We start from the raw sequence: 72,089 nt of genomic DNA on the forward strand, positions 1-72,089 counted from the left end.
TGAAGACAGAGTCAAACTTCATTTAAGATTCTGGTGATTAGTGAAAAGGCTGTGAAATCATTTGCTCAAATCCACTCAAGCTGAGGGAAGGTTTTGGGGCTGCAGTCAATCTTCTTCTACTTGTTGTGCTGCTCCACAGTAGTACATAGCTGAATCTTTTTGTTTTAGGTTTTGTATTTTTAAGTAAAATGTATTATCGATGGTATATATAGAAGTCCTCCTTTTCATTGAGTCTGATATATGTTCATATCTAGTTTGACCATAAAATAGGCTTATATATTCCAGAATATTTGCCTGTGCCTGCCGATACCAGTACATCTGGGTAGTTTGAATTCGGGCTCCTGATAGTTTACAAGAGAAATGTACAAACTGTCCAATTTTTTTAATCTCTCTTCCACTTTGCTCCACACTAACTTGGGTCCAAACACCTGGAAAAAACCCCAGAAATGTTGAATCAGACTCTCTCCTCTCCACAAGCACATTGAGGTCAATTTCAAGTTGAACTGCCAAAGCAATTTTCCCTAAGTACAGGTCTTATTATGTGACTTTCTAACCAATCCTTTCAGAGCCTGTCTTTTACATGTAGAATAGATAATTAATTCTTTTGTTTAGTTTTTAAACCCCTTACAAAACTGAACCTCTCCCACCCTTTCCAGCCTCAATGGGTATTACTAGCCCCCCCCCCCCAGCAGTTTATGATCCAACCAAGCTGTCCTCTTATTTGTCATACATGGCATTTCTTTTTTTTTCATTACCTGTCTTATTTTCTGAGGATGCTTTCTCCCTTTTTCTCCATCTTCTAGAATCTCCCTCTTTAAGATACAATTCAAGTACCATATTCTGGGTGAAAACTTCCTTGACATTCCTAACTACTACTGTTCTCCTTCTCAAGCTACCTTACCTTTAACCAATTTGTATAAATTTGTATTTATGATACTTAAATATGAACATCTTGTCTTTTCCATTAGAGCATAAACTCTCTGTGAGTAGAGATAGCTTTATTCTCTCTCTTATGTTCATTTATCTAGCATGGTACCTGATCCATAATAAAACCCTTTCTCAAAACTTGATTGTTTATCAATTAATTGATTGCATGGAATAAAATGTTTTATGAAAATTTAGGGGAGATTTATTTCTTTTTTTACCGGTAATTCTGGATTGTCAAATAAATGCTATCTTTGCTGACAGCATCTGCCATCTGGTAACCCTTCTGTTCCACCCACCACCCCAGAAGCAAGACACTTTGGAATCTCCCAGGTCTGAGCCAGATCCTTCAGAGAGCCTTACCTTTGTAAAGACTCAGGATGACAATGAGAGCCAGGTGGAATCCCATATTAATGCCTTAGGGACAGATGGCAGGGAAGTCTACCTGCCCGAGACACATAAGTGATCATGTGATGTCCCAGACTTACGAGGATAGGAGTAGGAAGGTGAAGTGTCTTGTGACTCAAATAGGAAATGGATAGGACTGGTTTGTGTCATATCATCACCGCAATGTTAAGAAGGAAATGGTTCAGAATCCAGAGCTCAGTATTGCTAGTAGCTGGAGGAAGACCCCTTGATGGAAACCACAAAATGGAGGGTGGAAAGATAGACTAGAAAATTTATTTAAAGACAGTAGCAAAACTTCAAGGATTTCTTTTTATTTTCTTTGTTTTTTTTTTTTTTTGTGTGTGTTTTGTTAGACAATGGGGTTAAGTGTCTTGCCCAAGGTCAAGCAGCTAGGTAATTATTAAGTGTCTGAGGTCAGTTTTGAACTTAGGTCCTCCTGTTAGGATTGTGCTCTATCCACTGAGCCACCTAGCTGCCCCCCACTCTTGTATTTCATTAAGAAAAAGAGAATGCTACTAGGAAAGGAGAGTTCTACAGAAAGTCTCCATGTCTTTAAGAAGAGAGGTTTGAGAAGAAACCCAGTGAGTGATTGGATGCAAAACAATAGTAACATTGGTATCACCTTCTTACATTGTATTTAACTAATCCAGACCACCCAGCTCTTTTGAATTTTTCTCTATGAATCCCTTATAGCAGTTTAGAGCAGAGGATTGTTTTAGAGGAATATTCCCTGGAGAATCACTAGGAAACAGACTCTTATTTTCATATGAATACGGTTAAGGATAAAGGAAGGGTTGCCAATTTGAATGAGCAGTCAGTGGGGAGTCAACATGGAAGTAGAGTTTGGGCATAGGGATATAAACCAGTAATCTGATGGAATGAAAAGTTCATTTATTGTTTAACAAATGGTTGTACCAACCAAAAAATTGGATTTAAAACTTTCAGTTCATTTTGATTCAGTTCCATTCAATTCAACTTAAACATGCATTTATGAAGTATCTATTATATAGAAGACACTTTTCTAGGTTCTTGGCAAATACAGAAACAGTGCTACTTTCTAAAAACTTTTAGTGTACCAGAGGAAGTTGTATATACAATTGTAATTATATGTTTTTTTGATTATAAATTAAAATGATTTTTTCTAATTGTAAAATAAAATAAGTACAAAGTAATTTTGGTAGGAAGAACATTGGCAACTTGGTGGTGGGGTGGCAGCAGGAGTGGTATTTGAATCAAGCCTGGAATGGAGCTTAGGATTCTAAGAAATGGAAATGAATCAGGAGAGAATTCTAAACCTTAATGATAACATTAACATTTTAATATAATTATAATAGCTCACAGTTATGAATTGTTTTATTTCATAAAAGCTCAATGGGATAAATAATGCAAATACCACTACCTCTATTTTACAGATAGGGAAACTGAGGCTCTCTGATTTGCTCAGTGTTGCATAGAAACCACATCCTGGTCTTTGGACTCTAAGTACTATACTTTCTTTCCACCACATTACACTGTTTCTCTGAATTCAATAAACTAAATTGCAAGTTATTATGGGTCTGGGCTGACCTGGTCAGAGCCTCTTTGGTTTGGGAAAGATCATTTAGAGAAATCCAGGAGTTAGTTTTAATCTGATCACTGATTCTTCACAGTAGTACTTTGTGTTGTCCTCTATTTTTGGATCATAATGAATCATTGTAATTCAGTATCCCCTTTGGGGAAGCTATAGGAGATCCATTGATATCAGTCTATTTGATAATCAATGATTTTGAACTCCCAAGCTAGTGGTTTTAGAGATTCATTTTTAGTCTGTCCCCATATCCTCACTCCTGGACTTCTGTCTGGATGCCTGGAAATTAAAAATATAAGAAAATGGAAAGCTATTGTAACCCAACGTTTCACTGTCAAACTCAAAAAAACAGATCCCTGCAGTTGCATATTGATTTAGAAAATCACAAATTAATATTTTCTAACTTGTATTTGTATTTATTTTGTTCAATATTATCAAATAATATCTTAATATGTCTTATACTCAGATCACACTCATGGAGTTTTGCCTGCTGTATGGGGCCCACTAGGGTGAGTTTGATATTTCTGCTCTAAAATATAAAATGCAGCTAGGTGGCATAGTGGATAGATGGTCTGGCCTGAATTCTTCATTGGACTTCAAACTCTTACTTGCTGTGTGACCCTGAGAAATTCACTTAATCCTATTTTTCTCAGTTCTACATCTATAAAATTACAGAAGGAAATGAGAAACCACTCCACTGCCTTTGCCAAGAAAACTCCCAAATGGGGTCATAAAATGTTATATACAACTGAGAAAAACCACAGCAGCAGCAACAATAAAGGCCCATGAGGGCAGAAGTTTTTTAATTTCTATCTTTATCTTCCAAGCACCCAGTTTACAATAGGTTCTTAATAAGAGTTCCTTTATCAATCCATTCAAAATAATGACCCTGGAAAAAGAGTCAGGACAAAGATAGACCTTACCTAAAGAGCATGTTGGAGACCTGAAGTCTTGCTTGAGTCTGGGAATGGGAATATCTGGGAATTAGAGTTTCTTTTTCTCTAATAACTTACAAATTTATCTGAAAATGAGAACAATAATACATATAAGAACACAGTTCATAGGTTGCTTTTGTGAGGCTCAAAGGTAAAGCACTATATGAATATCACTTATTATTATTGTTGTTATTGTGTTCTTGTTGTTGCTGTTATTGACCTTTGGATTCAGTATTGGCTCAAGTGGTAAAATCAGACAAATCAGGTGGTAGTCCAGAATCCCAAAATGGTATCCCTTAAAAACATGCTTTGATTATAGATCTACATCTGTATATTTAGAACATATGCATGAAAATACATATATAGTGTAAATGTGCCATTGTTTTAGTTATATCTATAGCTTAAAAATTCAAAAATGTTTATTTTGTATCATTGGTCTTGGAAATGAATATTGACTCAGTTCCCTTCAGAGTAAAACTAATTTATATTAACAACAACTCAGACATGATTACCACCCAAGTGACCATGGACAAATTTCTTAATCTCTCTGGACTTCAGTTTTCTCATGTGTAAAATGAAAAAGTTGGATCAGACAGCCTCTGAGGTCCTTTCCAACTTCAGATCTCTGATCCTGGAATACATCTATATCTTTGAATATATACTCACTTAAGTTGGTGATGATACATCTGGAGATGAATATCAATAAGCATAGGAAGGCTGCAGTCCACCTTTACATTTGAATTTAGGAGTACCTTTCTGGGAATGGTTAGGTGGACTCAACCCAAAGGCAGCATTTAAGGTCATTTGCAGTTAGGGACTTTTCTCTTCCCATGTAAAGATTTTAGCCTATGAACTGTAACATCTATATACTTTTTTCTATTGTTCCAGGGAGGTGGGAAGGATCTGGAGGGTAGTTAAATGAAACTTATGATAATGCTATAACACCCCACTCATACTCTTTCTATCTTATTTTTTTAAGTAGGAGGGGATTAAATGGGAAACTGTTTAATTTTGTTTGCATATCTGACTTCCATCGATTTTTGCTGTCCATAGAAAACTCACAGGATCTTTCCCATTATCTCTAAGCATGAAATGGTCCTCAAGTAAACTTTTTAAGTGAGAGGAGAGTGGAAACAATACAAAGATTTATGAAGAAGACCATATAATGCGATTAATGAGAACTCACAGACATACATAATAGGGTCACTTATCCAAGTGTTATGCACACAAGTGATGTATTGTAAACTTGTAGATGTCACAACTGATTGACTGAAAACTTGATGCATGAAGAGAGAGGCCCCTAAAATATAATTGTGAGAATGTAGGATACACTACAAAATGGTTAAGAACCCCTAATCTACAAGTAAATAATAGCTTGTATCCCTAGAACACTTAGTTTACTGAGCATTTTTTAACACCAATTTTGTGAGGTTGTCAGGAAAGCATTATTATCACCATTCTGACAGATCATGAAATTAAGGACATGAAGTGAGATATTAAAGACCATATAGCTAGTAAATATTAGAATATGATCCCATGGGCTTCCTGACTACATATGTTATCTTAACCAGCTAAAAAGTCATTGAAAATAGAAATTTAAAATTTAAAAATAAATACAAATTTATACAAATTAGGTAAATGCAAAGTAGCTTGGGAAGGAGGACTCTAGTAATTGGGAATGTCAAGAATGTTTTCATCAGAATATGGTACTTGAGCTGCATTTAATAAGGGAGACCCTGGGAGGTAGAGGCAAGAAAGGAAAGTATCCCAGGTAAATAAGAAAGGTAGTGAAATGGAATGGGAAAAAAAAGAATATTGTTGCTGAGAAACAGAAAGGTAAGTTTGATTGGATTGTGTAGTGTCCTGGCATTAGTAATGTCCATTGAGACTTGAAAGACTGGACATTAGATAATATACTCAGAATTAGGTGATAGGTTGTTTTGGAGACAAGAGTAGCCAAGTAGTCTTGGTTCCTAACCAATTACACAGTGCTTTCAACATATTCCAGGAACTGTGGAAGACATCGGGATCATGAATGCAAAATTAAGACATCCCCAAGAAACTTATATTCTACTACAATGATTCCACTGGAGTCAGAGTCAAACTTCATTTAACATTCTGATGATCAATGAAAGGCTGTTGAGTCATTTGCCCAAATCCACTCAAACTGAGGAAAAATTTTGGGTCAGCAGTCAGCCTTCTTCTTGCTGTGGTGCCCCACAGTAGTATACCCCTGAATCTTCTTGCTTCAGGTTTTGTATTTTTAAGTAGAGTGTGTTATTGGAGGCATGTGGAGAGATGGAGGTCCTGGTTTTCATTGTGTGTGAGATATCCTCATCTTCTCCATCACCAAACACAGAGCTTATATACTGCAATGTCTCTCCCTGTGTCTGGTGGTACTAGTACACTATGAAGTCTTCAATTTGGAATCCTGATCCTTTACAGGAGAGATGTACAAACTGCCTAATTTCTTTTATTTCTCTTTCACTTTGCTCCAACTTAATTTGTGCCCAAACACCTGAGAAAACAGGAAAGTTGAATCAGATGCTCTCCTCTCTCCAAGTAAAATTCCCAACATGATATTCTTATTATGTGACTTCCTATTCAGTCTATCCAGGAACTTGCTTTTGCATGAAAAGTATATGATAAATTCCCTGGTTTAGCTTTTACAGCCCTAAACAATTGGACCTCTCCTACTCTTTCCATCATTAATGACACTTTGTAATCAAAGCAAACTAACTTCTCAGTTTCTCAAAAAAACAAAACAAAACAAAACAAAACACTGCTCCCCCCCCATTCCTTTTCACCTTTTCTCTTATTTTCCGGGGATGGTTTCCTCTTTTCCCCTCTACCTCCTTGAGTCTCCTTGTATAAGAGGCAGGTCTAGTACTATTTTGTGGATGGAAACTTCTTACATTCCCAACTGCTATCGTCCTCCTTCCCAAGCTACCTTGTTTTTAGCCAATTTGTATAAATTTGTATTTATGCTGCTTATGAATGGAACTCTTGTCTCTCCCATTAGAGTATAACTTCTCTATGAATAGGGATTGTTTCATTCTTCCTCCTGTATGCTCAGTATCTAGCATAGTCCCTGGCATATATTCCCAAATACTTGATTGGTTGATCAAATAGTTGATTGCATGTACAAAATCCTGTAAACAAAATTTTAGGAAAGATTTGCTTCCATATTACTGATAATTCTGGAGTGTCAAATGGATGGTAGCTTTGCTGTCAACATCTATTATCTGGTAGCCTTTCCCTTCTACCAACCACCCAGAAGCAGGACACTTTGGAATCTCCCAGGTCTGAGTCAGGTCCTTCAGAGAGCCTTACCTTTGAAAAGATTCAGGATGACAACAAGAGTCAGGTGAAATCCCATACTAATTTAGCCTTGGGGACAGATGGCAGGGAGTTGGACCCACTGAAGACAAATAAGTAGTGGTGTGATGTTCCAGGCTTATGGGAATATGAATAGGAAGGTGTAGTTATATGTGACTCAAACAGGAAGTGGGAAGGACTGGTTTGCATCATATCATCACCTCAATGTTAAGAATGGCTCAGAGTCCAGAATCTAACAAGCTTGTAGTTGGAGGAAGTTAGGCTGATGGAACCACAAATGGAAAGTGGAAAGGTAGACTAGAAAGTCTTCTATATAAAGAGAATAGCATGAGTTTCTTTTAGGAAGAAATAATGTCTCTCAAAAAAGAAGAGGCCAAGGGGAAAGTTTCCAGATGTTTAAAAAGACAGACCTGAGAAAAAACCAAATGAGTGATTGGATGCAAAATAACAATTACATTGACAATACTTTCTGCTTACATTGTGTTTAACTCCTCCAGAACTCTCAAGCCTTTGGAAATTTCAGCTGTGAATCCATTATAGAAGTTTAGAGCAGAAGATAATTTTGGAGGAACACTGTCCCTGAAGAATCACCAAGAAACTGATGATAATTTGCATATAAACTTCGCAAAATGTAAAGAAAACATTTCTGAATGGGAAGGCAGTGGGGAGTGGACATGGAAGTAGAATTTGGATATATGGAAGTAAGCCAGAGAACCTGAGGGGATGCAAAGGAAATTTATTGTTTTATTTTTGGTTTTTGCAAGGCAATGGGGTTAAATGACTTGCCCAAGGTCACGCAGCTAGGTAATTATTTAGGTGTCTGAGGCTAGATTTGAACTCAGGTTCTCCTGACTCCAGGGCAGGTTCTCTAGTCACTGTACCACCTAGTTGCCCTCCAAAGAAAATGTATTACCTAACAAATGGACTTTAAAATGACTTTAAAACTTTTAGTTTATTTGGGTTTAGTTTAATTCATTTCAATTCAACTCAATTTGATGATATTTATGACATGTCCATTATATAAAAGCTACTGTTGTAGGTGCTAGGGAGAGATGCAAATATAGAAATGGTCTTTGTCTTCCAGGGGCTTTCAGTTTACTGAGGGAAACTATAAATAAATGGTATTTATAAATGTTTTGTTTGTCAATTGTAAATTGGTTTTGCAATTTCAAAATAAATTAAAGTCAACACAAAGTAATTTTGGGAGAAAGAATACTGACAACTGGATGGGTGGTTGGGGATCAGGAAAGATATTTGAATCAAGTCTTGATGGGAGCTTAGGATCATAAGAGGTGGAGATAAGCTGTGAAAGAATTCCAAGCTTGAGGAATTGTATGTTCTATTGATAACATCAGCATTTTGATAAAAATATTAATAGCTCTAAGTTATAGAATGCTTTGTATTTACAACAACCCAGTGGAGTAGTCAATGTAAATATTGCTACCCCTATTTTACAGATAAGAAAACTGAGCTCAACACAGATAGTGTTGAAATAGGACTCAGATCCTGGTCTTTGTATCATGTATCTTCTTCTCTTTGCATCTTGTATCTTTGTCTCCAGATCATACTGGAGATGAAGAACCGAGGTAAATAGGATCCTTTTCTAGGGTCACACAGTTAGTTAGAATCTAAAGGCAGATTTGACTTCAGGCCTGGCAATCTCTCCACCGTGCCACTTAGATGCATTTTATCTTTTAGAGCAGAAGTATCAAACTCATCCCTAGTGGGCTCCATGCAGCAGGCAAAACTTCCTAAGGGTGGTCTAAACCACATTATACTACCTCTTTAAATTCAGTAAATTTAGTTGCAAGATATTATGAATCTGGACTAAGCTAGTACAGCCTCTTTGGTTTGGGAAAAATCCCTTAGAGGAATCTAGGAGATGGTTTTTGTCTGATTTCTGATTTATCATGCTGATACTTTATGTTGTCCTTTGTTATCAGGTTGTAAATGTAGCAAGTTATGTTTTTTTTTCCTGGACTCCATTTACTTTTGCCTCAAAATGGGTCTCCTTTAGGGATTTTACAGGAACCCCGATGATACCTCTTTATTCACTAATCCATGATGTGGAAACCCCAAGTTTTACAGACTCTCCCTCATGTTTTAATCTGCCCCCATATTTCTACTACTGGACTTCTGTCGGATAACTGGAAATTAAAAACTTAAGAAAAGAATCAGAATGATGAAAACCTTCTATAATCTCTCATTTCATTGGAATGCTCTAAAGTAGTAGTGTCAAACTCAAATAGAAACACATCCCTCAGTTTTGTATTGATTTAGAAATCTACAGGTTAAGATGTATTTTTATTTGTTTTGCTCAACATTTTCCAATTATATCTTAATCTGGCTTAGGTCACTCCTCAGGGAGTTTTGCTTGCTGTGCAGAGCCCACTAGGGGTGAGTTTGATACTTCTGCTCCCAACTGCCAGGTCTGAAGTCAGGAAGACTTGTTCATCAATTCAAATCTACCTTTAGACTAATTAATTGTGTGACCCTAGGAAAGTCACATATCCTATATGCCTCAGTTCTTCATCTCCAAAATGATCCATTCAAAATAATAACCTTGTAATTGAGTCAGAATATAGATGGGGTCTACCCCAAAGAGCATGTTGGTGACCCGTGATACTTGAGACTGGGAATGTGAATATCTGAGAAGTATGGCTTACTTTCTCCTCTCCTACAACTTCGAGGCAAAGGTCTTGAAAGAAACTCAACTGGAAGTAGAGTTGCTCTATTTGCATATCCATTTTTAATTACAGAGAGGAAAAAAAATCTTTACCTTTGAACTACAGATACTCAGGATGAAGCTGAGAAAGGAGGAGAGAGAGAGAAGAGTCCTAGAGAGGAGTTAGGGAGAAGTCAAGATATAGGACAAAGTGTTGAATCCCAGATTCTCCTTGACATTTGGCTTTTCTTTTATGGGACAGCTGCACCCTCTAGCTACCCTCAGACAAAGGGAGGTCTCCTCTATGAATCAAGTTCTCAATGGAGTCAACCAGGTAGGTATCCACTCTTTTAAAAGATGCTTGGATGAATTTCTTTATTCAGAAGATGCTGTCTCTTTCTTTCTGGGCTTGACTTCTTTGGATATTTAATTTCCTTTCAGTATGCAGAGGTTATTGGAGTCCATGAATTTGTTTTTGTAAATATTTTGATGCATATTTCAATATAATTGGATTTCTTTGTAATCTTAAGTATTTTGTTTTATGCATTTAAAAACATTTTGATAAGCACTCCATACACTTACCAGTTTATCAGAGGGTTTCATGATACTAAAAAGTGTTAAAAGGATGCTTCATTTTGTGATCTGCTCCTATCAGAGGGTGAGAGAGGTCATCTCTAAAGTCAGAAACTTTTCTCTTTTTTATCTTACCTCTCCAGCTCATACTCTGACTATAGGGGAATCCTCCACCTTACCTTTGTCCAATAGCTTCATTTCTTTCCAAGAACTGAATCTAGTAAGATGAATTTGTCCTTCACACCTTATGTCTGGAAATGCAGCACCTAGAACTTTCTTAGCAGAAGGCAGTCTTACTTCTTCAATATTTCTAGGACTACTAATTCATCCAGAATGTGTTTTGCAAACTTAAAAGCGCTATGAGACTAAGAGTTATTATTATTACTTATCTAGATGGGATCTTCTTTCAGTGATGCAGATTGCAGTTTTTTGGCACTTTTGTAGATAGATGGTCTTCATGTGTTCCTATGACTGAAAAGTGGCTTGTCCTCTGATGGTAAGACTTTCTAAAAAATAGCTAAGTGTTCCTCCAGTGAAGGGATAAACTCTGTCCCTGGGTTGATACCTAAAGACTTCCTAATTTGGTAGGACCTGAAAAAACTTGTACTCACCTGGAATAGCCTGGAAGAATCTGTGTCACCCCCTTGCTGTTATGAAGGATCAGTAATAGTAAGTAAGGTAGTCATTAGGACTGAGGACTCAGGTGACTCTTTTTCTAGAGAACTCCTGCATTATTATGTTTTGGTATTACCTAAGAAAGACTATAAAGATGGAAGAAGCCTCTATGGGCATTTAGTTAAGTCTGTTTCTTTTACAGATGAGTAAATTGAGGGACAGAGGGAGTTAAGTGATTTACCCAAGATCACAGAAGTAATGAAAGTAGTACTAGAATTTGAACCCAAGTCTTCTGATTTCATAACTGTGTATTGCATGATCTCTAATAAGAACAAACAACTTGCAGGAGGATTTACTTAGGTTCACCAGTTTTTTTTTTTTCCTCACCTGTGTTTTGAATTAGACTATTAATCCTGTGCTGGCAAGATTGAAAAGTGAGCTCATGGATTCTTATGAAAACACAATTTATATTATGGGAATTTGGGGGTTTGAAATGAGAAATTTTCATTTTCTTAAATATATCTATGGGGTCTTCTCTCTCAGATCTTTAGAGGCAGATATCCTGGTGGTACATGACCTTACTTTGCAGGTTTTCTTATAAAACAGAGGGGAGATCATTCTAGTCCTGAATTATCAAGGAATCTAGATTGGAGTATGGAAGCCCTTGGGACCAAGGCTGGCTGTGGAGAGGGGAGTCTCATTGAACAAAGCTTGTTTCAGGTAGATCTAAGCCAAGCCAGATGGAGAAATGTGGGGATTGGGTGTAAAAATCTCTCTTCGTTAGCACTGGTGAAAAGGTGCAGTAGAGATCATGATGGTTGAATGCCATAGAGGAAGAAATACCGAACTTAAGAGTTAGGAGGCTTGAGGTTAAATTCTGGTTATGATACTTATTAGTCAGGTGCCCATGAATAATCCTGTAATCTTTCTGAATTTCAATGCTATTGTCTATTAAATGGGGATTTTGCCTCACATATTTACTATGGAAAAGTGCTTGCAAACCTTAAGTGCCTTATAAATTGTTGTGGAGCAAAAAATATTATGAAGGAGTTCTGTCTTTATACTTTTTTACTGTATTCTGAAAAAAGGAAATGATGCAGAGGGCTGAGTAGTAACAACATTCTTGATATTTTGAAGTATATTTAGTAGAAAGGTGCTGAGAAAATCTCTTTGTTTTCAGAAATGTCATGCTAGATAACAACATGGTGTAGTCAAAAGAGACAAAAGTGAGACTGATGTCAGAGAACCTGGATTCAAATACCACTGTTCTTACTTTCTAACAATGCAACCATGAATGAGGCATTTAACCTCTACCAACTTCAATTTTCTTATCTGTAAAATGAGGATAATAATAATAATAACAATAATACCCAATTCATAGATTGTTGATGTGAGACTCAAATGGAAAGCACTATATAGATGTCTGTTTGTTGTTGTTATTATTATTATTATTATTATTATCCTATGGACCCAGGCTCAAAGGCAATGGAGAGGTAGCCCAGAATTACATGTACTAAAGGGAGTCCCCAAACAGCATCTCTTAATGAAATGCTATGTCAATATCTCTATCTCTATCTCTATCTCTATCTCTATCTCTATCTCTATCTCTATCTCTATCTCTATCTCTATCTCTATCTCTATCTCTATCTCTATCATCTCTCTCTCTCTCTCTCTCTATCTCTGTCTCTGTCTCTGTCTATCTATATAGTATAAATGTTGTAAATAGTGCAATTGTCATAATTATATTTATATCTTAGAGATGCAAATGTTTATTTTGTACCTTAGAATTACAGTATACTTAGAATTGATCCTGGGTAGAGCTGGTTCAGTTCTCTTCAGGGTAAAAATTAAACAATACTAGTCATACCTCAAAGACCATTACCACCAGTGTGACTAGGGGAAAATTCCTTAACCTCTCTGGACCTCAATATTTTCATGCATAAAATGAAAAGACTTGAATCAGGTGACCTCTGAGGTACCTTCCAGCTTCAGATCTATGATCCTAGGATATATACATATATATATATATATATATGTATATATATACATATATATATTTGAGTTTATACTCACCTAATATATGTATTATATATATATATATATATATAAATATATATATATATATAAATGTGAGAATATATATAAGCATAGAAAGGTTACAACTACTTTCCCATTTGAGTATAGGCACACCTTCACACCTTTTTGGGATTGGTTAAGTGAGCTCAGCCCAAATGTAATATATAGGGTGATCTGCACTTAGGGGCTTCTCCTCATGTGCAGGTTTCAACTTATGAATTGTAAAATCTACATGTTTACATACATCACTTGTATGCATCTATATTGTCATACATATAAGTGACATATGAATGTCTATGAGTTCTCTTTAATAGTATCTTATGGTTTCCTGCCATGGCCCTTTAGTGACAATACTATAACATCCTCACTCATACCCTTTCCATCTCATTTTTATCAAGTAGAAGAGATTAAACAGAAAACAATTTAGTTTTGTTTGTATATCTGACCTCTATAGATTTTAGAAGTCTCTGAATAGAAAGCCCACAGTACCTGTCCTATTAAGTATGACAATATATAAACTCTACAAATCAGATAAAAATCAACTTTTTGGTCTTATAGTAATAAAGAAACATATTTTTTCATGTCACTTTGTTTTGCTTACATTTTAAAACATTTGATTACTTGCACCTGGAGAATTAATTGCCATATTTTCTTTATGAGAGATTGGGAAGTAAAGTTATTGAACTACATTTGGAATCCTCTAATCAATTTTTCTTTTAGCTGGGCAACTCAGAGCTACAGGAAAACTCTGATATAATGGGTAGGACTAATCTATTCTAAAAAACCTGAGAGGATAGCCTATATTCACTATATCTTATAGTGAAATGAGCAATGGACCAGATCAGAGGAGGTGCAATTGATGCCTAGTTCTCCCTCTTACTAGAATTGGGTTGAATGACAAATCCTTTCTTTTTCAATTGTTTTAAGTGGAATGATTCTTGTTCCATACAATTCACAGGATTGTTTGTGAGAAAACTGCTTTATAAGACTTAATTGCTTTTGAAACATGCCACAATTATATTTACTTTTTAGACTGACTCTGCTCCATTTTGAAGAAAGGAGTGCTTCAGTTCTGATTGGATAATGAAAATCTGCCAGACAAGATACTCTATGGATCCATTTCCAAAGGCAGGGAGTTATAAGTACAAGTTCTACATGAGGGAGGACAGCCTAAGAGTAGAGAAGGTCCACGTGAGAAGAAGCATCCAGGATGAGACAGGAACAAAGATGACAAAGATGTTTTTTATTCATTCCACAAAATTTTCTTGAGTACCTGCCATCTGTTAGGAACCAATATGGACCCTGTGGGGAGGCAGGGGATACAAAGAATGGTGGTGTTAGAAAGGGGTAGCTAGATGGTGGTAGTGGATAGAATGCTAGACGTGGAGTTAGTAAGACAGTTTTCTTGCATTCAAATCTGGCCTCAGACACTTTCTAGATATGTGACCTTGGCAAGTCCCTTAACCCTGTTTGCCCCAGTTCCTTACCTGTATAGTGACCTGGAGAAGGAAATGGCAAAACCCTTCTAGGATCTGTTGAGAAACCCCAAATAGGATCATGAAGAATCAGATACAATGAAATAATTGAATGAACAGAGACTCTGTTCCCCAGGATTAAACTCTAAAGGCTCCATAACACCTGTATTATAAAATCCAATCTCTTGTGTTGACATTTAAAGCCCTTATATCTGACTTCAGTCTTTTCATGCCTTTTTTTTTTGTGACTATATATTGTGACTACAGAATGATATAGTAATGCCTACTCTGGTGTGGTATTCTTTCTAGTGTGGAACTGCCTTTTTTTTGAAACCAATGTCAGTCAAGTAGAAGATGAAATAACTTCAAGGGCAGGTAACAGGCTAGTTCATAGACTAAGCTAAGCTTATTACCAGATGACTATTACCAGAAGCCTTCAGGTGATAACTTCTTTTGGCCAAAAAAACTCATGATGACTAGTTGTAGATATGAGTTGTAATCTGTACTGGTAGGAGAAATGTCCACACTGTCAGAGATTCTTGAAGTATGTGCCTATAAATATATAAGATCTATGAGGGCAGAGGCAATATCTTCCCTAAATTTTTCATCTGCCCCCCCCCTATTGTCTAGCACATATTTTTTTAAATTGCATTGTAAATTAATAGAGTTGGAGGAGATTATTTAAGACTTCACAGCTCAACCTATGAGACTTGTAGACTTTATAATCCAATGGAATGGAATAATAAACTCTGTGTTCAATTCTTCTTCTTGAGCCTAAGACATCAAGAATATGTGTAGTGGAGGGGGCAAAGAACTTGTATTCTCACCACTAGTAACATTTATTTGTTGATTGAAGAAGAGACTAGCCTATTATTCTTAGCTTCATTTAGGTTGTGTGACTGCCAGGAGGACATATTACTTCATTGCTTCCCATATGAATATAGCCATGTTCTTCCTTCAGATTGTGATCAGGTAGAAACTTTCCTTCTAGTATCAGTTTGTTGCTCCCACCTCCTTCTTACTCTGTCTGGGTCATATCTATTTTTAAAGGGAAGTAGACCTAGGATTAAATACTTTAAGTAATTGGATACTGTGCTGTGGGCAAGTCTTGTTATCTCCCTTGGAATATTGATGGTAAGAGATGTGCTAAATTTTGTATAATCTTCAGTCTGACTTTCTTGATTATTAATCAGACTCATTCAGTCACACACTAATTGGATCTTCAAATTGGAGGGGACTTCAGAGATCATTGAGTCAAATATGTCCCCAAGAAGAAACTTCATCCATACTCCATTTGATGAGAAATTTACTATTATCTGCATGAATCCCATTGTCTTCTTAGATAGGTTTTATTATTAGGAGATATTTTTTTTTGTCTGGATCTAGATCCTATACTAAATAAGTTGTGATTTGAGAGTTGGTCAGTACTATGGCAATGGATGTGGTGAAGTTCAGTTTTTGGTTGAATTCATTAATGAGCTGGTGAAACTTACTGTTAGTTTGGCTACATTTGACTACCATTATGGCAAGATGAGGAGGGATATTACAGCAGAAATTTAAGAAGGAAGAAATATTAGCAGTGGTGGTACATAAAATTAGAATGACTCACTTTTGTTTTTTTGCTCTGGATTATTCATTGAGTAAGAGCCTGGTGAATTTCTAGGTGCTGATGTCTGGTAGGGGCTTTAGTATTCTGGATACTCACCTCATTTTTGTGATTAGAAAACCTTTCAGGGACAAATTAATTGGCATTTCTAGTTCAGAGACTATCCTCTCCACCATAGGGTGTATTTGGGAGTTCAGTCATAATATCTGGGGACTTTTCCTCCTTCATTATGTAAGTTGCTTTTATCTTGATTCAATCTATTCACCCCCAAATTCAGCTGTCTACTGGCATTTTCCAAATGAGTGTTGAATATCTCTTACTAACTTAGAGTAATATTTTCTATTTCCATCAGCACTGATGTCAGAAACCTATTTTGGTGTCTGTTCCAGGACTTGATGGTGTCATGCATCCTGAATTCCTTGAAGCTGAATCCAGAAATAATGAGAGAGATAATTAAAGACCCTTCAGCTTCATTAATACCCCAAATTTCTCTACTTGAATCTAAAGAGAAAACTCCAAAAATTACAAATGAGGTAAATAGATAATTATTTCATCTTGGTCTCATGCTCCATCTTGCTAAAGGAAGAAAACTGCACATATATTTGAAGATTTTGCTTCTTTTCTAATGCTTCTTGGGTGGAATCCTCCTGGGGACTAAAAAAGCAAACTGACTCTCTTAATTTACAGACTCCTTTGGTAGTTTAGAAAAGCAGCCATGTTTTTAGGAAGATAATGCAATCTAAAGGAAAGAATGCTGGATTTGGAACCAGCAGATCTGAGTTGCAGTGTCTGATCTTGAACAAATCAATTAGTTTCTGTGAACCTCAGTTTCTTCATTTTCAAAATGTGGAGAATGACATTCTCACTTCTTACTTCATGGATATCAAAAGGCATAATACTGTATACATGTGAATGATGATTAAATATTAGTGCTTGGGAATGAAGACTCATGGTTCTATAGCTTTAGTCAGGAAAATGGGTAGAGGAGACTAGGGGTGAAAGCTTCAGGTTCCAGAAGATTGCAATGTGTTAGGTTCTTGTGGGCTAGCTTAACCTTTACCTAGGTGAATGTTGAAGAGGTGAAAGACAAGTATGGAAAGTTCTCTTAAGTTCTCCATTTATTTACTAGAATACAGGTGCTTAAATATCCTCCCCAGTCCCTGATTCATTCCTACTTCTGTGGCATTCTCCAATCACCCAGTAAAATAATGCTCTGGTACTAGAGGACACCAGATGATAAAAGTTTACAGTACTCCCACACACAGTCCCTTACAGCAATGGAAGTCTTTTTCATAGTATTGTAGTAAAGGCTGCTTCCAGGGGTCATCCCTTTCCTTCATACTTCTAAAATAACAGAATACATATATTAGCATTGCAAGTAAATAATCACCTAATGTATATTGCTATTTGAGATTTATGATAATCTTGTGTGAGAAGTAACTTCCTTTCACTGTTGGAACTGCCCAAGATCCTACTGTTAATTAGTGCCAGAGCTAAGATCAAGCCTATTTCTTCTGGCTTCATTCATTTGTACCCCCTTGAACTACCTTTTATATGATATGTAAGGATGATAAGCCAGGATGATAAAATTTACTTCAGAATCTTGGGCATGTAGGGATAATATGAGATTGTTCATTCATTTGACCTTTAGCATATTTTTATTCTTATTCTTTTTATCCTTTTAAGAATCTTGTTTCCCCAACTAAACTGTAAGCCTTTCAGATCAGAGCACATTTCCAAAGAATACACTATGGCATAAAAGAAAAATACTGAATTTGGAGTCCGAATATTGGGATAAAAAAATCAAAGCTCTGCTCTTTTTTCACTGAATGAGCTTTTTTTAGCTTTTGAATTTTTAAATATTTTTTTCCCAATTACATATGATAGTTTGCAATATTTGTGTTCTTCTGACCTCCCTAAGTGAGTAAGTAAGTAATCTGATATTGTTTATACATGCACAACCATGTTACAGATACTTCCATGTCATGCTTTGAAGAAGAATCAGAACAAAAAGGAAAAACCATGGAAAAAGAAGAAAAACAAACAAAAAAACAAAAAAGTGCAAATAGTATATTTTTATCTGCATTCAGACTCCATAATTCTTTCTCTTGAGATGTGGGTGACATTTTCCATTACAAGTCTTTCAGTATTGTCTTTGATCACTATATTACTGAGAAGAGGTAACTCTATCATAATTGATCTCATCTAGCTGCCCTCACACAGCTGGGTCCTCCTGACTCCAGGGCCAGTACTCTATTCACTGTGTCACCTAGCTGCCCCCATTATCATTTTCTTAATGAGTATTGATTATCTCACTTTAACTAAAATTTATCATTCATCTACTACTAAGGACTGAGAATGAAGTGCTGAGGATATAGAAGAAATCAAAGAAAGCCTGTCCTCAAGGAGCCTGAATTCTGTTTGCACATAACAGTTCCATTTATTCTTTAGAAAGTATAGTGGAGGGGCAGCTAGGTGGCGTAGTGGATAAAGCACTGGCCCTGGAGTCAGGAGTACCTGGGTTCAAATCCGGTCTCAGACACTTAATAATTACCTAGCTGTGTGGCCTTGGGCAAGCCACTTAACCCTGTTTGCCTTGCAAAAACCTAACAAAAAAAAAGAAAGTATGGTGGAGTAGGAAGGTAGTGGAGGGGCAGCTAGGTGGCGTAGTGGATAAAGCACTGGCCCTGGAGTCAGGAGTACCTGGGTTCAAATCCGGTCTCAGACACTTAATAATTACCTAGCTGTGTGGCCTTGGGCAAGCCACTTAACCCTGTTTGCCTTGCAAAAACCTAACAAAAAAAAAGAAAGTATGGTGGAGTAGGAAGGTGAGGAAAAAGGGAGAAGGTGGCAACATTGTTTACATAGAGTAGAGGATGGCAAATGAGGTGATCTAAGGATCAATTTTAACTGTATGAACTTTGAAGACTATTTAGGGATTCATTTCTTTGGGTAAAGACTCTATTTTAAAATATCAAAATACAAATATTTCTAGAAAAGAGAAGCATATTGAGTCATTACTAGGTCATAAGCACATCTTTGGTAAGTTTGCATTTCAGGTCCTCTTATATTGACATCTTAACTAAGAACAGGTTTCATAAGGAAAGAAGTCTAGAATATGGGATACTTCTTGAGTGGGAACCTCAGTATGAGAGTGCCAGTTCCCAAAAGGATGAAGGTAAAGTCACTTATGATTTGGCCTTCTTGAGTCTATTGCAATATAGAAATTAGAAATGATTGAATTTGGAATCAGGTCCTGAGTTTGAATCTAAGGTTTCTTATTTCTATTTGTGTGACCCTGGGTAAATTACTTTAAACTCAAAATGACTTAGTTTCCTAGTCTGTAAAATGAAGGAATTGAAGTATTCAATCTACTTCTATTTTTTTTTTCAGTTTTTACAAGGCAATGAGGTTAAGTGGCTTGTCCAAGGCCACACAGCTAGGTAATTATTAAGTGTGTGAGGATGGATTTGAACTCAGGTATTCCAGGGCCAGTGCTCTATCCACTGTGCCACCTAGCCACCCCTCTAATTCTATTTTATGATCCTAATTTGATGCTGAACTCAAAGAGTGAGATGGAGACCAAAATTTGATAAGTTTGGGGAGCTTTAATTTCCTGGGGACTGCTTGGGGATGAAGAGTACCCAACTCAGACAGTACCTGAGTTTTCAGGGGATAGGGTTTTTATAGTGTTTTTTTGGGGGGGTACTGAGAGCAAGAAGGATATAGAAGCAAAGACAGCAGTTAGATATATTGTCTTGTCATACTACTACAAACATATATAAACATATGGTTCAGTATAGATAGGGGACTAGACAGAGTGGGAAAGGGTCAGGGTCTTTGTGTTATGTCTGAACATGTTTCCTGAGATGGAGGGAGTCATATATTCAAGGGTTTCCCACAGGTTTGAGGGAGTGAAATTTACTATCTTATGGTTCTAGTTGCATCTGGGGGAAGGGGAGGTAGTTTTGGGAGAAGGCAGGAATTTTACAGTTACAGAAAGATAATTAGGCTAACAAGGGCTTTGTGAATCTTAGACAAATTCATGGTATATCAGTGAACCCCAGGGTCAAGCACTTGGGTCCTGTCAGAATACTTTCAAACCCAAAGGAACCCAGCCAAAATTATATTTCTGAGGAGTTTCTTGGGGCCCAGGAAGGTGTCAAGGACTCCTTCTGTACAGGGATTACACAAATATTGATATTACAAATTTATGGAATATCCATAACCCTCAGGGTCAAGCATTTCGGTCCTGTCCAGTTATTTTCAGACCCAAAGTTGCCTAGCCAAATTTATATTTCTAAGGAGTTTCTCAGGGCCCAGAAGGATGTCAGGGACCCCTTTCTATACAGGGATTTCACAAACATTGATATTTTACTTCACTGGCTTATTTATCCCTCTGTTTTTCATCTATGATTTATCCTTCATAAGTCTTCAAAGTCAATTTTTCTTATATCTGTGTCTCTTCAGTTCTAAATCTATGATCCTATGATTTTATTTTGTCACTCTTCTGTCCCAAACCCTCAGTGGATCACTCCTATTTGCTAAGTGATATTCAAGTCAGCACTATTCTCCTTTTCCAACTTTATCTCATGCCATCCCATTATATATTATAATCATAACAGTTTATTCACCAGGTTCTGTTCTTATACTTCATCTTTCTTCTTCTGAGTCATTTTGTTCAGACTACTTTTTTTGTAGGAAGACTTTGACTTGCATTTGAAGTCTTTTCCATTCCCTCCACTTGTTGATATCATATCTATATTTTAAGAAAGTCTAATGTAAGTGCTATCTCCATCCTGAAGCATTCTTCCTTCCTTCAGTTTATGGTTAGATAAATTGTGCTCTTCCTCTTCCCCCTCAGTCAATGTAGTTTGGTGCCTTCTACTCTATCTCTGGTCTGCTGTCAAACTTGCAACCCCCCCCAACTTTTTGTTGTTATTTTATTTCTTTTTCAATCAGATAAAACTCTTTGTGATCCATTTGGAGTTTCCTTGGCAGAGATACTGGAGTGATTTGGCAATTTGTTCTCCAGTTCATTTTACAGATAAGAAAACTGAGACAAACAAGGTTAAGCAATTTGTCCAGGGTCACACAGCTATAAAGTATCTTAGGTCACATTTGAACTCAGGAAGAGGAGTCTTTCTGACTCTAGACCTGGTGCTCTTGACCCTGCACTACTTAAAATATCATTCTAAGACATGATCTGTAGGGTACAACAACAACAAAAAAAGGTTAGGAAACCCTGATCTACATAGAAATAATAGCTTGTATTTCCCTAACACTTAAGGTTTACTAAATGCTTTTTTTTTTGTCACAGCAATTTTGTGACATTATTCAGGCAAACATTATCACCAATTCTACCAGATGATGAATCTAAGGACATGTATAAAGAAATGAAGTGATATGTCCAAGGTCATAAAGCCAGTAAAAAAGAGAATCAGAATATGATTCCAGGGGCCTTCTGACTATACCCTGCTTGCTTTGTGCTGTCTGAACCAGTTTAACAGTCATTGAGAAAGGAAATTAACTTCTAATCATATCTATATAGAAGTAAAATAGAGAGTCTCAGTTTCCAATCGCACTATGCTTTTATTAAGTATCTAATAAATACCAGGAACTGTGATTAGACATTGAGGTCATGAATGCAAAATTAAGACAGTCTCTACCCTTAAGAAACTTATATTCTGGGTGGTACAATGATTTCCACTGGAGACAAAATCAACTTTCATTTAAAATATTAGTGATCAGTGATAGGCTATTGAGTTATTTGCCCAAAACTACTCAAGCCTAGGCAAAATTTTAAATCTGGAGTTAATTTTCTTCTCTTTGTTGTGTAGTATACAGCTGAATTTCCTTGCTCCAGTTTTTTCATTTCTAAGTAAAGTAGACTACTGGAGGTAGTTGTAGTGATGGAGTTTCTCCTTTTCATTGCTTCTGAGATATGTTCATTCCTTCCATCACCAAACACAGAGTTTATATACTCCAATGTTTTTCCCTGCACTTGGCAATACCAATACATCCTAGTGATTTCAGTTCTGAATCCTGATACTTTACAGGAGAGATGTACAGATTATCCAATTTCTTTTAGCTCTCTTCCACTTTTATCTCTCTTCCACTTCTCTCTCTCTTCCACTTCCAACCAAACTTGTGCCTAAACATCTGAAAAAATAGAAACATTGAACTAGACTCTCAACTTTCAAGGATGTGTGAGTTCAATTTCAACTTGGACTGCCAAAGTGATTTTCTCTAAGTACAAGTTTGACCATGTGACTTACTACTCAACCTATCCAGGGGTTTCCTTTTGCATATGGAATAAGTGATAAATTCCCTAGTTTAGCCCTTAAAGCTCTATAAAACTATAGAACCTCTCCTACTCTTTCTGACCTCAGTGGGCATTACCATCACCATGTCACCTTGTTATCTACCCATATTGACCTTCCTGTTTCTCAAATACAGCCCCCTTGTTTTCCCCCTTCTTTCCACTATCTGTCTTATTTACCTGTGATGCTTTCCTTCTTTCCCTCCCCTCCAAGAATCTCTGTTTTAAAGATACAGCTCAGGTACCATTTTATGAATGAAAACTTTCTTGACATCCCCAACTGCTAGTGTCCTCCTTCCCAAGCTGTCTTGTCTTTAACCAATTTGTATAAATTTGTATTTTTGCTGTTTAGGTATAATTGTCTTGCTTTCCTATTAGAGCATAAATTCTCTGAGTAGAGATTGTTTCTTTCTTCCTCCTTATATAATCTGTACATAGCACAATGCCTGGAACATATTAAGGCCTTTCCTAAAAACTTGATTGATTGATTAGTTAGTTAGTTATATGGGACAAAGTGTCATAAATAAAAATTTAGGGGGGATTTACTATCTTGTTAATGATCATTCTAGAGGGTCAAATTGATGGCAGCAAGGTGGAGCAGGGGATAGAGCACCAACCCTGGAGTCAGGTTGGAATCTGGTTGGAACCCTAGACATTAGCTGTTTAACTCTGGGCAAAGTCACTTATTCCTTATTGCCTCACATCCCTGACCACCTCCAGTCATCTCAATTCATTTCTAGCCCTGGACCCAGATGACTCCAGAGGAGAAAGTGATACTGGTTACCTAACCCAGGACCCTCTCACTTAAATCCAATTCATTTGCTTGTCATGGCATTATCTCCCTGATGTCATGATCTTCTTTGAGAACAAAAGGCAAACATCATCTTTGCCATCATTATCTACTATCTGTTATCTCTCCTTTCCATTCACTATTCCAGAAACAGGACACTTTGGAATCTTCACATAATTGAACCAGATCTTTCAGAGAGTCTTACCTTTGTAAAGACTCAGGATGGCAATGAGAGCTAGATGACATTCCATACTAATACCTTGTGGAACAGATGTCAGGAAGATCAACCCACTGTAGACACATAAATGGTGATGTGGTGTCCCAGATTTATGGGGATACCAGTGGAAATATGACAAACAGGAAGTAGAAAGGACTCTTTGTATCATGTCATCTCTTCAATGTTAAGAAGAAAATGGCTCAGAGTTGAAAACCCACCATGCTTGAAGTTGGAGGAAGTCAGGTTGATGGAAGCACCAAGTGGAAAGTGGAAAGATATACTAGGAAGTCTTCTAAGTTAAGGGAGTAGCAAAAATTCACAAGATTCTTTAAAGAAGAAATAATGTCAGGGAGGCTAGGTGGCGCAGTGGATAGAACACTGGAGTCAGGAGTACCTGAGTTCAAATCCAACCTCAGACACTTAATATATTACCTAGCTGTGTGGCCTTGGGCAAACCACTTGACCCCATTTGCCTTGCAAAATCCCCCCGCCTCCAAAAGAAGAGATAATGTCAATAGAAAAGAAGAGGACCAAGGGAAAAATCTCCGTATGTTTAAGAAGAGAGTCCTAAGAAGAAACTCAAGGAATGATAGTATGCAAAATAACAGTCACATTGACAATACCTTTTCCTTGCATTGTGTTTGACTAACCCAAAGCTCCAAATCAGTTTCCTCTCAACCCATATCACAGCTTATAGTAAAGGATAGTGTTGGAGGAACATTATTCCTGCAGAATCAATATGAAACAGACAATAGGATTTGTACATGGACACTGAAAGGGACAAATAAAGGGTTGTCAGTTGTGAATGGACAGGCAGGGGCACATGGATATGGAAGTAGAGCTTGGTATAAGGAAGTAAGCCAGAAAACCTCAGGGAATAGGAAGAAAAATTATTGCCTGACAAATGGGCATACTGGTCACAGACTTGGATGTAAGAGTTTTTGTTCATTTCAATTTAACTCACTTCAATTCAACTAAATACAATGAACATTTATGAAATACCTACTGTGTATAAGATATTGTTCTTGCTGCTGGGTATATTACAAATACAGAAATGATCCATGTCTTCCAGGAGATTTCTATTTACTGAACGAACTCATAAATACAACTTCATTGATAAATTTTTATTTATAAATTATAAATTGATTTTTTTAATCATTGCAAAATGAATTAAAGCAAAGAAAAAGTAATTTTGGGCGGAAGAACACTGACAACTGTGTGGGGTGGGGTCAAGAAAGGTATTTGAATCAAGCCTTGAAAGGAACTAAGGATTCTAAGAGGTGGAGTTAGATTGGGAGAGAATTTCAAGCCTAAGAGATAGTCTGTTATATTGATAAAAATAACATTTTAGTCAAAATAATAATAGCTCACAGCTATGGAATGCTCACAACAGCCCAGCAAGATCGATAATGCAAATATTATTGTCTCTATTTTCCAGATAGGGAAACTGATTTCCAGTGATTTGCTTATGGTTGCACAGATAGTTTTGAAATCAGACCAAGATATTGCAGTGGTTTGCCATTTTCTTCTCCAGATCATTTTACAGATGAGGAAGCTGAAGCAACTGGGTTAATGTACTTGCCCAAGGTCTCACAGATGGTAAGTTTCTGAGACTGGGTTTGAACTTAGGTTTTCCTGACTCTAGACCTGATATTCTATCCTCTGCTCCCCGTAGCTGCCCCATATAACACTTAATGAGTCCCTAATGCTCTTAGGATTTTGCATTGCATTATCTTTAGAATAGCTATATTTCAGGAACAGTAGCAAAGTTGATTCAATCATGATTCCAGAATTGGATGGGGAAGTAGTTAGGAGCACAGTGGCAAGGTGGTTGATGAGGTTGTTGAGAAGTTTTAGTAGTTGAGAAATAGTGAAGTAAAGAATGATTGAGTTCCCCCTGAAATAATGGACCAACTAATATTCACCAATCAAATAGTGAGGTTTCAGAGTAGATTAACTTTCAATCTACTGGAGAAAAATGCCTCATGTATTGTTCCCCCCATGCTTGTTCTTTATATGATAAATACTTCTCACTATTTGGGGATCATTTCCTACACTCACATTTTTATTGCTTATGTTCTCTGTCTTTGTCTGATAAAGGCCCAGTATTTATCTCACTATTTGTAATAGTGTAATGGCTTTCCCTGGGTACATATGACTTCTTTTTAGAAACAGGGCATCATATAATTATAGAATTTAGTGCTTTAAGGAAAATTATCAATACAATCAGTCCAATATAGTCCAATCAGTTCATTTTGCAAATGAGGAAACTGAGGCACCAAAAATAATATTAGTCTCTTGAGATCAAACAGGTGGGTAAGAACCAGAGTCAGGATTCAAACCCAGCATCCTATTTTTTTTGCTTTTACTACACTACCTCATGTTTTGTAGAGGGGATTCCTGAGCAGTCTCAAACTATATTAGATGACATTTAAAGTCCTTTCCAGCTAACCCAGATGCCAACACCCAGACCCAAGGAATAGAAGCTCATTACCAGTGTGTTTTTGATGGACAGCACAAGCTCCCTCTGTGTACCTTTTTTCCATCTACAATTTTGAGGTGTTAGAATAGGAGATCTTCCAGTTGAAGAGCCTTGATCCTATATGACCTTAAATGTAAAATAGGAGAGGCAATAGGAATAAAAAATAGACAAAAGCAGCCTTGACCTTGCTATGTCCCTCAGTATTATGAGAAAGAATTTATTAATAGTTGCTAAATGGGACCATTCACCAGCTTTCTCTTTACTTAAGAAGGGTAAGTTTTGGTTGGAGCCTAGATCCTCTTTTTCCTATTGTGTCCCTAGCACAGTAATGTACTGCCATGTCTTCTAGTGTTAGACTGTTGATTTGTAAGTACACAGAGTTGGTGGTGTCATTTATAAAGGTGACAAATCTCCCTTTCTCTGTTTCAGAGTAAAATACCACTGAGCCAGTGTGAATGTAAGAGATGAATATAGGTGCTTCATGAAGAGTGTCACAGTACCAGTATATCCAAGTTTCACTGATTTTGAAACCATTTGCCTTGCAGGAGATCTGTAGAGTTTCTCCAGCTCTTTACATCCCCCCCACCCCAATTCCTGGAGCTCTGTGTCAATCTCTGTGAAATACAGAAATAGTGACTCCAAGGATTCATGAACCCACTGTTACCTCTAGAGTCTCTAAGAGAAACTAGAAAAATAATTACCTTTGAAAAGCACAAGAAGGAAGAGGAGCTCCCTGCCAAATCTCAAGCTGGTGATCTGGGGTAGAAAAACAAATATTTTAGGAATGGAGTTGAAGGGATGTGATGTGAGAGATAGGGGGACTGTAACTGCTCTCCCCAAGCTTAGGGAGAGACACCCCTCCAGAGAAGGGCCAGGAAGTCAGACTTTCGTTTGACTGCTTTGCACATGAAGGTTATCAGGCTCCACCTATATTTAGGAGTCAAAGAGAACTGCACTCACATAAAAATGGTCAAAGCACCATATGGCCTTTGAGATGATCAAAGTTAATCAGAAATTGATCTTAAGAACTTTATTCTTTGATCTATTATTTCTTCAAACTAGGAACTAACCAGCTAGATATTGTAAAGGATTTTACAAGCTTCTTGGAGATAAATATTAATTTAAGATACTGTTTCACATATGGTCACCTAAAAGTGACCTTATATCTAAGGCACATTATAGGCCAACATCACCAAACTACAGCAGTATAGTCTTTTTTAAATCAACCAAACAGTAGACATAAAAGTTCAAATTTGCTATAGTGTAAAATTAACACTATAGCAAAACAAGTGACATTTAAGATTTTCCCCATGCACACAAGTTCACCCTCTCCCAAAGATTTACCACACTATTAATGAGGAGTACAATATGGAGAAAATATAAGCTTAGTCAAAATAAACTAATAATAAATAATAATAATAACAAAATAATCTGATGTTGTTGCTTGTTCAACTACAGGCTCAGAAATTTATTGTGGTGATGTCATCAGGTGAACTTCCTTCTTGGTTGAGCTGGGATCCTCTGCTAGTCTCCTCTCTCAACTGTGCTACTCTCTATTGGATGTCTCCACTGAGCTGCAATATGTTGGTCTCTTGATCTGCTTCTTGCTACCATTTACTGTATCTTCTTTCTCTATAATGAGAATAGACATATTGGTTCTTTCTTTTATAAGTCCAGTTCTTTAGTAAGAAAGTTGGTACAACCAATCAGTTAACTTAGTAATTCAAATTGACTTTTCAAACTAACTTTGCTTCTGTTAGACTGGCTATTCCCCTGATGCCAGTATTCTCCTTTATTTGGGGTTAAAAAATTCCTTTCAATGATAATTGTGGTTTAAGCAGATTTCATTCAATACTGAAAAAGGCTAGTTGGAGCTTCCAACTTTTGCCCATTTTCCCTAAAAGTAATGAAATTATTGATCATGGGGTTGGAAGTCACTCAGTCCAACTTCTTAACTGATGAAGGAATAGTTTTATACATACATATGTATATAAATATATATGAAATTTTATATTCTTTATTCTACTCTCTATTATCTTCTATTATATATGTGCATATATATTTACATACATACTTAAATCTCATCAAGTCTCTGCTTACCCACTTTTAGACCACGATTTTATAGGGATGCTTACTTCATTGACAGGCAACTCTAATAATTACTTAATTTTGATATGTTGAGTCAAGTCTCACTTGTTAGAACTTTGACTCATTGGTCTTAGTGAAAGATGAACTAGGAATATCAATTTTACCTCCCCTTTCTCTCTTGTCAAACTGAGGCCTGCTAAAGACTCTTAATTTAAAATAGCAAACGTCTCCCACTGCATCCAGGGGCATCTCCATTTGTCCTGATCCAGATCTGACCTCTGGACCCAGATGGTTCCAGAAGAGAAAGTGAGACTGGTGACTTTGCACAGCACTCCCTCACTTAGACACAATTTATTTGCTTGTCATGGCATCACATCCTTGATGCCATGGTCCTCTTTGAGAATGAAGAACAAACAAGAGCCACTCATCTGGTAATCACTGTAACTTAAGCCTGCATTATCTCACTCCTAAAAATGATGATGATGTTAATCTCTTTATTTGACTCCTAGTTTGAAGGCACACTATCCTCCAATCTATCTTTTACTCTGCAGATAAAATGATTCTCATAAAGTCTATGTTAATTGAACAGTTCATGTTCTATACAATAAACTCCAGGGCTCCTTAAAATAATAAAAATATATTAAAAAAATCAAATAAGAACTTCTCTATCTGGCATTTAAAGCCCTAAACAAAATGACTCTAACTTACCTTTCCAGTCTCTTACATTTTACCCTCCCCCTCATTTAATCCTTTTTTTTTGTTAGACAATTGGTTTTAAGTGATTTGTCCAAGGTCAAGCAGCTAGTTAATGTCAAGTATCTGAGGTCAGATTTGGACATAGGTCCTCCTGACTCCAGGACTGGTTCTCTATCCACTGTGCTACCTAGCTGCTCCTCATTCAATTCAATCTTTTTTAAAAAAAAATTATTTTTATTTCAAATTTTTTACAATTTCCCCCCTAATCTTGCTTCCCCCCCCCCACAGAAGGCAGTCTGCTAGTCTTAAACACTTTTCATAGTATACATTGATCTAAATTGAATGTGATGAGAGAGAAATCATATCCCTAAGGAAGAAAAATAAAGTATTGTGCCTGATTGTTGCACTAATAGAATGAGCAAGTCCATCCAGGTTGGTCATCACCCCCATGTTGCTGCCAGGGTGCCCAGTATTCCTCTGGTTCTGCTCATCTCACTCAGCATCAGTCCATGAAAATCTTTCCAGGCTTCCCTGAATTCCCATCCCTCCTGGCTTCTAATAGAACAATAATGTTCTATCATGTATATATATAACACATTTTGCTAAGCCATGCCCCAATTGAAGGACATTTACGTTAATTTCCAATTCTTTGCCACCACAAACAGAGCTGCTATGAATATTTTTGTACCAGTGATTTTTTTTTGTACATTACTAAAATATTCTTAAAAGTAAACATAATACCCCCTCCCCCCCAAAATATAGACCCTCATGAGAAATAAAGGAAAGGAAAGGGGGGGAAAATGTGTTTCATTCTGTGTTCTGATACCATCAGCTCTGTCTCGGGTGGATCACATTGTTTATAAGTCCAACATAGAAGTTACTTCCATATTTTTGCACTGTTGTTTTTGCTGATTGTAACATCCATTCCTCCCCACTACCATATATTATATTTTCTCTCTTCTTTCACTCTGTCCCTCTTCTAAAATGTGCTGTATGGTGACTGAGTAGTGCAGTGGACTGATCACCAGCCCTGGGGCCAAGAGGCCCCAAGCCCACATACCACCTTGAGACCCAGCAACTATCTGGCCCTGTGGTCCCAGATGGGCCATCCACTCCCAGCCCCTTGCAAGAAGTAAAAAAGAAAATGTGTTATATCTGACTGTTCTCTCCTATGATTTACCTTTTCCTCTATCACATCCCCCCCTTCCCTTTCCCCCTTCTCTCCTTTTTACTCTAGATGTCTATACTCTATTGAGTGTGTATGCTGTTTCCTCTCTGACCATTTCTGATGGGAGTGAAGGTTCCCTCATTCCCCCTTGCCTTCCCCCCTCCTATATCATTGCAAAAGCTCATTGTAGAAAAAAATAAAAAAATATCTTTTATATGAAATATCTTAGCCTATTCCACCTCTCCTTTCTCTTACTCCCAGTGCATTTCCCTTTTAGCCATTGACTCCATTTTTAAAATATATATTACATATTTGGATTTAGCTCTTGCCTGTGCTGCATCTATAAAAGCTCTTTTTACCTGCTATATTAAATGAGAAGTTTCATATGAGTATTATCAGTATCATTTTTCTATGCAGGAATCCATGCAGTTCATCATCATTAAGTCCCTCATATTTTACCCTTCTCCTCTACTCTCTATGCTTCACTTGAGTCCTATATTTGAAGGTCAAACTTTCTGTTCAGCTCTGGTTATTTCAACAGGAACAATTGAAATTCCCCTGGTTCATTGAAAGTTCATCTTTTCCCCTGGAAGAGGATGTTCAGTTTTGCTGGGTAGTTGATTCTCAGTTGCATTCCAAGCTCTTTTGCCTTCTGGAATATTATCCCAAACCCTATGAGCTCTTAATGTAGTTGCTGCTAAGTCCTGTGTGATCCTGACTGCAGCTCCATGATATTTGAATTGTATCTTTCTGGCTGCTTGTAGTATTTTCTCTTTGACTTGGGAGTTCTGGAACTTGGCTATAATATTCCTAGGGGTTGTTTTTTTTATCTCTTTCTGGGGGAGATTGGTGAATTCTCTTAATTTCTATTTTACCCTCTGCTTCTAGGATATCAGGGCAATTTTCTTGTAGGATTTCTTTAAAAATGAGGTCAAGGCTCTTTTCCTGATGATGACTTCCAGGTATCCCAGTAATTTTAAAATTATCTTTCCTCATTCTTTTTTCCATATAAATTGTTTTTTCAATGAACTGTTTCACATTTTTTTCTAATTTTTCATTCTTTTGGTGTTGAAGTATTATGTCTTGACTTCTTGTAAAGTCATCAGCTTCCTTTAGCTCCATTCTACATTTGAAGGATTTGTTTTCCTCAGAGAGCTTTCTTATCTCCTTTTCCATTTGGCCAATTTTGTTTTTTAAAGAATTCTTCTCCTCAATAACTTTTTTGAACTACTTTATCCATTTGGCCTATGCTGGTTTTTAACATGTTATTTTCTTCAGCAATTTTTGGATCTCCTTGACTAAGTTGCTGACTTCTTTATCATGTTTTTCTGCATTTCCCTCATTTCTTTTCCCAATTTTTCTTCTATTTCCTTTTCTTGATTTTCAAAATCTTTTTTGAGCTCTGTGACTGTCTGAGCCCAACTTCCGTTTGTCATGGAGTCTTTAGATGCAGGAGTTTATACTTCCTCATCTTCAGATTGAGTATTTTGAAACTTCTTAGGATCATAGACACTATATTTCTCAATGGTGTTCCTCTTTTTTCTCTGTTTACTCATTTCTCCAGCCTGTACCTGGTTTTGGGGTGCTTCTTGAGCTTTTGAGTATTATTAGATTACCTGTTTTGAGGTTTCTTTTGGTACACCCCACTGGAAACTTTATTCCTCTTGGACTGCAAAAATGCATCACTCAGCCTTTTTTTTGGGTTCTGCCCCTCTAAATTTTGGCTAGTGTCATAATTTGTTGGCTTTTTGAAGTTTTGGGCGGGGAGGAGTTTCTGGGAAATGCTGCCATCACACGGCCATCTTGGTTCTGCCTCCATTCAATTCAAACTTGCTGAATAATTCTATTTGCTATTACAAACAATACTTTACCTTGAGTCTACATGCCTTTGTATGGATTGTCCCCTATGTCTAGAATGTATTCTCTCCTCACCTCTGCTTCCTCACTTGCCTTAAAAACTTATTCAGATACTGCCTCCTTTGAATCTTTTCCTGCCCCCAGGAAAAGTATCTCCTGGTACTTTAATTAAACAGGTCCACTTTTTTGCCAGATGTGAACTTTCCTTATTGTGTAGTAGGAAGTCACTGGAGACTTTTCTCCTAGTACCTCCTGCCCCCACTCAATTATCTTGTATAGTTTTGGGACATTTATTTAGTTTATATATACTTGTACATGTTGTACATGTTATCCCCTACTTTAGAATGCAACCTCTTTGAGGTCAGGGAATATTTCATTTTTGTGTCCTCAGCACCTAGCAATGCTTAGTATAGCACAGGAGATTGACACATTCTTGTTGATTTATTGATTGTTCTGGACACTTTTTGTTGCTACAAAATTTCATTACAATTTTTTGGCTCCCACATCCCAATATGAAGGGATCTATGTCATCTATGTCTTCTTCATTATTTCCTTATATGGTTGATTTTTTGAACATAAATGCAGATATTTTCATTTTTCCTGATTAAATTTAATCTTATTGGTTTCAAATCTAATGATATTTTTTAAATGGCAAACTCAATAAATGTTCCTTTTATATTTTCATCAGTATTGCTAAAATAAATGTCAATTAAGGAAAGACTTGGGTGATAAAGAACTATTAATGCTTTTAGAAATAATAGTTTATCCAGCTACAAATCCAAGTAATTGCAATAATGATTGAAACTATGTATCTCCATTTTGTCTGCAAGGATATGTTGAGTTTTTTTTTTTTTTTTTTTTTTTTGCTGAAATTAATTTGCACTCCCATGGAGACAAGTTGGGTCTATTATATTCATTGTTTGGATATTTTCATCTCCTCACAAACTTCAGGATTAGGCTTTCTGGTGCCCCCTTTTGGTGTTTTGATGTCATAAATTCTGCTTTGTATTCTGATTCCCCACCTCCCCAACTTTTTTCTGAGAGAAGACACAGTTGTTTCTTTTCTTCCTGACTATAGCAAATTATCACCTTAAAAGGTATTTTAAGGGTTTTATTTAGCAGCTTCATGAGGAAACGTTCAAAAAATTAAAATTTTTTTTAAAATAGAACATTTAGAGGTTTATTGAGTTCTTAATAGTCCTACTTCTGTATGCCACTGTAATCAGAATTGGTTCTTGATCTTTCTGAGGTCACCACTTCTCTTGTCTGACTGAATTCTGCCAAAATATTTTTCTTTTTGGCTTCAAGTTTATAGAAAGATTGAAAACTCTTTGGGCAGAGTTCATTGGTCATGGGATCATAATTCTTTCTTCCTGGAACCGAGTGTCAGAAAGTCCTTTCTCTGGTAAGTTTGAAATTTGGTTATAGGATGGATTTATAGTATTATTCCTTTCCTAGGGGCTTTGACTAGAAAAGGTCTTCCATAGATGGTAAGATTAGACCTGAGTCTAGAAGGAATTCAGGGAAGACAATAGGCAGAGGTGAGGAGAGAGACTTCCAGGTTTGGTCCATTATCTATCACAAAATCTATCTGCTTTTCAGAGTTCTAATACTGTGCCTTTATTCTCATATAGGACATTATTGGAATGACCTTCTAGGCTTCAAATTCAATGTCTCACATGCAATATATTATTCATCCAATTTTTCCCGTTCACAATCTTGGTGTTAATATGATCTTCTATTTTCATAACCAGTCACTTACTTAGGCCTATTGATTCCACCTCTACAATAGCACTCACATTCATCCTTTCCTCTGCATTTTTCTTATGTTTTTGCAAGGCAAATGGGGTTAAGTGGCTTGCCCAAGGCCACACAGCTAGGTAATTATTAAGTGTCTGAGACCAGATTTGAACCTAGGTACTCCTGACTCCAGGGCCAGTGCTTTATCCACTGCGCCACCTAGCCGGCCCTTTCCTCTACATTTTCATTGCTCCCTTTCTTATTGAGGCTATTTTTACTACTTATCTAGATTATTACAATAGCCTCTTTAGGGATTTCCCTTTCTCAGTTCCTAATCCATTTTGTATATTAAGATCAGAATTATCTGAGATTTTCCCATGTTTCTTCTCTATTAAATAAGTCTTTATTGACTTCCTACTACACAACAAGGAAAGTTCACATCTTTGTGCATACTAGCAGAAAAGTGGACCTGGTTAATTAATTTTTAAAATTTCAGTAACAATTGAATATCCCTGGGAATAGAACCCTTGTACAATGTTTTAGTGGTGATACAAAACTGTTCAATTTTTAATGACCTAAAGCTGTCTTTCAGTGGCAAACTAACTAGCTACTCTCAGCTTTACCTCAATCACAGTTTTAAATATTATTGTTTTAAAATATCCTGTGGTTCATTTAAATATATACAAGATTTACCAGATAATGCTCCATTATCTATAACCAAAGTTTGACACTTTGGCAGCTCAGGGTTAAGGGTCAGAAACCAAGGGGAAGGAAAAAAAAAACTACCATGAAAGAAACATGACATGAGGAAAAAACACTTTTTAAAATTTAAAGGTTTTTAAACTTTGATAATAAGAATCGTGGGGACTAGTTAACACTTTCTGTCATAAAGTGCTAGTCCAAGGACTTAGATAAACTTGTATCAATCTAATTATATACTATATTAATCTTTGAAGGCACAAATTCCAATAATATAAGTGACTTTTTCTAAGATTCTTACCATTTCTAAATTACCAGCCCATGCTAACTTGTGAAATTTCAAAGTTTATCAGAGTAAGTTCTCTTCCTGCTTCTTATACTTTCTAAGATAAAATGTCAGAAAAAATAATTTATTAGATATTCTGCTTTTAGTACAATGAAACTGCCATCATATGTTCAGAAAGATGGAAGTTCCCCTGAATCACTATTGTATTTTGTCTTGAGAACATTTTAAAATTTGTATTGGAAAGCCATATTGTCTCTCTGCCTGGGTGATCAATGTATCTTTTGTCTCACTTTATTTTTTATATTTTCTCAAATACCCTCCAGAGTAATTCTATTCTTAGATTTATGAATGTGTACCTTAACATGCAGAATTATCTCCTCCCCTTTTCAATATATTTATTTTTTTTTTTGAAGTTTAGTCTTAGATTCCTTTCCACTAAAGCTTGGTGTTACCTATGAAATCTAATAGTATTTGTATTTTTGTGTTAGAATTTAAAATTTACATTGTTTATTACTCATATGCTATGCTATGACAGGGCTCTTTATTCTTTTACTTCTTATTCCATCAGAGAATTATTTAGATGCATTCTCTATTATAGTTAGTTGAGGTTAGTTAAATGGAGGGATGTTACAGACATCCTTGGAGAGACAAATTAAAAATCTGGAAGAGTTGGTTTTATTTTATCTTAAAGCAAGAAAAAACATTTCATGGGGCACTTGAGTTGAAATGGCCATGATGAAAATTTGTAAATAGTGAGCCATGAAGATTATTTTATCTTACACATTAACTTCTTTTTGTAACATTTGATTTAGTAGATAGACTGTAACAACCAAAAGAGCCTTCAAATTAAATCGGTGAATGTTTTGCTGTTTGATTATTTCATTGCAAAGGTGAGAATAGGCAATGAGAAATATGTTGAAAAATATGACTCACCAGTGAGAAAGTTTGTGTAGAAGCTTGCAGACTACATAGTTGTCTTATTCCTGTATATCATGACTACTTTCTCTTAGACGCAAGTCAGGAAATACGAGATGTGGCAGAAAATCTTCTGAATTTTCTGAAAGAAGTTAGAGGGAGAAAGACCAGGAAAAGAGATCTAGATTTTATAGAATAATAATGAGGAATTGTAAAGATTGTTTGGAGACATTTGGATTTGTGAAGGAGGAAAGAGTTTTAACTTTGAGAGGACATATATGTCAAGAATATATATTTAAGGTAATAATCTGCACATTTATAAAGATCAATGATAGAGAGACAGTGTTGCATAGTGGATAGAAACCTGACCTTGAAGCCTGGATTTAAGCCTTGTTTTTTCTTTCTTTTTCTTTCTTTCTTTCTTTCTTTCTTTCTTTCTTTCTTTCTTTCTTTCTTTCTTTCTTTCTTTCTTTCTTTCTTTCTTTCTTTCTTTCTTTCTTTCTTTCTTTCTTTCTTTCTTTCTTTCTTTCTTTCTTTCTTTCTTGGTGTTTGCACGGCAAATGGGGTTAAGTGGCTTGCCCAAGGCCACACAGCTAGGTAATTATTAAGTGTCTGAGACCAGATTTGAACCCAGGTACTCCTGACTCCAGGGCCGGTGCTTTATCCACTGTGCCACCTAGCTGCCCCCAAGCCTTGTTTCTATATACACATATATCAGAGAAATATATATATGAAAATATATATGTACATGTATATATTGCCTTTATGGCTCTGGGCAAGTCACTAAACTTCTTAGAAACTGAAATTTTCTAAGTTTTGTAGAATAAGTTTTCTCATCCAGAAGTTCCCTATATCAGTGATATCACAGTTTCAGTCCCCATCCTGATCCTATGACTGATGAAGGTATATGAAAGGAACAGGCAGATATTTTCAAGTGATGATATTCTAGGAGATAGTAAATCTTATAATAACATAAATAAATAAATGGCACAGAAAATACAAAACATCTCTATTTGCTGGCTATAAAAATAATCTGGTAAAACTAAATGCTTTGTTTTTTCCTTCTTTAAATATTATTTTTTTTTCTAATTACATGTAAAGACAATTTTTTTTTAGGTTGTTGGAAGGTAAATGGATTTAAGTGGCTTACCCACGGCCACACAGCTAGGTAATTATTAAGTGTCCAAGGCCGAATTTGAGCTCAGGTACTCCTGACTCTAGAGCTGGTGCTCTATCCACTGCACCACCTAGCTGCCCTGAGACACTTTTTTAACATTCATTTTTTATATAAAATTTGGGTCTCCAAATTTTCTCTCTTCCTCTTCTCACTTCTTCCTAAGATGGCAAGCAGTTTGATATAGGTTATATATGTGCCATGATATAAAACTTATTTCCATATTAGTCATCTTGTGAAAGAAGAAATAGAAAAGGAGAAAACTATAAAAAAAGTGAAAATAATTTGCTTTGAGCTTCATTCAGATGCCATGAATTCTTTCTCTGGATGTGGATAGCATTTTCCTTTATGAACTTTTGGACTTCTCTTTTGTAATTTTATTGTTGAGAAGAGCTAAGTTAATCATCACACAATGTTGTATAAAATGTTCTACTGGTTCTTCTCATTTCACTTTGCTTCAGTGCATGCTTGTTATTTCTTGTAGCACATTTGCACTACAGTATTCCATTACTGTAATATGCCACAATTTGTTTAGTCATTCCCCAAATGATGGAAATACCCTTAATTTCCAGTTCTTTGCCACCATAAAAAGAGCTACTACAAATATTTTTTGTACACAGAGGTACTTTTCCATTTTTAAAAAATGATCTCTTGATCATTTATACTAGATATAGATCTAGTAGTGATATTGCTAGACCAAAGAGTGTGCATATTTTGATTGCTTTTGATTGACTTTTGGACATAGTTCCAGAATTATTGGATTAGTTCACAACTTCACCAACAGTTACATTAGTGTCCTAGTTTTCTGATAGGATTTTCAACATTTATCATTTGCCTTTTTTCCATATTAACCAATCTGATAGATATGAAGTGATACTTCAGAGTGTTTTAATTTGCATTTCTTAATCAATAGTGATTTAGAGTACAAAATGCTGACTTTAAGGCATAAAGGAAAATGCTATCCACATCTAGAGAAAAAATTGATGGAATCTGAATGTAGCTCAAAGTTGCATCATTATTTCTTTTCATGATTTTTCTGCTTTTCTTCTTGTTTCTCCTTGCACAACATGACTAATATGGAAATACTTTTGACATGATCACACATATGTAACCTATTTAAAATTATTTACCATTTTAGAAAGGAGTGAGAAGAGGAAAGGAGACATATTTTGACAATGTCTATGTCTTTCCTATATTCAAATTATCTATCTCAAAGTCTTATGACAACAGGCAAATGACGAAGCAGCAGGTGCATTTACACTGGGAACTGTAGACACAACTCTGCAATACAGGTAGCCCAGGTCATAGGGTTGTCTTCTCACTGGAAGCAGCAGTGGGATTTGTCAACCCCCTGAGTGTCTGAGCAACCTTTTATGTATCACGTTACTCATCTCCTGGTGTGAGGAAGGGATTTGAAAAGATGTCCCCCAAATTTCCTGCTTACCCAACCCTGAACTGATTACTGCAGCAGGTGGGGATCCCACCCTGCAGTCAAAATGCACAGAAATTTCTGCAAATATGATTTCATTCGCCATTGGTAGGTGGAATATGTGTAAACTCATAAACATGATCCAATAGACCTTAAAGACAAACAGCTCTTGTTGCAAGAGAACTCAGCGGGTATCACATCCAAATAACAGCTCTGAGTAAAAACAAGGCTGGCAAATGAAGGTTAGAATTTACTGAAGTCAGAGATGGATACATGTTTTTCTGGAATGGCCATAGTGAAGGGGAGGGCCGTGAAGCTGAGATAGTTTCACAATAAAGATTAATGTAGTCAACAAGCTTGAATGCCCACCAAGAGCTGTGAACAACAGGCTTGTGACAAGGCAGTTGCCACTTGCAGGTGTTGCCAATTGAGTTCCATTATCTGCCTGTGAAGAATCACTCTTTTGACCCAGGAATGCAGGTGTAAAAGAAAATAGAGATTTATTAAAAGAAGGTACAGCACAAAAGAAAGTAACAGGAAAGTTAAGAAGAGTATAAGGAAATTCCATGTGGATTGCTAATTAATCTTGGCAGGCCAGCTGCCAGGTTAAGCAGAAGGAGAGAGAGAGAGAGAGAGAGAGAGAGAGAGAGAGAGGAGAGAGAGAGAGAGATCAGGCTTGGATACCCCTCTCTGGTAGTCTTGGAAGAGGGTGGTGCTTGGGAGTGATCCTACATCTTGGAGCCAGGTATCCCCCAATGGCAAAACTCATGGGTGGATGGCACCCTTGCAAATGCCAACACTGATACAAAATTTTGGGAGCATTTTATGCAAAAAGAACAGAGAATCAGAAACTGTTGGTGGCCAACCAATGAGATTTCACATAGATGATATGATTTTACAATAATGATTTTCTCAAATCTTATAATATTTGCTTAAAATTCCTATTGACAAGAATTCCACTTTTGCTGAAGAGTAAATGTTTACAAATGACAATAGGATTTTCTCTCTTCCTCCAAGATGTCTCTTATCTTGAGTTTTGTTGATCAGATAAGGAATTGATTGGTGCTAACCCTGAGATAGACAGATAGTATTGACACAGGTGAAGTCAACCTTGTAGGCAACAGGCCTTACATAGCAGACTGACATTTTATAACTATTTTTATAATTAGTTAAAGGTTAAGAGACTAACTTCTGATCAGAAATGTTAATCAATATTAATTAATTAATTTTCTGATCAAGAGATATTAATTCCAACTTAAAGAATATCAGATTAGTCAGAGATAAATTTTTCCACTTGAAAAAGTCAAGACTAAAATGGAGGGAGGGTTGTTGGTTGTTTTTTTGTTTAGATGGTTGTGTATTCAATGTAGCTTCCAAGACTGTGATGCTATAAAGTGTAGATTGATTCTCTGCTGCTTGTGCTAATTTAGCACCAAGAAAACACAGGTGCTCCCTAAGCCAGCACTGCACCATCCATATGTGGAGCCATTGGTTACAGCAAATAAAGAAGTTTTGAATACTGTGGATAAGTTCACTTAGCTTGCCAGTATACTTTCCAAGGATGTTCACATTTATAATGAATTTCACACACACACACACACACACACACACACACACACACACACATTGCTAAAGCTAACTCATGTTTGGGAGACTTAGAAGGAAAGTATGGACAAGAAGAGGTATTAGATTAACTATCAAACTAGAGAAGATCTACAGAGCCATTGTGTTCAAAATGACAATATACCAGCACCATGCCAAAAAACCAAATCATCTCCATTTGTATTATCTTAGAAAAAGTCTGAAGATCACCTGGCAGCATAAGATATCAGTCACTGAGGAACTTTCTCAAACTAAACTGCCTAGTGTTCAAATTCTATTACAGAGGACACAATTGATGTGCCAAACATAGACTTGCCAGAAAGACTGTTTTGTGGAGAATTTACATAGGAAAAGTGCTCAAGTGGCAGTTAGAAAAAGTGATATAAAGCTCTCAAAGTCTCTTAAAATCTTTGGAACTGATTTTATAACATGGGAGACATTGGCATGGAGTTTAAATCAAGAAATATTACTAATGGACAGTGAAGTCTTTAAGATGTTTTTGTTTATAGATGATATTTTTAAGATTGTAGTAAGGCCCCAAATATCATAGAACTTCCTAAACAACCTTCACAATCATGAAAAGATTCACATGGGGAAAAACCAAGTGGTTGAAGAATGCCTATTGTCCAAACCAGGATACTCATGATGATCTATTAGTATGTTCTTTGGATGGATGATGCATTTATCCCAGAAATGAATAGAAGGAGAATGAATGGGATTATGATGGGGAAATTGTGCAGTGCTTTTAATGACCCTAAGCTTCCCTTTGAAGCACTCATCTTTTTTCTTTTTTTAAGCACCAATATTCTTCCAATAATGCTATATGCTTCAGAAATATGAAAGACCAATCTCCAAATAATGAAAATTGTAGGTCACTTAGAGGACAATAGAAACATATATAGTTAGCATGAGCAATCATTACCAACATAGCACTGCAAAGAAGAATCAGTCCCAAAGATATTATCAAAGAAATGGATAGTTGGAAAACTGGGAAAGCCAACCACATAGTGAAAGACAGGGATAGCTGTTACTCAGCTTGTGTGATCCATCCACACCCATGTAATGTCAAGAAGTTTAAAGTAACTTTCCTCAAACTACTAAATATAAAGGAAAGGAGGTATTTTCTCTTCTCCACTTTTCTACAGTAAAGTTAATGATAAACTTTTAGAGAAGGAAAATTAGCTGCTGTCTGTAGTCTCACTTAATCATTGTAACAAAAACTTTTATCACCGTCCCAGAGACCTGATGAATGTTTCTGGGGAAACAATTTAAGAGTAACTACTGGTGGTTCCCTTCCTCCCTGCCCCAGCCCTCACTTATTTTATACAGAACCCCATTTATCTAAAAGTCTCTGCAGTGCATTGTTCAATTCATGAGTGATTGAGTAGGAGAAAATTGAAAGCACATTGACTGTGGAATCAGAAAATCTGGTTTCCAATCAGGGTTCTTATCTATAAAATGAATTATAAAGACTTTTAGACTTGATACCCTCCGATCTTTAAGTGCTAGGTCTGATCTACCTATGATCCTACATAGGGGGATCTAAGTTGGCTCTGAGACTTGACCTTTTCCTTTCCCCATCTTCCTTTTGGTTTCTTCAGGAGGAAGCAAAGCTCTCAATGGAGTTCATTGACTGTTGGTTTCTGAATCACTCAGAAGTGGATCTGAAGCACTGTGGTATTCAGCTGCACAGTAGTAGATTCCTTTGTCTCTCACCGATGCCTTGACAATTTTAAGTATAAACACATTGTTGTCTGTATCAATCTCATCCTGAAAATTCTCTTTGGAAGCACAGTTACTTTCACTACATACAAATGTCAAAGTGTTGTCCTGGTTCTTTCTGTACCAGGACATGTAGTAGCTTCTCAGAGATCCTCCTGTCATGCTACACTTGAGTGTACTGATCCCTCCAACCAAGACAGTCACATCCTTTTCTTCTTGGTTTAGCACAATTTCTGGCATGACTCCTGAAAGAAAAAGAGAGGTCAGTGAGGAGTTCTAGCTATCCTGGAACTGGAGTCACTGAGCAAACACCATGGGGGAATCTGTATCTTAACATCCAAAGCCCAGATCTTCATAAACCTCAGTTTTTGTGCCTCTGATTATTTAGCCTATTTTTGTTCTGAAGTTCTAAGGCTAGTTCTTACCTTCACCAAAAATCATGAGGTAGATGAGGAGGCAAATCCACCACATAGCTTCACTGTAGGAGTGATTCTGCCTTTGAACCAGTCAGGAAGTTTTCTTCTCTTCCAAGTCATCACATGTTCAGTTGACATCATTTTGTTACTCTTTCATGTGTAACAACCAGGGCCAGATAAAGTAAACCCAAAGAGAGAATTGGGTCAACATCAGGTTTTTAATTTTTCTTTTTTTTATATATTAACTAATAACCATGTGTCTCTGATGATATAATTAGAATCAAACTTTTTTTTTGCAAGGCAAACGGGGTTAAGTGGCTTGCCCAAGGCCACACAACTAGGTAATTATTAAGTGTCTGAGGTCAAATTTGAACTCAGGTACTCCTGACTCCAGGGCTGGTGCTCTATTCACTTCGCCACCTAGCTGCCTAGGAACTTAAGTTTTACAAAAAAGTATCAAACCAGAATTTCCTGATTTTTCTCTTTATTTGCTTCTCCATTTTCAAAGGTTATCTTTATGAGATTATACAAGGTAAGGATATAAAAATACAGAAATATACCTTACATCTCCACCTATATCAGTTTTTTCAGTCTGAATTTATTTGATTTTTAGAACAATAATGTCAAATTCTACGTGTTTATTAACTTCTTTTGAGTTAGCAAGTATCTTTTCTCACATTTCCCCTTCCATTTCTTTATTTCACTAAAGAAAACAAAAGAAAAATGAAAAATTCTTGTTTTATAAATAAAGTCAAGTAAAAACAATCCTACCCTTTTGAAATTCTTAAAATCATTGAGTGCACAATGAATCATGGGAAGTGAGGAAGCAGAGACTAGAAGGAGAGGGTCAATTATATTGCCAAAGATGAATGACTTTTGACTATGATCAAAATACTTTCTTCCCATATAAGGTTTATAATTGCTAAATGAATTATTTAAGCCTAATTCTTACTGTCTGAACTAGTAATCACCTTTCTAATTTCTCTGATAAAAGATCAGCCTCCACTTAAAAACCTAATGTTAATGGGCAGGCTTGTATTAAGCACTTATTCTATGTCAAGAACTATGCAAAAGAAAGACAATATCCTCCTCCTCCCTCCAAACTTACATTCTAATGGAGGAAAACACCACATTTATTAGGTTTTCTGATGTGTAATACTATTTTCTGTAGCATAGTTCCTTGCACAGAAGAGACACTTATTCCAATTGAATTGTTCTTAGCATATGGACTATAGCTAATTTTTTTGGAGATAATTCCTTTTGGGGGTAAAAGCAGGATTTGAAATGGGTGACCTCTTAAGTTCCTCCCAATTTTGATTCTATTATTTTCTGAAAATAAGATTGCCTCCCTGGTCCCACTGTGGGGTGACAGATGGTTCTGGATCTTTGTTTGAAGGAAAAATCAATAAGATAGACAGAAGACAGTTAACAAAAAAGAGGAAAAAGAGTGAATTAGTTGTGTAGGACCAGAAAGGATAAACTTCTCATAGAGCCTGTGGAGCTAGGAAAGAAAGGTCTAATTGGGGTTAGGAATAAGAAGGTGAGGACTAAAAGAGAGCACAGCAACTTCCTCAGTAATTTGTTGAACTCAGAGATGGTTCTGTTTAGTTTAGGGGGAAAAAACTGAAAAAAAAGTATGAATATAGATTTTTTTTCCCTAGTATACTCCCCAAAAGATCATAGACTCCATGACTAGACAGAGTTAACTTGGAATTAAGATATCTCTAAGAATGATATAATTTTTAGGTTGGATCATGCTGTACTCTTTCTCCAAGTTACTTTCTCCATCTGTGCCTCAATGTATTCATATGTAAATTCTCAAGTCAGATACCAAGAAGCTTATTTTGGTGTTCAGAACTAGGGCTACAGAGTTGTGACCCATGATCCCCAGGAAAAATTTCTCCATTCTCCAGTGCTACATTAAGAATTTCAAATATGAACTGGTTGGTTGCCTCCAAACAGGACTCCAAAGTAGTCCTGAAGATGAGAGTCATATAGTGGTGCTTTTAATCTATAAACATCATCATATTTTCATACTCACACATATATACATACATGATCAACATTCTCTCCATTACTTTCTTAGTCTAGACAACTAACAAAACAATAAACCTTCTGCAGCACTGAAATCACATGACTATAGCCCATAATGTAATAGAAGATGTTAATATATCCAGAGTTATTTTTAGTAGAAGCTAAATGTCTGATACAGTTCTCTGCCCATGGTGGGCACTCAATAAATGTTGAAAGCTGACTGAAAACAAATAAACACCAAAACAAAATGGGAAGAGGGATTCAAGTATAATTGAGAATTTCAAGTAAACAAAAGATGATGGTAAAAATATGAAAAAAATTCACATCCCACTGTGTTATTGAATTCTTTGCCAGAAGGATATAATAGGATCAGTTCTTCAAATAGAAAACAGATAAATAAAATAGTGGGAAGGAAATAAAATACGAAGACAAACTACATGTTAAGAAGAGAGGAGGACAAACAAACTGGAGAAGGTTAGGAAAGCAATAGAGGGTAGAAATTACAATGCCATGGAATGCTGTTCAGGGATGGGGACAATGACTTTTTTCTTTGTTATAGTAAAAGAAACAGAGTCCAGAGACTTACCTTTTGAACAGATGTTTATCCTTAGATAACCCATGTGCATTTTCCTTCCTCTTGGAATATCTGGCTCCCTTCACAGTTCATCTGGAGTCCTTCAGTTTTAGATTTTCCCAGTTATTGACCAATCTCTCTCCCTGATCTCATTTGAAATAAATTAGAATGTATTTTGTATACAATCACATATTTGCTTAGAAGCAATAGGCCTAAGACTAATAATAATATAACAACAACAACAACAAAAATAATAATAATGTTTGTTCTTTATTTTTGAAGGCCACCACATCAAGGAGTTGATGCCATGACAAACACATGAAATGGATTTGAGTGAGGGTGTGCTATGCTAAGTCACCAGTTTCACTTTCTCCTCTAGGACTATCTGGGTCCAGTGGCCAGATATAAATCAGGATGACTGGAGATGTCTCTGGATGAGAGTCAGTCAGGGTTAAGTGACTTGCTCAAAGTTACACAGCTAGTAAGAATCAAGTGTCTGCAACTGGATTTGAACTCCTATCCTCCTGACTCCAAGACCAGTGCTCTCTATCCATTGTACCTCCTAGCTACCCTTAGGCTTAAGGCTGAAAGGAATTTTAAAGGGAGAGTCAGTGTAGTATCATAAAATGAACAGGAGGATTTAGATAAGGAAGATCTGAGTTCAAATTCTTCTGCTAATGATTTGTTTTGTCATTTTCAGTCATGTCTGACATTTGGTGACTCCATTTGGGGTTTTCTTGGGCAAAGATAACTGGAGTGGTTTTGCCATTTCCTTCTCTTGATTGTTGTGGAAACTGAGGCAATCAGGTTTAAATAACTTGTGTAAGGTGTCACAGCTAGTAAATGTCTGAGTCCAGATTTGAATTCATGTTGATGAGTCTTCCTGATTCCAGACCCAGTCCTCTATCCTTTAGCTGATGCTAATGTTTACTACTTGTTCAAAGTTGTACAAGATACTTAGTCCAAGTCACAGTTTTCTCCTGGGAAAGGTTTGAACTATATTTCCTCTGATATCCCTTTTAGAAATATGAGTTATATGGGGCAACTAGGAGACACAGTGGACAAAGGACCTTGGAGTCAAGGAGGACCTGAGTTCAGATCCAACCTCAGATACTTAATACTTACTTAGCTGTGTGATCTTGGGCAAATCACTTGCAACCCCCCCCCCCCCAAAAAAAAAAGAAATATGAGCTATGGCTATCTAATTTCTCCATTACACAGGAGGAAAGTGAGACTCAGAGAAGATTAAATGAATGAGATAAGATCACATAGGTAATAAATGTTAAAAGTCTGATTTGACCCCAAGCTCCTTGTCTATAATCCTAACCAGTTTTTTAATCCCACTTAAATAAACTGTTTGTGAACCCATTATATCTCCCCTTTCCATCAGAAAGTAAGGACCTTGAGGTCAAGGATTTGTCCATTTTTGTACTTGTATTTCTAGTGACCAGCTGTATGTATGCACATAATGCCCCTTTACTACACGCTTATTTTACTGATGGATTCCAATCTTGACAATTGCCTAGGCTTGCTCTATGATTGGCCAGCATTTACTGCTTGAAGAGACAGAGAAGGGAGTGCAGTCCCAGCTATCTATTATTTTTATTGCCGATATAGCCTTGCATGTTCATTATAGGCACTCATTAAATATTTGTTGAATGAATGAATAAATGATTCCCATCTTCCTGACCCATGTCTGGAACTGCTGTTAAGAGTCAAATTTGGTTAACTCTGAATCTGCTGGTACTTGGCCCTGGCTATATAGGCTGGTTCCTGATCATTGCTCCACTGTAGTTTCCTATCCCATGTCCTATCCTGTCCCACTTAGAAAAGGGAATGTATCCAGAGGAACCTGATAACATTGAATCTTATAATCCATTATGATTTTATTACCATGAGTAGAAATAGGTGTGAAACAATTGAATTTACGATGTTATTGAGTCCAGGAAGCTAAACCTAAGACAATTTCTAATTAATGTATTGCTTTAAAAAAAAACAACAAAAACACATTTTAGCTTTGAGCTCTCTTTTTTGTTTTGTCCTTTTCTTTTTCTTTTTTTCTTTTTTGGAGAGGATAGCAATTTCAGGTTCCATTTTGGGGAGAACAGAAGGGAATCAAGGGATTTAAAGAATATTTCCTTTTGGAGATTTGTTGGATAAATGATTCATAGACAACCTACATACCTCTTCTTGGATTTGGCTCACTTTTCCCTCAAAGGTATATATATGTTGGTATCTATAACTGTGTATCTGTGTATGTATTGTAAAGGGCTAGTAAAAGAGCTATTAACTCCCCTGAACTTGTCTTTTTATGTTTCCATATTTTCCAGAAACACTGGACTCAGAGCAATCAGGGTTATCATGTCAAGAACAAAGCCCTGCCCTAGATGACATAATTTGTTGTTTGCATCCCAAACAGAACTCCTTTGTGTCCTTGAGAATCAAGACAAATGCAGACATTCTGCTACAGGTTTTGCAGCTAGGGTCCTTGTAGATAAGGAGACAATTATATCTTCATAGTTTGGCAGTTCCCAAGAGAAAAAATGTGATTTCTTTTTGGCAAGGCAATGGGGGTTCATTGACTTGCCCAAGGTCACACAGCTAGGTTATTATTATTATTAATTGTCTGAGGTAGGATTTGAACTCATGTCCTCCTGGCGCCAGGGCTGGTGCTCTGTCCACCATGCCACCTAACTGCCCAACAATGTGACTTTTGTAGTTGCCTTTCTCCTCCCCTTTGGGTGAGACTTCATCCTTTTCCAACCTTTGCTGTACCTTTCCCTCTCATGCCATGATGGCCCTTTAGGTGGAGATTTGTGATTCTCTTCCTCCTTTTTTTTGACTATCAAAAATATGCATACTTCTGTATGTATTGGGAAGATTTTGGGTTCCACATGCATGTTCATTTCTCTTGTAATAAAACTAGTTTCACATATATTTCAAGAGGTTATGATTTTCTGTTGACAGAATACATAGAATATACACATTTACATATGTCTATTATTTTCTGTTTATAGGTTTTCTTATTCATAAAAACCTATGCTTCCTGAGGGGTATGATGTTACAACTATCATCAGGACTCCATTGATTTTGGAACTTTCAAGTGGAATTAGTCAAATTTTCCTTCCTTCATTCCTCAGCCACACTCAAGAAAACAAATACCTTTTGTCACTCTACTGAGACTCAAACCCCAGACTTGCTTTAATAACACAAAGATTAGCATCCTCCAGGTTCTCTTATTGTATAAGGACAGGAACAAAATGATGGCAATGAAGGGACAGTGAATAATGAGGACACAATTAGTCTGGATAGGAAGAAACTGGTAGCCAGTGAGCCAACTCCCAGTAAGAAGCAGCTTATTTTCCAGAGCTTAGCCTTATCCCAAAGTGAGAAGAACTTAATGGAGGCATGTGTGGAGCTGATGTCTTTAATAGACAAGCAAGGAGTAAAGCAAATTCCTCCTTCACTTCTCTGTGGTCACCCAAACATGCTTCATCAGTTCCCATCTAGTGTAAAGGAGAAAGGTTTCTCTTTCATTTCTAATTTATATCACCCACAATTGGAGATCTTTGAATTATGATCAGAAAAGGGCAGGAAAACCAGATCCTATCTGCTGGCTTCTTTCTCCCAGAAGCGACCAAAAACAGTTCAAAAAATCAAATTTCAAAGATGTTACTAACTGGTGAACTCTATGATAGTGTCTGATTGAGTTTTCATCTCCATAGCAACAGCATCAAGTTTGAGATACTAAGGAACCCAGGGATGCAGAAGAAACTTAAAAAAACAAAAACAATTTCCTGAATTCAAACTGTTACAGAACTGTCGGAGTAATTCTCTTCATTGACTTTTCTTGTTCAGTTGTTTCAGTCATATCTGACTCTTTATGACCCCATTTGGAGTTTTCTTGGCAAATATAATAGAGTGGTTTGCCATTTTCCTTCTCCAGTTCATTTTACAGATAAGGAACTGAGGTGAATAGGGTTATGTGACTTGCCCAGGGTCACATAGCTAGTAAATGTCTGAAGTCAGGTTTAAACTCACAAAGATCAGTCTTCCTGTTTCCAAGTGCTCTATCCACTGTGCAACCTAGCCTCTCTTCATTAACCCTCCCAATGGAGTATTCTATGAACGTCATATATTAGTCTCTCACACACACACAGTACCATGGTCATTTATCCTTGTTCAGATGAAAAGTTGGCTCTCTTTTCTTATCTACCAATTATATCCCCAAATAGTCATAGCCTTTCTCTGTTTTTAAGAATAGTACTGGCTTTATTTTGTTTTTCAAATTTTTATTGATGTTCTTTGTTTATACTTCCTCTTTATTTCTGAGTACTTACTTTCTTCCTCTCCTCTCTGGTGAGTCATTCTTTGTAATAAAGAAAAAAAAAAGATAAAAAATCAGTTCAGCAAAACTACCCAATATACCCAACTAACTCTGACAGTAATTGCAATGTTTCTATGTCCACTTTATACCATCTCTGCAAAGAAAGGAGAAAAGTGTATTTAAAAAAAAAATCTCTTCTCTGAGATAAGGCTTGGTCATGAATAATTACAGTGTTCATTCAGTTCATTTCTTTGGTTTTTCAGTTTACATTGTTGAAGTGTTTGTGTTCATTATTTTACTAGTTTTACTTACTTCACTCTGCATTGGTTCTTTATAAATTCTTATGCTTCTCTGAATTGTTAATATTCACTCAGTCAATATTCATTTATTAAGCATTTATAATGTGTTCAGCATTATGCTGAGTAATAACTCTTACGACATGGTAATATTCCAATCCATTTATGCACCACAGTTTGTTTAACCATTCCCCACTCAATGACCAACAACTTTATTTTCAATTCTTAGTTACTACAAAAGTGTTGCTATGGCATTTTGTGTTTGTATGAGGCTTTATATTGAGCATAAGGAAAAAAACCAATAAAAAATGTCTTTGTGATTACTTTTATTTAAAGTATTTAAATTAATACTTTTAATGCATGAATATTTTAACTTTCCAATCACTTTATCTAAGTTTCCATGAAGATTTTAAAATTTGTTTTCATTTATTTTGCCTTTTTGAGGTGGTAATTAATCTGTATTCTATTCTGTTTCTGTTTTTTTTATTTTGTATTGTTTCATGAAGATATTTACAGAAAAAATTTCAAACATATTAATGTCAACTATATTACATTATAATATTACATTGAACATAAAATAGGCAATGTTCTAGAGGATTTTTTGTAATCACAAATAATACTGTCAAAAAGTCTTTAAATTGCTATATTTTCTTTTATTTCTTTTATTTTTTTATTTTAATTTTATACCACTTTCAGAATATTTTCCCCATAATAGAATTTATTAGGTCAAAGGGTATGGACTTTTTTGGTGACTTTTACTCTTTGGTTTAATTTGTTTTTAATTGAAAGAGAAAAGAGGAAGAAAATCATAGGCACAACAATAGGTTTGCCCTGGCTGATATACTGGAGGTTTTTCTTGATCTAGTATCCAATTTCTTTTATGTGAACAAGGAACACAGTAATACCTGGTAGAATCCATTTGCCTCATGTAGCTCATTTGTAAATACAGTTTCATTGTTATATCTATGTATAATAAAGGACTGATCCTTTCTCACTTTGAGCTAGCACATACCTGGTAATATAAGTAGGACTGCTCAAGGAGCCCAGTTCTGAAGAACATACATAAATAAACAATGGAGTTGTGAACTAATCCAACCACTCTGGAGAACAATATGGAGCTATGTCCAAAGAGCAATAAAACTGATCATACCTTTTGACATAAAATTGAACATACCAATATCAGGCCTATATCCAGAAGAAATCATAAAAAATGGAAAAGTCCCACATATTCAAAATATTTATTACAGCTCTTTTTCAGGGGTGCTCATCAACTGAAGAATGACTGAACATGATATATGAATGTTATGGAGTACTATTGTTCTATAAGAAGCCATGAATGGTGAGACACATGGAAAGAATTATAGGAACTGATGATAAGCAAGGCGAGCAGAACCAAGAAAACATTGTACATATTAGCATCAACATTGTAAGCTGATTAACTTAGATGAATGCAATGGCTTTCAGCAGTTCAAAGACCCAGGACAACCCTGGAAGACCTGTTATGGTCTACTTCCAAATGAAGAAAAACAAAATAACACAAATAAACTACAGAATCTGAATGAACACTATGTCTATTTTAAAAAATTTCTCTTATGTTCTTCCTTTCAATGCCATGGTTTTCTTTCTTTCCCCTCAGTCCTAATTACTCATTCAGAAAACATCTAATATGTAAACATGTTAACCACAAATGTACATTACAATGTTCACTAAACTGTTTGCCACTGGGGGATGGGTGGGAAGGGAGGGTGGAAGAAAATTGTGTACCTTATAAATGTGGATGAAGATTGAAAAACTGTTTCATAACATGTACCCGGAAAAAATAAAATATCAATAAAAAAGAACATATACAAAGTGCTTTCTTGATGTGCTTCCTTTTCTTGCCATGTAGAAGAGGTGACCCAGTGATAACACTAACTATTCCAATGTGATTAATGAAAGAGAAAAAAGACCTCTATGCACAAAAATATTTATAGCAACTCTTTTCAAGGTATTTAAGAATTGAAAAACTGAGTGCCTATTCATGGTATATGAATGTAATGGAATATGTCATATGAAATGGTGAAGGTGAAACCTGAGAAAATTTGTATAAACTGATGCAAGGCAAAGAGAATTGAATCAGAATAATAATTTATACAATATTAACAGTATTGTATTATAAAGACAAAAAACTTTCAAAGACTAATAACTCTGATCAAAACCCAATCACAATTTCAGAGGACTCATGATGAAACATGTTATTCATCTTCAGATTGAGAGGTGAAGGACTCAGTACAGCTTGAAGTATATTGTTTTGGACATAGATAATACTGGAATTTCTTTTGCTTAATTATATATATATATATATATACATGAAATAAGTTTTATTTTTCTGGTTTTCTTAAAACATGAGGGAATCAGAGGAAAATAATTTGGAACTGAAAATAAATTTAATTTAAAAATTCATGAGACTTCATTGGTTGTCATCAGGGCAACCACACACTCATTCATTCATTCACTCATTCAAATAAAGCATTCTGCTTGGAGTTGAAGTAGATACAAAGTTTTATAGGGTGATATAGCATAAATGTATAATATTGAAGATGAGTTAATTAGAGAGTATACTAAATGAAGCTAAAGGAGAAAGAATATTATCAGTCAGGATGAGGGAAAGCTTCATGAAGGAGGTGGCATTGGAGCTAGCACCAATCATTAAAATTACACTGATGAAATTCAAGCAGGATGTCAAAGATTCAAGATTCAATTGATTTTTAACAAATATTTATCAAGTACCTACTACGTACACCTGCTGGCAGTACATGACTGAAAAGAAAATAGTTCCTTCCCTCCTAGAACTTTCATATTATGAGAGTGTAGTGGTATATAATATGTATGAAGATAAATAAATGCAATTTAATTCGAAGAGAGGGAGAGCACTGCTAGTTGAACACATCTAAAACTCCATGAGAGTTTGCCTTTGAGTTACAAATGGTAGGAAAATAAGGATTCTGAGAGATTAATGTATTTCAGGTATGCGGGTCAACTTGTGTGAATGCAGAGATGAAAATTGGAGTATAATATATGGAGTACAAATTTGGTTTGGTTGGAACACAGAGAGAGAGTAATATGAAATAAACTGTAAAGATGGATTGGATGCAGATTGTATAGAGACTTAAAAGCCTGACTGTTTGCATTTTATTTAAGAAGCAATAGGGAATCACTTAGAGCCTTTGAGCAAATCTGTGCCTTAGGAAGATTATTTTGGCAACTATATGGAGGGTAACTAGAGAGGGGAGAGACTGGAACAAAGAGATCTATTATGAAGTTATTACAATAGATAGTGAAATGGAATGAGAGGGATGAACATGAATTTGGCAGGGCAAATAGTTAAAAATGTATGGAAATGAGAGATATGGTAGAGGTAGAATCAGTAAGATGTGAAAACTGATTTGATGATGGCTGAGAGAAAAGAGTCAAAGATGATTCCAAGGGAAAGAGGGAAATTGCAAGGAGGGAAAATGTAACTTTTTTACTTTTTTTTACTTTTTTACTTTTAAATTTTGCAAAATCTGACTTTATTCTTACAACTTCAGTGAGGCAGTGTTTTGGTGGGAGTGATATTTTAGTTCATTGAATCTGGGAGGCAAGCAAATCTTAAGTCTAGCTCTGCTAAGTTGTGTGGGTGATCAGTCCCTCTTACCTTTGAGATCTGCATCTATATGCTTATGTCTCTGTTATTCTATTTTCATTCAGTGATTAGCATAAAGAGATGTATTCTTCAGTTGGCCAGTCTTAGGCTAATATATGACAACCCTAGAATCTTGATATTTGTCAGTTTAGTTCCTCAGAGGAACACTCCCCCCCCCATTTTTTTAACAGATGAGAAATTAAAGCCTAGAGAGATTAAATAGATTACCCAAAGTCCAAGTTCAATATTCTTTTACTATATCACATGATCTTCTGATAACATATAGTGGCAGTCCATGTTTATGCATTTTCTTCTATATTTCTTTTGGGGATACTATCTTTGGCCCTTATTTCTGGAGCTTTTTTGGCATTTTAATTGATCAAAGTATTTTTTTTTTATGAGATGGTTTCTTGTCAGGTAGGCTGACTCAAATAGTCTTGGTGAGATTTCTTCTTTTATGTATGATGTAGATCTTTCAGAATATGTCATGAATATTTCTAAGCAAAAAAAGGTTTTATAGCTATAAATATTATTTTAATTACATTTTTAGGACTATCATGTAGGGTTTTGCCTTTTGATGATATCAGCAACAACAAAACTTTTTTTAAAATTGCAGAGTAGATGGAGTATTTATGCACTAAATGTTTTTACAAGAACTATAAAGTGAATTTCTTAAATGGTACTCAGCTGTTTACAGGCAAGCTATTTAAAACCTCTCTTGGGGCTGATTTGAATGTTGCCTTTGGGGCTCTATGCAGGTACTGTAGGAAGAATGATGAGGTTCATTTTGGAATTGAATTTAGAACTGTAAGGGACTTCAGAAATTATTGAATCCAACTACTTTATTTTACAGTTGAGGCAACTAAGATCTATAAAGCTTCCTTGACTTGATCAAGGTCATATAAACATTAACTGTCAGCATAGGTTTTTGAACCCATATCCAGTGATTCTTTCACTACATCATTCCCATGCTACCTCCTTATATGTCCAGTTTGAGATGATGAAGTATAGTTTGCCATTTGGAGATATAGGTCTAAAGTTCAAAAGAGAGATAAGAACTAGATGGTTAGATTTGAGGATCATATGAGGAGCAGATGATCTATTTCAACCCATAAGAGCAGATGAAATCAGCATGAGAGAGAAGGAAACAAGCCTTAAGTGTGAGAAATTGTTGTTCATTCATTTCAGGTGTATCTGTATTTGTGTCCCCATTTAGTATTTTCTTGGCAAAGATACTGGAATGGTTTGCCATTTCTTTTTCTAACTCATTTTACAGATAAGTCAAAACAGGGTTAAGTGATTTGCTCAGGATCATACTGCTAATCAGTGACTGAGGCAGGATTTGAGCTCATGAAGATGAGCCTTCATGATTTCAAGCTCAGTCCACTGTGTTAACTAGGCAAGTGGGATACATTCACACAATATACAGAAGATAATCTATGAATTGGCAGAGTAGACTGAGAAAGATTATTCAAACATCAGAAAAAAACAAGAGAAAGCTGTATAATAGAAACTAAAGCAGGAAAGACTGATTGTTGAGAAATGTATAGGCCAAAATGTCAAATTCTATGGAGATCAAGGAGATGGAGACTCAAAAGAAGACCATGGAATTTAGTGCCTAGGAGGTCTTTTGAGAAAGCAATTTCCACTTGGGATGGAAACCAAATTGTTAGAGTTTGAGGAATAAATGGTTTGAGGAAAATGAAGAAAAAGCAAAATTATTAGGCAAAGAGAGCCTTCTTAAAGACTGTCCCTTAAAGCTCTAGTATTTGTGATTCTTTGCATGAATCTCTGACCTTATTCATTATCACTCTTAGAAGTAGGGGTGACTCCAGTAATGATCTCATCCAGTTTTCTGCTTTCATATAAATATTCTCATTTTATAAGTAAACCAGTGGAAATATCCCAAATGGCAATATACAATATTGTGCTTCTTCAGACTTATTCCAAAAATAGAGAAGACTTTTTTCCTTCTTAAAGTGGAAGGGAGTTTAGTCCAACATATAACCTGTGGACCAAAGGATCTTTGGGTTTATACAAACTGAGATCAACATTAGGGTGGTGTGGGCATCTCTCTTTGCTTCATGTTCCCAGTCAGGATGTCTGCTTGTCACATAAGAATTAATTCTTGTTTAGGTCTTTACAGAAGACAAGCAAAAAAGGGCTCTTAGTTTCCACATGTGGTTTCAAGCTAATGAATATTAGATCAATATTAATCAACACCATCAAAAAACTACATAACACAAAGCATTCACATTGTCACCCCCCCCCCATATTAGACCTCTTTTCACTATATTCTAGTTTTGGATCCTTCCCTTTTCTTCCCTTCCTCCTAACTTCCCTTTAAGGTCAAAGTATTTAATTTTGCTAAAAAGTTGACTTTCTGAGGGAATGTGATAGCAATGTTCTACTTGGACTCAGGAAGACTTGGATACAGCTATTGCCTCTGAGATGTTCTAGCTATGTAACTCATGGTCAAGTCACTTAACCTCTCTGAGTCTCAGTTTTTTAATCTGCAAAATGGGAATAATATTACCAGCAAATGGTTATTTCACAGGATTGTCATTAGACTAAATCTACATTGGTATGTATAAATATATTGTATGTGTATATATATATACATATATACACACACATATCAATTTATATATATATGTATAATATATATGCATTTACTCACATGAATATATATGTACATAATATCATAGGCTTTGAAGAGCTGCATAAATAAATATAGCATCATTATCTTCATCATTATTGTTGTTGCCATTGCTGTTGTTTTTGTTGCTATTGAAAGAGAAAGTATAAAGGTACCCAGATAAAGCATCAGAAGGACAAGTATAACTTTCTGCTGTTTAGTACTATTGATTCAAGGATCTCTTCATGTCCTGTGGATCCTTTGTCATTCAACTCCTTACTCAAGTCTGAACTCAGGACCATATGTTATGCAAAGACCTCTAGAATAGGAAAATAAATGATCAGACCACAAGTCCAGCTTGCTAAATTCTAAAATTCCCTAGCTAGACCAAGAGTTTCAATGAAAAACCACAAGGTTTTTTCTTGCTTATTTTCTCATTTATATGAGAGAGTGGAACTCAGTGGGGGGATATTTTATGAAATAACTCATCAGTGGCTATAAAACATACCCAGAATGCCAGATGTGCTGTGTGAAAACATTCAAATAGTCAGACTTTTGCTGCTGCTGTATTTGTGACCAAAGGACTATCCTGACCTCATGGAACACATTTTCCTTTTAATATCTAGCTCATACAACAATTAGTTCCAGCGTTCTTCTAGCTGGGGCTGTGTCTTTTAAATGAAATAGGTTTCAGGCATTGATTCCTCAAATGGAGATACTCCCTTTTTCTCACTGTACCTTTATAAATTATGAATGTTCAATTGATTCCAAAGAGAAAATGTCATTTATTTTTCTATTCTAGAATTTAGATATGGCAGAATTATTGGAATTATTGACAGTGATTCTAGAGGCATTGTGAAAGATCTGTGAGGCTCACCAACTTTTGTCATATCTCCCCAGAGGGGAGAATGCAGAGAAAATTAAGTGGTGCAGTGGATTGTAGAATCCTGAACCCGGAGTCAGGAAAACTTGAGTTTAAATCTGGTTTCAGACATTTATGAGTTTTGTGACCCTGGGAAAATCATTTTATTTCTGTTTATCTCAGTTTCCTCATCTGAAAAAGAGGAATAATAATAGCACTTACCTCCCAGGGTTGTCGTGAGGATCAAATGAAATAATTATTGTAAAGCACTTACACAGTTCCTGGAATGTAGTAAGCACTACAAAAATGTTAATTATCATTAGTTATACTGATGCCTTCTTAGTGAAATACTTATTTATGAAGTGTTATTTAACACTTGACATGAGTTAGAAAAATGCCAGATTTTTTTACTTTGTTCAGTATCAAATCACTCAGATCTGATATAGTCTTCCTCCAGGTGAATGTCTCTTTTTATATGTCTCTGAGCTAATAGGGTTGATTTAGGTTATTGAATTTTCATTTAAGAATGAGGAAAACAAAACCTTGATTATACATATATGCAAAATGCACATGTCAATGTATAAGCAAACAATGCATAGGCGTAAGTGTATATATGCAACATCTGTATACACATACACACATGGACACATATATGTATATAATATAATCAAACTTTTTTCCTTCCTACATATTTATATAGCAATCCAACAATTCAGTAAAGTTGATTAACTCAGAAACTTATTGAAAGAGACATCTCCAATTGGGATTTTTGAGTTATATCAGACTTGTTTTATTTCATACTGAATGAAACAAGAAGCCCCGGCATTCTTCTAATTGATACCAAAATGGTTTTGTTACATGGAAGCCCATATATAGATATTATTCTGATTTAGCATCTTAGCATTTATCTATGTGTCTCTCTCTAGGAAGAACTTCCTGTAGAAGGTGGTAATTGAAATGAGTTTTGAAGGAAACTGGAAAGTCTGGTCTGTTCAAGGGAGATCCAAAGGTGACACACTAGGATCATTAATTTCTTAGTTGCTCATAGTTTATGACTGCTATTACAATTGACCTTTTCATTGCTTCTACTCCAAGTTCACAAGTACATTCACAAAAATTATTTTATTTCATATAAATTTGTATCTAATTCTCATGCCAACAATTTAGCTACATTAGACATCAGATATAAAAAGTATAGTCAATTGCCCCAAAACCCTTCTGACTGGATAGGACCTTATCAATATTTTCCTAAAATGGAATACATAGAATTGAACATCACTCTTAATATGTGGATAGAAAAGGTAGAGATGAAACTCTGTTGGGGCAACCAGGTGACACAGTAGGTAGAGTGCTAAGCCTGGAGTCAGGAAGACTCATCTTCCTGAGTTCAAAATATGGTATTAGACACTGGTTATAAGACCCTGGACAAGTCATTTAATCTAATTTGACTCATTTTTCTCATTTGTAAAATGAGCTGGAGAAGAAAATGTATCTTTGCCAAGAAAACCCTTAAAGGGGTTATAAGAATTAGACATGGTTGAAAATGACTAAACAACAGCAACAAATTCTGCTGACAGTCTTCGAGAGTTCCAGTTTACCTCCATGTCACAATTAGTCACTTAGTTGTGACTTCCATGCCCTTGTTTGTCCATAATGCTGGAAATATACTCTTTTCACTTTTACCTCTTAAAAATCCTTAGTTTCCTTCAAAATTCAATTCAATTTCTATCTTATACATAAACCTATACCTACTTTTCCTTCCCAACTCTTGAATGTTTTCCCCCCTACTGGGATCCCACTTCAACTTCATGGTACAAAGGAGATAAATACATCTTGGGAATTAGACTTGACTTCGAATCCCACCTCTCATTTTCATTACTTAAACTCTCTGGGTCTCAGTTTCCTCTTCCATAAAATGAGTAAATTGTCCTACATGGCCTCTAAGGCTCTGCCTAGTTCTGAGTTTATTATTCTACCTAAAATAAATATTTGTTCTTCATTTTTGAAGAAAGCCACAATAAGGAGGTGATGCTATGACAAACACATGAATTGGATTTGAGTGAGGGAGTACTGTGCTGTTACCAGCTTCACTTTCTCCTGTAGGGCTATCTGGATCCAGTAGCCAGATATAAATCAGGATGACTGAAGATGACCCTGGATGTGAGGCAATCAGGGTCAAGTGACTTGCCCAAAGTTACATAGCTAATAAGTGGTAGTGTCTGAGACTGAACTCCCATCCTCTTTACTCCTAGGTTATCATGACAGATTTCATTAAATGCATTTCTGAAATAAAACTGTTATATTTCAGATTTTCTAATCTTTAACATAGTTATAGTCTTATAATGCTCTCAAAATAGTAAATAAATATATTTAGCATGACTTTCTTTTTGGCAAATGCTTTCTTCTTTACCTCCACTTTTTAGAAACTCTGGTCTCCTTCAGTATTCAGCTCAAAGGTTAAATTCTTTTTCTAAAATTTAAAAATTTTTATTTTTTTAGGTTTTTGCAAGGCAAATGGGGTTGAGTGGCTTGCCCAAAGCCACATAGCTAGGTAATTATTAAGTGTCTGAGACTGGATTTGAACCCAGCCCGTGCTTTATCCATTATGCCACCTAGCCACCCCTTCAAAGGTTAAGTTCTTTAGGAGATCGTCCTGGATCTCAGATGCTTGGGTTTTCCCCCTGTAAGACCACCATCCATTTTTTGTATGTATTCTGAATTTACCTATTTTTGTACATATTGTCTTCTCTTATTAGAATATAAGTTCCTTGAGATCAGGGACTTTTTCTTTTTAAAGCTACATGATAAAAGTTTAATGATGACTTTTCATGTTTACTGTTATTTTTCTAAAAGCCCCAAACCCATCTAATTAGTGCTCCTTTCAAGAATTTGGCTAGGAATTGAATTATAAACTAATTGACTATGATTTCTATAATCTATGCTTTTCATTTTTCTAGAACTTGGGACACTTTTCTTACTTCCAGTCTTCTGGAACCTCTTTCATGTCCATGATTTCCCAAGTGCTTTCTTTTTCTTTTCTTTTTCTTTTTTTTGGCAAGGCAATGGAGTTAAGTGGCTTGCCCAAGGCCACACAGCTAGCTAATTATTAAGTGTCTGAGGCTGGATTTGAACTCAGGTACTCCTGACTCCAGGGTTGGTGCTCTATCCACTGCTCCACCGAACTGTCCCCCAAGTGCTTTCTGAACATTTTCTCATTCTTCTTCAAAGAGAAGGTGGAACAGAAACAAAAGTTTAGCATTTCTGCTTTCTAATTGTCATCTGTTAATGCTATACTATCTGACCCAAGCAATGGAATCATCCCTTTCTTCTTTGCTCTTTTAGGTCCAAATTTTCAAACTTTAACTTTAAAAATCCTTTTTTTTGGGATACTATACCATTTATTTTTTATTGCAAGGCAATGGGGTTAAATGGCTTGCCCAAGGCCACACAGCTAGGTCATTATTAAGTGTCTGAGGCTGGATTTGAACTCAGGTACTCCGGACTCCAGGGCCAGTGCTCTATCCACTCTGCTCCCTAGCTGCCCCATTACCATACCATTTTTATAAATGACTCAGCTCTCACTTAGAGTTTTGGACTTACTTTTTTAAAAATGAGGCCCCCCCCATTATTTATTTATTTAAAATTACATGCAAAGATAGTATAATATTCATTATTTTGCAAGTTTTGAGTTCCTCATTTTTCTACCTTTCTTCCCCCCCTTCCCAGGACTGCATATATCTATACAACTGTGTTTAACATATTTCCATATTAGTCATATAATGAAAGAAGATTTAGAACTGAAGGGGGGGAAAACATGAGAGGGAAAGAAAAAACATAAAAGAAGTTGTAAAAAGTGAACATATTATGCTTTGCTCTGCATTCAGACATCATAATTTTTCCTCTGGATATGAATATGGAAATGGTATTTTCTATATTATAGGTCACTCAGGATTGTCCTTCATCCTTGAACAACTGAGAAAAGTTGTGTCAATCATAGTTGATCATCTCACAGTGTTACAGTTAATGGGTACAATGTTCTCCTGGCTCTGTTCATTTCACTCAGCAGAAGTTCATGCAAATTTTCCCATACCTTTCTTTTTTTTAAAAATTTTATTTATTTAAGGGAATGGGGTTGTGACTTGCCCAAGGTCACACACCTAAGCAATTATTAAGTATCTAAGGTTAGATTTGAACTTAGGTCCTCCTGATTCCAGGCCAGGATCTCTATCCTCTGCACCACCTAACTGCCCCATTTCCATACCTTTCTGAAGTCTAGTCACTCATGATTTCTTACAGAATAATAGTACTTCATAACATTCATATACCATTACTTGTTCACTTATTTCCCAATTGATGGGCATCCCCTCAATTTTCAGTACTTTGCCATTATAAAAAAAGAGCTGCTATAAATATTTTTATACATATAGGTCTTTTCCTCTTATTATCTCTTTGAAATATAGGCCTAGAATGCTGTTGCTGGATCAAAGGGTATTTTTTGCACAGTTTTATTGTTTAACCTTCCTCTTACTATTTTTATTGGTCCATGACAAGTAAGGCATGGTTATGTTCTTGGTTATGTTCCCTTCCTTCTGTGAGATATAGTTCAGGATTCCTGAACTCTTTTTTGGCTTATTGCAATGTTATTTAATCTGACCTCTCCCTATGAAGCAACTTTAGTTTCTCACCTTTATTAACTATTGAAATTATTAATGACTCCATAATAAGAATCATATTTTCAAATGTCATCTATCCTCTTTTCTTTTAGAATCTCTGATTACGAGATCATACCTACTTTTTTTCTCATTTTGGGGGTAAATTAGCTTATCTAGACTTTATAATTATGCCTAGTATTCCCTTCTTTTCATATTATGAACTTTGGTCACAGTCACTTCTATGGTATAAGCCTTCCTTGCTGGTTGAAGAAGTAGCTTGTGATTATTATTTTGCCTGGGTCTTAGACTTTAAATTTGAAAGGAAAGTTAGAAATCATTTAGCTTAATCTCTCCATTTTGCAGAAGAATAGAACTAGGTAAGTTTAAAACTGGTTGAACAACTTTACCCAGAGCATTGATTAATGGAAACAATGTCAACTTGGAAAGAAATTTCTAGAGAAAGAATCAAAAGATTCCATCTTTGTTCTTGTTCTGTTAAGTCTTTTTAATCAGTGACTTGGATGAAATCATAGGAAGGATGTATAAGAATTTGTAGCTGGGAGGAATAGCTAATATGTTGGATGACAGAATCAGGATTCAAAAAGATTTCAATAGACTGGGCCAAAGCCAACAAGATGAAATTGAACAAGAATGCATTTAAAGTCTTTTATTAAGTTTCCCAAAAAGCTCCTCAACTGAACACATACAAACCTGATTTGACTGTAGTTTAGGATAAAAAGATCTAGGTGGTTGACACTAAGCTCAATATGAGCTGACAGTGTGACAAAGTTGCTAAAAAAAGTTGCTTCAATCCAAGGTTCCATTAATAGAAAACACAGGGTCCAGAGCACAGGAGGTAATAGTACTGTTCAATTCTGTGCTCATCAGACTACATCTGGAATAATGTGTCTACCCCTGAGTAGTAATCTTTATGTCAGCCACTGACAGGTTAAGTGTGTCCTAAGGAGGACAGCCAGGATGGTGACAGGTCTGGAAATCATGTCTTCTAGGATGGAATGAGTCATTTGCATATCTTTGGCAAGGTTTGAAAATTGCTCCTCCTGGGTATCCACCGTAGTTTTTGAGCCTTCATTTTATCACACTTATCAAAAAGTAAATATCTTTATGTCATGGAGAGAAGAATTTTCTGGCATTAAAATATGCATGTTTATAAAAAAAGTTCCTGATTGTGCTACTCTGTGCATCCTCACTCTAGGTTGCTATCCATCTTACATTTATGGAACTGATAAGAAAACTAGAGATATTTTGTCTGGAGGGAAAAAAAGACTTGTATTTGAAAGACTGTCATTTGGAAGTGTAAGGTGACTTGTTCCAAAGGACAGAGCTAGGATCAAAAGGTGAAAATTTTAGGGAGAAAGATTTTGATTCTGTTCAAGGAAGAATTTCTAACAAAGTTGCTTATCATTCCTTATTACCGGTGATGCATAAGCAAAAGACAAATGACCATTTGTCCTGTAATAGGTGAGAGGTTGGCTTAGTTAATTCTAATGCTTCTTTCCAACTCCGAGAACCTATGCTGTTAATTCCTGAGTCCCAGAAATTTTCTTGGCTAGAATGATCTCTACTTGACTTTTTCTTTTACATGTTTCCATATTTGTGTAATTGTGACTAGAGCACAGCAGCTGTTCTCCCCAGTCACAGCAGGATATGATATGCTCAGAGTACATAATATATTGTGTCATATTAAATAAGGAAATTCTCTCCTCAGCAGATTCTGCCTCTGGAGTGAGTAGATGGAAAGATTATTCTTGCATGATTTTCAATTCTCTTCTTTTCATTAAGCCCCTCACACTGTCATAAAACACATATTTTTTTCAGTATGAGGTTATTCATTTGTTATTCCAGTTAATCAGTGGTCCTGTCCCTGAAGAGGGTTAAGTATCCTTCTTGTTAAGTCAGTATGAAATTTGTCTCTTCCATTTTCTGTCCATTTAGGAAATTCTCTTTAGACTCTGCTGAGGAGTCAGACTGAACTGACAGGCTGTGTATCATATAGGTCAATAAGCATTTATAAAGTACCTACTATGTGACAGTCACTGTCCTATGGTGGGGATACAAAGAAAGGCAAAAGAGCTCCTACTGTCAAGGTGTTTACAGTCTAAAAGGGGAAACAACATGCAAACAACCGTGTATAATCAGAATATACTGGTGGGAGAACTTGAGTTTAGTAATTCTGGTTATCATGGAAGCTCACCAAATCTCTGGAGTTTATTCCAAGGAAGTTCACCAAACTTCTGAATTACCCAACCCAACTCTGTTTGCTCCATTTCATGTGTTATCTTATCACATAATTTATCTAGTCTAAGTTTTCTTATATTTAAATGAAAATCATTGAAATAAGATCATTTTCCCTGATCATTGGTCAGCAACTTTTGGTCTGCGAAACTTTCCTAGCAAAGATTTTTACTTCTAAAACCTGTAAAATTAAAAAAATACTTAACTTTCTCCTCTTTTTTCTCCCTTAAGTCTCACCATATTGAAGTTTTGGAGAGTTAGTCCAGTGTAGTAAATTTAGATATTTTACTGTTCTTCAGGCCAGGAAGGAAAACTGGATTAGAATATCTTTATTGTACCTCACAATTCTAACAGTCTGCTTCTATTACTTGATATATCTAGGGAAAAAAAAAAAGCTCCTTTCTAGATTTGGGGAAGGAAAAGGATAGGAATCAGGGTTATCCATGGAAAAAGTCTGGCAAAGGAAAATTACTCATGACTCAGCCTCATGGATGGGTTAGGGAGAGGAAGCAGGCAATGGACAGAGACCCAGGCAGTAGTAGTTGAAATAGCAAAACTGATGAGATGAAAGTTATCCACTTTTAATGGCTTATTCAATATCTCACTTTCTTAAGAAACACATTTATTGTTTGAGACTAAGCCTCTGGAAAAAGACACCATTTATCTTTTCTTACAGAAGTAAGAGCTAAGACATGACAGTAGCTGGGGAAAGTTTGATTAGAATAGTAATGGGAATCCAGTCCTTTTTCTTTTATCTGGGTTGTACACACTGTTGCCTCTGGACCAAGCGGTGGAAGTCAGGATATTAGAAGTTCTCTTCACTCCAGGTACTTTGTCATCCACAAGAGCAGGAGGGGAGAGTTCTCAGGCAGTATTACAGGCTGTTGTTTCAAGCTCTTCTTTAGTGGACTCAGTGAAAGGCAGGTGTTGAGGCCCCTCAATAACTCCAAAGAAGTCTTAAACTGCCTCCTCTGTCATTGACATCTCTAACTGAGAAAAGAAAAAAAGAGCAACAACCCACAAAGCCAATTATAGTGATAAGAATAATACTCCCCACTCTTCTCTGGGTCTCATATCAGAAATTTTTTTTTGGTTTCTGTTGAGGTATCAGGTGACATCTTTTCAGGTCTGGCACGTTGCAGCCAAAGCTACATTCTGATTGAAACTGTCACCTACTCTTGAGATTCCCTGGGTTTATGAATGACTAAGATGGAGAGCTGCTGCATGGTGGATAAATGAACCACAGTAATAAGTCCCTGAATCCTTTACTGCTGCCTTGTTAATTTTAAGTGTGAAAAGGTTGTCAGATTCCATATTCCCTGAGAAATTTTCCTGTAAACCAGGACCATATTTGTCCTTGTCCTGATATATGAAAGTCAAGGAGTTATCCCAGTTTTTCTTATACCAGTTCATCTGATGATCCTTCAAGTTCCCTTCTTTCAAGGTACACCGTAAAGTGATGGTTCTTCCAACATGGACAGTCAGGGTTTGGTCAGGTTGCTCCAATTGTATATCTGATATGACTTCTGAAAGGAAACAGCTTAAGTTATAGAGACTTTAAGGAATCTTTGCTTCAAGGAGAGGTTGGTTGTACTGAACCAGCACCATAGGGAGAGATAATTCCCATCTTTCCTTCCTCTAGAGAGTATTCTAATCAGCAATACATTCCCCAGAATAGGAGCTTGGGAGACTTTGGTGCCTCCATACTGTCTGACCTCTCAAATATTCTTACCTGCATAAAAGAAGGTGAGGCAGGTAAAGGGATAGACCCACTTCATAGCTTCAGTGCAGAGGAGAATGAAACTGTCCTTTCTTAGTCTCACCTGAAGAAGTCAGCCTGGATTAACAGGTATTCTGACTGACTCTTGAAATGTGACTTGTCAGTTATAGAGGGAGTATGGTGCCTGCCACTTCCTCAGGAGGTATCTAATGAGACTATTTCCTGGGCAGCCTTAGAGTATAGGTATTAAAAGAGAGGTCAGTAGATTTAGGTCAGAAATAGTTTTGGAACTTCCTATGCTCCACAACATGGTATCTTGGAAACAATGCAAGCTTTTAGAATCAAAAGGATCTGCTATAGTGCAAAAAGCACTGGATTTAGAATCAAGACCTTGGTGTGAATCTAGATCTCTGTTACTTATCTGTGCAATGACTCAGATGAAAGAAGTTGGTCCAAATGCTGCTTCAGGTAGTCATCTTGAGCATGTTACAATTTCTCTGTGTCTCAGTTTCCTCATTTCTAAACTCAGGGGCTTAGCCTACATGGTTTTAAAAATCTCTTTTTCAGCTTTTAATTTGATGACAAGAAAGCCTCATTCCCCCTCCTAGATTTCAAAAGTTGATTTAATTCCCACTTTATTGTTTTAGTTCTTTTTATGGAAAAAGTAATAGAGCAGAAATCAAAAGCTTTGAATATGTTACTTTGGATAAATCACCTGTGGAATTCTTGCTTTGTTTCTTTATTTGTAAAATGGGCATAACAATGCCTCCTACATAACTAAGAATGTTATTGTGAAGATAAAATTCAATTATGAATGTGATGATACTTCAGAAAAGTAAAAAATGATAAATAAAAGTAATTCTTCTATTTGTCTTTTAACCTCTTCATAGTTTGATTCCCATATAATTTTTAGGCGTATTTTTCTCTGTCATATATTCCATATTTTAATCAACTTGGCCTGTTTGCCAAGTTTATAAACACAACATTCTCTCCCTTATCTCTATGCCCTTGAACAGGTTGATCTCCAGGCTGGGATACATTCATTTCTCATTTGTTCCTTGTAAAATCTCTAGTTTTCTTTAAAGTTCAGGTCAGAACCCACCTCCTATAAGAAATCAATTCTAATTTCCTTTAATTGTTAGAGATTTCAAATAGTAATTACTTGAAAATTTCTATTTTGTTCTATTTTCTATTTTGTTCTATTTTTTTTCCTATATAAAATAAAACATACCTCTCCCCACAGAATATAAACTTCTTGAAGGCAAGGACTATTTCATTGTCATCTTAGCACATTTAGTTCAGTGATTGGCACCTAGTTAGCCCTTAATAAATGCTTGGTAAGTGGATGAATTACTATTCTATATTAATGTTTAATTTGCCATGATGGTTGGATTCACCTGGGGAGCTACTTAGAGGGAAAGGAATTATTGACATACATAATTACTGAACAGTCCTGAACAAGTCAGCAAATATTTATGAAAAAATGGAATCATCTGAGGATAGCTTTTTCCTTCACTCCTCATAATTTCTTTTATAACAGAGATGATTCTACCAGATGTCAAGGGACCTTCACTTTTCAACCTTTCTACCTTTGTTCATAATGTTCTTAATGCCTGAAATATTCTCCTTTCTCATTTTTGATTCTATTTCAATACTTCCTATTCTGTCCTGTCCCATTAGCTTGTTTTCCCACATCTTGCAGCATTCATGAGAAGAAAAAAGAAATGAAAGAAATAAATACCTATTATGTGTACCTTGTGTCTTATGAATATTATCTTATTTGATCCTGACAATAACCTAGGAAGTAATTGCTATTTTTATTATTCCCATTTTATAATTAGGTAAACTGAGGCAGACAGAAGTTAGATGTCTGGTCCATTGTCACACAGCTAGATTCCAGGCTCAGCAATCGATTACTGTGGTGAATAGTGGTGAACAATCTCACAAGGAGTGGAGTCTAACTCACAAGGTCATAGTGAGGCTTTACAAATTTTGATATATAAGTGTAATTTGGCATTCTGTTGCTTTGAACTGTCCATGAGTATGTTGTTTTCCTAAATTTTCCAAAAATTCCCAAATCTTATGGAAAGAAGATTCTTGAAGGTCTAATTCTTTTGTCATTTCTTGCTTCCTTTTGCATTCCCTCCATTAGAACAATGAAATAGAGTATGGTCCAATACATGGTATTGTACATAGTAAGTCCTAAATTGATAATTTTCAAATAACCACTCAATCAATAAACATTTATTGAGCACCTATTTGGGCCAGATAATATGTTAGGTACCTGGAATATAAAAAAGGCAAATTATAGTCTCTGTCCTGGAGGAGCTTGCAATTCAGTGAGGGAGACAATACATATAGATACATCTATCTATGTATCTATGTATCTATGTATCTATGTATCTGTCTATCTGTATGCATGTATGTATATGGGATAATTAGGAGATAATTATCAGAGAGAAGGCTCTAGAATTAAGAGGAATTAGGGAAGGCTTCTGGTAAAAGATGAGATTTAAATTGGGACTTGAAAGAAGCCAGGGAAGTCAGAGGTAGAACTGAGGAAGGAGATCATTTCAAGCATAGGGGTCAGCCAGAAAAAATGCCTGGAATCAAGATTGTGTAGAATCTAGTTTGTGGAACAGTCAGGAGGTCAGTGTGATTGTATTGAGTAGTTGAGGTATAAGGTGTAAGAAGACCAGAAAGGTAGGAGAAGGCTAGATGATCAAAGACTTTGAATGCCAAACATTTTATATTTGATCCTGGAGATGATAGGGAGTCATGAGAATTTATTGAATAGAGTCATGTATGCTTATGATATGATTGAACTTGTGCTTTAAGAAAATCAATTTAGTGTTTTAGAATAACTTACATTTATTTAATGTATAAGGTTGATCCAGATAACTATTCTGTCAGGTGAATTAATAGAATAGATATCACTATTCACAGATGAGGTTTAGAGAGCTAAAGTCAATCCAAATTCTGTCTCTGCCACTTATAACCTCACAAAATTCTCAGAATAACTAGACAAGCTCAGACTTAGCATTGTAGAGCACAATATTTTAGTCTGTAGTAATGGCACCAAGAATATATAAAGGATTGGCACAATCTTGGTGATGGTTCCAAAGGTTCCTAAACAAACCAGTTTTCATTAATCAACTATTTGGATTATGTCCTGAATGCATAAGAACATTTTTTTGGAGAATTCTTTTGTTTTGTCATCCTGGACCACTTCTAAGGGAGGGGGTATTGTGAGTATTTTAATAAGTATTTTCTACTCTGCAAAGTAGAAACAGATTCATAAATCACAGAACTTTAGAGTTAGATGGGACTTTAGAGAACATCTCATCCAACACACTCTGGAATTCACCTTAATCCAAATGTTATCTCAGGGTAGGGGTACTTAGAGGACCATAGATTTATAAGAGAATAGATATGAATTTGAAAAAAAGTCTCAGAAGTCATGTAATTCAACCCCATCAGTTTATGGATATGGAGACTGACAGGTTGAGTGATTTGCCTAAGGGCATATGGGTAGTAAAAGAGAGAAGTTCTGAGCAAATTCCCAATATCAGAGAACTTTGAGGTTTATACAGGCCAAGAAGCCTTGACCAAAAAGCAAGACCTGGTATCCACTGTTAGAACTCAAAAAGTCTTCACTTTCTGGGATTATATGCTTTGGAAACATAGAAAGAAGGAAAATGAACTAGTGTTGTTCCCATAGCAACAGTGAGACTTAGTCAGTTTGCTTGCTATCTTTTCTACTTTGCCTGGATAAGGGAAGTTAGTGCCTTGAGGCAGTTCTCTGCCTGAGGTCCAGTAACCAGGGGTTACCAGGAGAGGATTATTTTCAAGGCCCTGATCAGACCATTCCTTTTAGGGAAGACTCAGTGGGCTGAACAGTTTAAAAAATGTCTGGAATGATTTTCTGACAGAGAAATCTATGAGCTGAGTCCAATAAATATGGAAGCTTTGGATGAGATTAGTGGCAGGTAATAATAAGTTAGAAGGACAGGTTTTGCTCTTCAGTAAAGGATTGTCTTGGCAAAATGAGATAAAATGACAGTTATGTTTTCTCTTGGTATACCTGGGATGCAGAAAAAATATACAAAAAGAAAGTATACAAAAAGAAAGAAGTGAACAATAATCAAATCAGATCAATGTGTTTTTTGACCCCTTGCCATGTACCTGGTACTGTATTGCTCCCATCTAATATAATCTGTCGTCTCAAGAAATCATTAATTGTGTCTGTCAGATAGTCATCAAGAAGAGAGAGAGAGAGGGAGAGAGAGAGAGAGAGAGAGAGAGAGAGAGAGAGAGAGAGAGAGAGAGATTGAAGGTTTGTAAATAAGGGTAAGGGAACTGTAGGTGAGGAGCACCTGGTGGAGGCTTCTTTCTGATTGAAAATGTGAGAGTTTATTCACATTTGATTATAAGAATACAACTGTAACTCCAACTTTCTGCTTGATGTTATTTGGGAAATATATCTGAATTTACAAAAGAAAAAATTCTTGACTTGTTTTATCTATTACTCAAACATCTCAGGCTGCTAAGTCTGACTCAGATGTGTACTGAGGATGAATCTTTGTATATCAGCTAATGTATTTCTTTTCCACTTTCCCCATTTCTGATTTCTAGTCTGCCATTAGTTTTTGTCCCTGGTTCTTTGGGAAACATAAAAAAAGGACCAACAGTCATAGGTAGGTATAGTTTGAACCAGTTACTGAGGAGTGGTGGTAGACACTGATGAAAGAAAAAGAAGCTATGCTCAATTTCCTGTTACTTTGGAGAGATATCTTTAGTTATAGTCTCATTTTGCTGGGAGTACAAGACATCCTTTTGATAAGTATGTGAAGTTTATTCTCTCCCACCAGACTAGTTTGTGCTTGGAATACTTAGGCAAGTACACTCCTGTTCTGTTCCTTTGGAGTTTCTGGATCTAAATGGATGTTTTAAAGTAAACACAAGGCAATTTTGGAAATCAATGAGGAAGGTTAATAGGCACTAAGGAAAATTATAGTACATTTTTCTCTAAATCATCCCAGTGGTTGGCATGCCAGCTGCAACATACATACAGCTGTATGAAACAAGGAAGAGGCTGTTGAAAACTGGAAAAGGGCTCTGCTAGAATTTCTTAGATTCTGATCCTGCTAATGCCACTTTTTGGTGAATTGGATGAAGAAATTTATAAGGTGTTCCATATTTTTATCACAATTCAAAACTATTGAAAACCTTCCCATTTTCCCCCAAACCACAGTTAATTCAATGCAACAAGCTCTTAATTGTACCTTCCACTCAATAGTAATCTTTAAAAAGTCTTGGTGCCATTTTAAGCTATCAATGCTGAAATATTAAAGTGTCAAAATTTAATATTAATAAATTAAAATGTTAGTAGCACTTTAATTTAAAATAGCACTAAGACTTTTGAGATAGCCAGTGTATTTCTGTTGATCCTATGTGTTCCTGCCTTGTTTTTTTTAGATTATAAACTTCTTCGGAAAAGAGTTATTCTTTAATGTATATCTTAGTGGTTTTATGCATTGCTATGAATCTTGTGGATGGGCAAAAGAAATTTCTATTGATTTTTTTTCCCTTGAGAGACAGAATGATGGAGTAGAAAAAACTCTGGTATTGAAACTTTTTCTAGTTCTCAGAGACAAGAAATCTGGGTTCAAATCCTGACTATGATACTAACTACATTACCCTGGACAAGCTCCTAAGCTTTTCTGAACCTCAGTTTCCTAATCAGTAAAATGGAAAGAATATTTTTACTGTTTATTTCACATGATTGTAAACAATAGAATGCAAAGAAATATAAGTTATTATTTCCATTTCCTTCATGCCATGTTAGCCCTTCCATATGAGGATGTCCAGTCATGCTTGAGGGAGATTTTAGGATCTCATTTAGGAAGGGACTGAATTGGATAATCTCTAAGGTTCCTTTAAATAATTTTATGATTATAAAGGAATTACTAGGAAAATATTTTCTCCATAAAGATTTCATTGAGTTTCTGGTTGGAAATGATTTTCTATCTTCTTATCCCATATATAATTTTATAACTTCACTTGTACTCTTATTGTACTGCATTTAGTCTGCATAGGATTATTTTAATGAAGGATATATGCAGGGTTGTTCTGGTGACTGCTTAACAATCTGATCTCAGGGCAAAAAATAATGTGTACATGATGACCTTTTAAGTTTAACCTGAATTATTAACATTTTCTCCCTCACTTTATTGAGTCCAGACAATGCACAAAATAAGAGAACAAGCCTTATTTGATCACATTTGTTTATTTCTAAGGTGCAAATACTTACATTGAAAATTTAACAGTTGAATTTCTGGAGCCTGTTAAAACTAGCTTCTGCATATCCCTGATTGTATATGTGTAACATCACCTCTCAAGGACTGTCAGCTCTGTGGAAACAAGGATCAATTCTTAATTATTTTTGTATCTCTCTTAGTTCCCTAGCCAAGTGTTTTGTACATGGTAGATGCTTAATAAGCGGTTGTTGGATAAAAAATTTAACATGCATTTTAAAATAAGAGTAAGCAGAAAGTCCATATGTTTGTATCCCTCTGAATAGATTGTTCTCTTCTCCAGTTTTACCTAAGCTTTTAAGTGAGGATGATTTTACAAAATATGAATAATCATTTCTTTTACTGTCTCACACAGTAATAGGTGGTAGAATCAGTGACATGGACCTCAAAAACAGTCAAATGTACCACTGTGTTTCCTATGTTTTGTGGCATGAAGCCTATCTTTAAACTTGGGTTCTACAGAGAACTTGTTAAGAACAAACTTGAGGACTCCAGTGGATTGTTATTAGTAAAAGAACAGAGTCTAGTGACTGGAGTTGTACGACACATCCCAGTTATTTTTAACCGAATCACTCATTTGCACTATAAGTTTTTTCTGGAGCTGTGATACAATGTCCTTCATTTGTCCTTCATTTTTGATGGCAGGGGATGCCATGACAAGCATGTGAACTGGATTTGAGTGAGGGGGTGCTGTGCTAAGCCACCAGTCTCACTTTCTCCTCCAGAGTCATCTGGGTCCAGTGGCCAGATATGAATCGGGATGACTGGAGATGGCCCTGGATGTGAGGCAATCAGTGTTCAGTGATTTGTCCAGGGTCATATGGCTAGTTAATGTCAAGTGTCTGAGGCCAAACTCCTGTCTCCCTGACCCCAAGACTAGTGCTCTATCTACTGCACCAGCTAGTTGTGATACAGACTGACTTTGGAGGTGCCCTGCAGAAGAGCCAATTCATGGAACCATAT

Source organism: Macrotis lagotis, chromosome 4 (assembly GCF_037893015.1).
Source record: "Macrotis lagotis isolate mMagLag1 chromosome 4, bilby.v1.9.chrom.fasta, whole genome shotgun sequence".
Lineage (NCBI taxonomy): Eukaryota > Metazoa > Chordata > Mammalia > Peramelemorphia > Peramelidae > Macrotis > Macrotis lagotis.